At 34.7% G+C, this 72,089-nt stretch overlaps 4 protein-coding genes across 9 annotated transcripts in view; all 4 read right to left on the reverse strand.

Moving 5' to 3' along the window:
* The window catches only part of LOC120278114 (C-factor), a 4,365-nt gene extending 4,345 nt beyond the window's left edge, over positions 1-20 (reverse strand). The window contains exon 1 of one of the 2 annotated variants that reach the window (XM_039285031.1): positions 1-20. This exon is cut by the window's left edge and continues 200 nt beyond it. The gene's annotated coding sequence lies outside the window, so the exon portion shown is untranslated. The other variant, XM_039285030.1, reaches the window with a different exon arrangement.
* Positions 21-13,002: 12,982 nt separating this feature from the next.
* Positions 13,003-13,588, reverse strand: LOC120277869 (auxin-responsive protein SAUR78). The gene has a single exon (XM_039284717.1). It carries the CDS (start codon positions 13,428-13,430, stop codon positions 13,062-13,064), a length of 369 nt encoding a protein of 122 aa, XP_039140651.1. The 5' UTR covers positions 13,431-13,588; the 3' UTR covers positions 13,003-13,061.
* Positions 13,589-15,010: 1,422 nt separating this feature from the next.
* Positions 15,011-30,023, reverse strand: LOC120277437 (ribosome-binding ATPase YchF). Of its 4 annotated transcripts, none has more exons than XR_005541510.1 (12): positions 29,774-30,023; positions 27,330-27,518; positions 24,614-24,667; positions 18,444-18,554; positions 18,181-18,243; positions 17,835-18,089; positions 16,509-16,655; positions 16,404-16,431; positions 16,234-16,304; positions 15,809-15,868; positions 15,535-15,703; positions 15,011-15,310 (listed from the first exon to the last, which is right to left on the reverse strand). XR_005541510.1 is itself a non-coding variant. In XM_039284289.1 (11 exons), the coding sequence occupies exons 1-11, from the start codon at positions 29,978-29,980 to the stop codon at positions 15,635-15,637; spliced, it is 1,254 nt and encodes a 417-aa protein (XP_039140223.1). In that variant the 5' UTR covers positions 29,981-30,023; the 3' UTR covers positions 15,343-15,634. The 4 variants fall into 4 exon arrangements, 1 of the variants encoding a protein (XP_039140223.1); XR_005541511.1 differs by lacking the exon at positions 15,011-15,310 and adding an exon at positions 15,311-15,424; XR_005541512.1 differs by lacking the exon at positions 18,444-18,554.
* A 1,063-nt stretch (positions 30,024-31,086) lies between these two features.
* On the reverse strand, positions 31,087-40,702 carry LOC120277027 (serine/threonine-protein kinase tricornered-like). Of its 2 annotated transcripts, none has more exons than XM_039283773.1 (14): positions 40,551-40,702; positions 39,650-39,883; positions 37,384-37,558; positions 36,015-36,098; positions 35,695-35,936; positions 35,389-35,614; positions 34,340-34,419; positions 34,185-34,269; positions 33,284-33,415; positions 33,099-33,212; positions 32,558-32,605; positions 31,816-31,900; positions 31,649-31,702; positions 31,087-31,547 (listed from the first exon to the last, which is right to left on the reverse strand). In XM_039283773.1, exons 2-14 carry the CDS (start codon positions 39,859-39,861, stop codon positions 31,402-31,404), a joined length of 1,683 nt encoding a protein of 560 aa, XP_039139707.1. In that variant the 5' UTR covers positions 39,862-39,883; positions 40,551-40,702; the 3' UTR covers positions 31,087-31,401. The 2 variants fall into 2 exon arrangements, with proteins under 2 accessions (XP_039139707.1, XP_039139706.1); XM_039283772.1 differs by having other exon boundaries at positions 31,649-31,705.
* Positions 40,703-72,089: the final 31,387 nt, after the last annotated feature.

A 72,089-nucleotide genomic window follows, 5' to 3' on the forward strand; every position in this document is an offset into this window, starting at 1 on the left:
GTTTTCCTCGGAACAAGTCAACAAGCTGGACTTTATCTCAGATCAAAATTAACAATTAGTCCCTCAGTCTTACTCTCTCTAGATGTATATGTATAAGGGACCGGTTATCTACCAACTAAAGTTGATAAATAACCAAATCTACCTATGTTTGCAGATTGCCGTTCATTTGAAATGAAGCGGTTGTAATCGTGGGATTAAGTAATTAAAAGACTTGGAATGTGTAGAGAATAATTGAAGAGAAATCCACACTTATATATATATATATATATATATATATATACTGAATACAAAAGAAGCAACAGAAATTAATCTCCTAAACAATAGGAGATCATAAAGATCATGGAGATCATGCCTAAAGAATAGGTACATGGGGACAACTGCTGATCCAAAGAAATCGGTCTAAGTATTTCAACACACCCCCTCAATCTCATCACGTCAGGTTGAGATTGTGTCAACTTTTCAGAAGTTGTCTTTCCATCTGGGGCTTGGTGAAGATGTCTGCTACTTAGTCTGCTGAGGGGATGAACCAAAAGTCTAATGCTCTTTGAGCTACCCTTTATCTCACGAAGTGGAAATCAACCTCTATGTGTTTTGTTCTAGCATGGAACACAGGATTGCCCGAGAGATAGGTTGCACCGAGGTTGTCACACCACAAACATGGAGCACGGGATTGAAAAATGCCAAGTTCTCCTAATAGGGACTGAGCCCAAACAAGTCCAGCCGTTGCATTGGCTAGACCTTTATACTCCGACTCAATGCTTGATCTTGAAACGGTTGCCTATTTTCTGGAGCTCCAAGATATAAGATTGGCACCAAAGAACACGGCGAAGCCAGACGTTGATCTTCTGTCATCAGGGCACCCGGCCCAATCGGCATCTGAGAAAGCAATGAGTAATGTTGAAGCTGATTTGTTGATTGACAATCCTATAGAAACTGTGCCCTTCAAATAGCACAGTATTCTTTTTACTGCTACCAAATGAAGATTAGTTGGATTCTGCAAGAATTGACATACTCGATTCACTGGAAAAGCTACATCAGGTCGAGTCAATGTTATATACTGCAGGGCTCCCACTATATTGCGATAATGAGTAGCTTCAATGGCTGATAGTGCCGTTCCTTCTGTTCTCATCAACTTTTCAGTTGTGGACATTGGTGTATTCACTGACTTAAAGTTTTCCATCTTGGCTCTTTTCAAAAGATCACCAATATATTTACTTCGTAACAGAACAAATCCCTTAATTGTATGCTTTACTTCAATACCAAGAAAGTAATGCAGATCTCCTAAATCCTTCATGACAAATTCTGCTTGTAGTTGCCATAGGAATTTGTCTATTAATTGAGCTGATGACCCTGTCACTATTATATCATCGACATAAATTAGTATGTAGATGACAATACCTTGATGCTTGTAGATAAACAGTGAGCAATCAGCTTTGGAAGAGACAAAACCAAGCTCTTGTAGCTTGAAGCTTAGCCTTGAATACCAGGTCGTTGGGGCATGTTTTAGTCCATATAAAGCCTTGTTCAATTTGCAGATGTAGCTGGGAAATTGTGTGTCTTCATATCCTGGTGGTTGCTTCATATACACCTCCTCTTCAAGGATGCCATGCAAGAATGCATTTTGAACATCCAATTGTCTTAGTTTCCACGTCCTGGAAATAGCTATTGCTAGTATAAGTCAAATTGTAGTATGTTTGACCATTGGACTATATGTGTCTTCATAATCAATGCCAAATCTTTGCTTGAATCCTTTTGCTACTAAATGAGCCTTGTACCAGTCAATTGAGCCATCAGCTTTTCTTTTCAATTTGAATACACACTTGTTGTCTATCATATTGATCTTTGAGTGAGATGGAGTAGGAATGAGTTGCCATATGTTGTTCTTGATCAAGGCTGTATATTCAATGTCCATTGCATCTTTCCAATCTGCATTCTCCATTGCCTCTAGATGATCAGTGGGTTCCACTGTTGTAATGAAAGCATGTTTGCTTGGTGTATACCTCACAGTTCCATCCTTGTACTCTTTGGTACAAACAATGTTATCTTTGAGCCTTGTTCTCATTGTGTGCTACCTTTGTGGGTGATGATCATTTGCAACTACTTGGCCATGGCCACTGGTTGTAGCACCAATAGTATCCTCAGTAATAGTCTCACTTGCATTTTTAAACTGCATAGACAAGCCAAGGTCATCATGCAAAGGCAAATGGACATACTCATCAGTATTCATATGGTCACCCCCTATGCAAGAGTTGTCAGTAGGGAAAGTGGATAAAGGAGTTACATGAGGAGACAACAATGGTAGAAGTAATGAATGTGATGTTTCTGAAGTAGCATGAGGCACTAACAGGTTTGTAAAGGGAAAGGCATGTTCATCAAAAATGACATCCCTACAGATATAGACACGGTTAGTGGGTATATGTAGACATTTGTAACCTTTGTGAAGCTCACTATAGCCAAGAAAAACACATTTCTGAGATATAAACTGAAATTTGTGTTTGTTGTAGGGTCTGAGGTTTGGCTAGCAAACACAACCGAATTTTCTTAGGAAGGAGTAATCAGGTTTAGTACCTAGGAGTTTTTCAAGAGGAGTGGATGAATTTATAACCCTACTTGGCAATCTATTTATGAGGAAACATGCTGTTTTGAAAGCATCATTCCAAAATTTTAATGGCATGGAGGCATGAGCTAATAGAGACAAGCCAACTTCTACTACATGTCTATATTTCCTTTCACCTGACCCATTTTGTTGATGGGTGTGGGGATAAGATACATGATGCTCAATGCCAACTTTCTTAAAGAATGGATGAATTTTTCTATACTCTCCATCCCAATCTGTCTGCGTACACAAAATTTTTCTATTGAGCAGCCTCTCTACATGAGCTTGGAATTGATAGAATACTTTTTCAACTTCAGATTTGTATTTAAGAGGAAATAGCCAAGTGAATTTACTATAATCATCTATGAAGCTGACATAATATTTAAAACCATTAACTGAAGTAATTGCTGGTCCCCATACATCTGAATGAATAAGGTCAAGAGGAAAAGAGGAAGTTTGATTGGAAGTAGAAAATGTCAATTGATGACTCTTGGTCATTTGACAAGCATTACAAACAAAGGCAATATTTTGTTCTCTAGGAAAAGAAACATTAGAAAGATGCAACACTTGATGAACAATGGATGATGAGGGATGTCCTAAGCGATAATGCCACAATTTTGTAGATGCCTTGATGCTGGACAATGCTTGCTTGAGAGTGGCAGCGTTGCGTGGTGTGAGAGGATACAAACCATCCTCATATAGCCCTTGAAGAAGTGTTTTCCTCGTGGCTCAATCCTTGACAAAGAAGTAATTTGGGTGAAACTCAAAATATACATTATTGTCAGAGGAGAATCGATGCACAGAGAGAAGGCTTTTATGAGATTTTGGCACACGTAGGACATTTTTTAGATGTAATGTTTGAGAATGAGTATATAAACTAGAGTGACCAACATGACTGATAAGCATACCTACACCATTTGCAGCTTGTACTTGTTCTTTGCCATGGTACCTTTCCTTCAAGTCAGCCGATTGAGCTAGCTAGTGATATGGTCAGTCGCACCAGTGTTAGTATACCAGCTATTATCAACGGCATAGGACGGTGTTGTGGCGAGGTTAATTGATGCGTGGTTGTCATCGACCTGGTAGGAGTGGTCGTAGCGGTGATAGCAGCGCAACGCAGTATGTCCAGGCTTATTACAGACTTGGCATACTGGTTTGGGGCTGGAAGTGTTGTTGGACGCCAATCTTTAGCCTTCTTGATGTTCTCGGCCACGGCCACGAGTATGGCTAGCACTACGGGTGGTGTGCGATACTTGGTTCGCCGAAGCACCCGGGATCTAGAGTTGATCATTGTTCTAGGCGCATCTCAAAGGGTAGGAGGTGTGCGTAGAAGTCGCTGAGCCCCATTGATTCGGCTCTGATGGCCACCGCCGTGAAAAATGAATCATACTCAGCATCCAATCCACCCATCATGTAGGCAATGATCTCTTCTTCGCGCAGAGGTTATCTTGTAGCTGCAAGTGAATCTGCAAGACTTTTCACCTTGTTGTAGTAGTCGGTGACGGATTGATCCTTCTTGCACACCATTGCCAGTTGGCAGCGGATTTGCATCGCCCGGGCTCTTGACTGTGACGTGAACATCTGTTCAAGTGTGGCCCAGACTTTTGCTGAGGACGTCAAGAATAGAACCTGACTCAACACTTCAGGCACAAAAGAAGACAAAAGTGTGCTGCGTAGGAGCTGGTCCTGTTGCAACCACTGCTGGTTTGCCGGATTTGGCACTTTAGTAGTGTCGGATTCCGTCATCAAAGTGATCATATTCGGTGGAACTGCAATGGATCCATCCACGTATCCGAGGAGCTGCTGACCCCTCAGGTATAGTATGATCTGGGCCCCCAAAAGGAGGTAGTTGTCGCCTTTTAATTTGATGTTGATCAGATGACCAAGTGATGGTGCCACCGGTGGGGTTGCAAGTAGGCCGATGATGGTAGTGGTGGAGGTGGAACCAGTAGCCATTGTGGTTGAAGAACCTGGCTCGGATACCATAAAAGACTTGGAATGTGTAGAGAATAATTGAAGAGAAATCCACACTTGGATCTTGCTCTTGCTTTACTTATATATATATATATATATATATATACTGAATATAAAAGAAGCAACAGAAATCAGTCTCCTAAACAAAAGGAGATCATAAAGATCATGGTGATCATGGAGATCATGCCTAAAGAATAGGTACATGGGGACAACTGCTAATCCAGAGAAATCGGTCTGAGTATTTCAACAGTAATGAATATTGATTTTAACTTGTATAAGGGGAAAACAGTACAACACTAAGTTTAAATGCGAATGTATAGTGTGTGATGGATTTTGGACCGTCAGATGATTGATCGTAATGGTTTCCATGAAATCCAAACTATCCAAACTATTTGACCCTCCCAAAAAATTTTATAAACACCAAACACTATATATACCTGTTTGACTGGTATAATATTATAGACACTGGTATTGATATTCTCTCTCTAATTTTATTTTTTTATCCCATCTCTATTTTCTCTTTTTTTTTTACTGCAAACCGATGGCATTCTGCAATAAACATTTTGTCATATATGTGATCCTTGTATTTTGGTTACACGAAAAAATTATTTTAATTCTTTTACCCCACTTTATTGATGGTGCATGGTGTGATTTATTACTTATTTTAATTTTTAATTCAGCTAAAATATCATGAAAAACTATGTGAACATATTTACATAATTAAGAGAAAAAATAAACGTCTTTATATTAAAAAAAAATTATGTTGTTGATGGCTAAAAACGGATTTTCATAGAATTAAAAAATCAAAGTATTATTTTATTTGAAACTAAAGTAAATATTTAGGTAAATTTCATGATGGATTGCTAGAAAAAATTCTTACTATAAAATTAAAACCTAAAACATTAAACCTAATGGCCATTGAATAGTTCAGGCATCCCAAACCTTTGCTTGCAGATAATTATTTTTATTTGTTCAAATATAAGAAATTATTTTATCATGTAAGATTTTTATTATTTAATTTATATTGGTAATTGAAAGCCTGTGATTTTTTATATGTATTATTAATTTTTTATTTTTATTCACAAATTATAATAGGTCTAAGATATCGACCATTGATGCAAATTTCACAAAAACCCTATTGAAAGCCAATCATCATCCATCCCTAAAGTTGAAACTCCTTCTTTCCCCAATCTTGAAACCTCAACATCTATTCCAAACTTTAAAACTCCAAGTTCGGAAGTTCATCCTAGAAAGATTCAAAAAACTAACTCTAGAGAGATTGATAATACTTTGGCAGAAAGAGATCCAGGATTACGTCCTCCTATTTGGGAATATCCCGTTAATCAACAAGATGAGATTCGTCGCTCTTATCTTAACCTTGGAGCTTTTTAATATCCCCTTGAAAATTACCCACTCTCTGGTTCAGAGAAGCATGCTCGACGTTTTGTTCTTCCTAGTTTGATAAGTTTGGACCATGGTTAGAATATTCTCCAACCAAAGATGCTATTTTTTGCTTGCATTGTTATCTTTTTTAGCAAAAAAGGTGATCATCCGAACAAGTTTGTTGTGGGAGGTTTTTGAAATTGGAAAAAGGTTATTTGTAGAGAGAATTGTGCTTTCTTATGTCATATGGAGAAAGATCCTAATTCATCACATAAAGTTGTTGTTCTATCGTGTGATGATTTGATGAATCAATTTCATCATATTGAAAGCTTATTGAAAAACATACAGTTGAATAGATTATAGCTAATCAGTTGAGATTAAAAGTCTTAATTGATGTTATAAGATGGCTTACATTTTAGGGATGTGCTTTTAGAGGTCATTATGAAAGTGTGGATTCAATTAACTGTGGTAATTTTATTGAGATGATAAAGTCATTAGCAACTTATAATCAAGAAATTGCAACAATTGTATTAGAAAAAGTTCCTCAAAATGCCTCATATACCTCACCACAAATTCAGAAAGAAATTCTCATGTCTTTTCCCTAAAAGTAAAATGTGCAATATGTGAAGAAATTGGGGATGCAAAATTTTGTCTCATTATAGATGAAGCATGTGATGAATCAAGAATGGAACAAATGGCTATTATTTTTAGATTTGTGGATAAAAATGGTTTCATATGTGAACTTTTTTTTGTGTTGTTCATATACAAGATACTACTGCTCAGACTTTAAAAGATGAAATATTTAGTGTGCTTTCTCATCATGAGTTAAATATTCAAAATATTCGAGGACAAATACATGATGGAGCTAGTAACATGAGGGATGAATGGAATTGTTTGCAAGCTTTGATTTGTAATGAATGCCCATATGTTTATTATGTCCACTACTTTGCACATCGCCTCTAACTTGCTCTTGTTGCATCATCTCGTGAAGTAAAGCTTGTTCATCAATTTTTTTAAAAGTTGGGGTTCATTATTAATGATGTCACTTATTCTAGTAAGCGTAATAATGAACTAAGGGATGCTCAAGCTGCTGAAATTGTAAAAATGCTTGCTATGAATGAGTTAGAGTCTGGAAGAGGCCTTAACCAAACTTGCACATTGTAGCGAGATGGAGAAACTCGCTGGAGTTCACACTTTAAATCCATCTCCAATTCGATTAAAATATTTAATACAAATTGCCATGTACTTGATACCATTCTACTAAGAGTAATGCTATATGCTCCGAACTTAATTCACGAAACCTTTACACGAATGACGTGGATGCCCAATGGCATCCATGTCAACCATCCTCCATCTCTCCTACTCATTAGATTTAAAAAATAAAAAAATGAAAGCAACCCTAATTCCTCTTTTGCTTCGTCTTCATCTTCACGCACGACCGAGCACCTCACATTCCGAGCTGTTGAAGCCTGTAGCCCGCCATGGTAAACGAATCCCTGAACCTTGTAGCCAGCCACCGTAGACAAACCTTCGTAGCCCACCAATTAATAGCTTGAAAGGTCCGCCCCTTTCTCCTTCACCACTCTATCTTCTTCTCTCACTCATTGTTCGTGTGTGTGTGAAGAGTTTATTCGTAGGCAGTTTGTGTGTGCATGTGTGTGTGTGTGTGTGTGTGTGTGTGTGTGTGTGTGTGTGTGTGTGTGTGTGTGTGTGTGTGTGTGTGTGTGAGAGAGAGAGAGAGAGAGAGAGAGAGAAAGGATTAGTGGTCTGAGTTGAGAGAGAAAATTAAATTGTGTGTCTGTGTTTTTGGTGTGTGTGTGTGTTCTGTGCTTGAAAGAGAAAGGTTTAATGTCTCTGAGTTGAATGTGTGTGAGTGTGTGTTCAGCTGTGAGAGGGAGAATTAGTGTTTGTGTGTCTGTTTATTAAGTGTATGTCTTTGTCTGTGTGTGTGTGTGAGTGTGTGTTCAGCTTGTGAGAGAGAATTAGTGTTTGTGTCTGTGTATTGAGTGTCGATCAATACTTATTTAGAAAATTATTTTGCATGTATTCTCAAAATTAAATGTAATTGATATAAGAGTGTCATGCTTGTTAAATTATTTTGTATGTTATTTGATCGTTATCCAATTTAATCATCTCAAAAATAATGTTCGATTATGAAATTATATATGATTGAGTAATTTTTGTTGACTTGGTGTGCTGTTTATTTATGTGTTGTTGACATACATTGATACTTGTGTGTATTGAGGAATATGGAGGAGTTGGTAGTTGGAATTGAAGTTTTTTAAGGGTTTGCAAGCTCTTTGTGTGTATTGAGGAATAGAGAACTTTTTTGTTCCTATGTTCTGGGAGTCTAGAGAATGCCCAGAGTTTTTATCTTTAGATAGATATGTTCTTTCAGCTTTGTGCATTGCTTTTTGGTACTTTTGATTCCAATTGATTTTTTTTTTTTTACATCTCATGTTTTGAAATCTAGCTTTCATGTTCTTTTCCAAAAAGTGGATGTCTCCCAGGTTGCAATTGACATTTGAAACATATCAAGCAAACAAAATCCAATTATGTTGTAATTGACTTATAGAAGTTGGTGTGTTCAGGAGAACAACTATAGATACACATGAAGAACAATTGCAAGAATGTCTCAATTGAATTTCAAGAAAGAAAATATATAAGAGTTGCATTCGTTTTCTCCACTTCTTCTCTAATTCGTACTCTAGCTTCTTCCATTTTTCTTCAGCAAGGCCTTTTCTGGCTCACCATGAAAGCCTACAAGATCTCCAGATTTTGTTGATGGCCTGCAATTGCACAAATACAAGACATAACACCATAGCATTTTAACTGAAACAATTTACCCCATTTATAATTTAAAATTCTCAAAGATACACATCTTACCAGAATAAAAATAGTTCACCATATCAACAAATAAGTCAAATTATCAGAAAAAAAAAAATCATTTGATCATAAGTACCTCTTATAGATAAGAATTTTGAAAAATTAAATAACAGCAGGTAAATAATTATAATTCAGTAAATAAAAATAAAAAAAATTAAAAGATGAATCTTTCTAAACAAAATAAAACAGAAAAGTTTCAAATCAATCACCCAAATCGAAAGCCAAAATTCAAAGGTGAAACAAATAAAGACCTAGTTAATAAAAAGAACCAAATACCTTCTCAAGCTTCCAACAGCAGAAGTAGGTCAAAATTCACAACCAAAAAACTGAAATCCTTCAAAAACAAATAACAAAAGAATACCCTAAGAAAATACAAACGGACATCTAAAACGTAAATTTGGACAAAAGATCCCAATTACCTTGAAATAACCCGATATGTACAACAAAGTTGCAAAAAAAAATTAAAATTTTTTTTAATTTATCATATACATCGAAACAGACAGAATAGATCACAATTCACAACAACAACAACAACAACTAAAAACCTAAGAAACCACAAACCGATAACAAGACACATTGTTCAACCTAACAAAAAAGCCCAAAACCAAATCAAAAGGATCAATAAATCTCAAAAAAATAAAAAAGACAAAAAAACACAAGAAATGGCTCACAAAGTGAGTGGAAATGATGACTCTAGTGCCATGCTCCATAAGATACTTGATGGTAGGCATCGGTGATGTTGAAGTTGTCATCAAACAGCACATTGAGATCCACAATATTGCTTAAAAAAACCTCAAATCATACCGAAACTGAAATCTTATTAGAAGCTAAAGGGTTGAGAATGGAGCATACTAGAGGGGGGGAGTAAGCAAATTGGTATCCTGCAAACCCTAAATTAGAAAGAGTGAAAAAAAAAAGAAGAAAAAACAAATCAAAACAAAAAAAAAATGAAATAAGGGGAGAGAGAGAACAAAAGAATCACACAGACATAGTTCCTTAGCCTTTAGATGATGGAGCATAGAGAAAGAAGATAGAGTGGTGAAGGAGAAAGGGGCGGACCTTTCAAGCTATTAATTGGCGGGCTACCGAGGTTTATCTACGGCGGCTGGCTACAAGGTTCAGGAATTCATTTATAGCAGCTGGCTATAGGCTTCAGCAGCTTGGAATGTGAGGTGCTCAGTCGCACGCGTAGACGAAGACGAAGCAAAAGAGGAATTAGGGTTGCTTTCATTTTCTTTTTTTTAAATCGTGATGAGTAGGAGAGATGGGAGGGTGGTTGACATGGATGCCATTGGGCATATATGTCATTCGTGTAAAGATTTCGTGAATTAAGTTCGGAGCATATAGCATTACTCTTCTACTAAAGGGAGAACTTCTTCTCAACGTGGTGATGCTGATTATGCATATACATCAATGAAGTCTTTTGATTTTGTTTTTGTGTTACATCTTATGAAGAAACTTATGGGAATAACATATATTCTTTGTCAAGCTTTGCAGCGTGAATATCAAGATAGCCTTACACCTTGTCTTAACTACAAAAGAGCTAATTCAAAACCTAAGAGAAACTGGATGGGAAGCTTTTCTATTAGATGTAAAATCTTTATGTGTTGAACATGATATTGACATTCCTGATATGGATGCTACTTTTGTTGCACGGAAAGGTCGAGCACGAAATCAATCATGTGATTTTTCAATAGGACAATATTACCGAGTTGAGTTGTTTTATGCTACAATTGATCATCAATTATAATAGCTGAATAGCTAGCAAGTTTAATGAGCATACTCTAGAGTTGTTTTTTCTTAGTTCAGCTCTTAACCCAAGAGATGGTTATAAGTCATTTAATATTGGCAATATTTATAAGCTTGCAAAGAAGTTCTATCCTCAAGATTTTAGTGAGCAAGATATGATTCTATTAAGACTTGAGTTGCAACATTTGGAAGTTGATGTTTTGAAAAATGCAGAATTAAAAGATTTATCTACTATTTCTGAAGTATGTCAGGGGTTAACAAGAACCAAAAAATCATGCATTTACCCTCTGACTGATAAATTAATTAGATTTGTTTTTACCCTGTCCATTTCTACAGCAACTATAGAGAGAGCATTCTCAGCCATAAAGATTATCAAGACTAGACTTCAGATCAAAATGGAAGACCAATTTTTAAATGATTGCTTGATTGTTTACATTGAAAAAGAAATTGTTACTAAATTTAGTTCTGATTCAATTTTATATGATGAAAGAGTGTAAAGCTTAACTTCAATGAATTAAATTAGTTTGTGTGAAAATTGAATACTAATTTTTTTTTTTTATTTAGCCCCTGAAAAAATTTTCTGGCTCCTCCCCTTTATCATACAAATGATAAAAATAACTTATAAAAAAAATTAGTAAAGAAAACTAGACAAAGATTTGAAATAAATTATAAGAACAATTTATAACGGAGTAGATGAAGATGACAAGAAATATAGCGAAATAATGGAAGATCTGAAGTGGGCCAAGTGGGCCAAGTGGGCCATAAAAGTAGAGTTTTTAAAAAATGATGGAGTTGTGGACCTTAGACATCAGAATATTAGATGCTTTTATTTTTTTTTTTTCTTTCAAGGTATTCTGTTATTTGATTTATTTGTTCTCAATCTTATTTAAGTATTTATACATCTAGCCTAATCTTCTGCTTTCAATGAATTCTTTCCCACTAAAGAGTCGAGCCTTAGTTTCATCCAAAAATTACGAAATATATTATAAGAAATAAAAAGAACACCTTGAGAAAACATATAAAAAAGGAAAAAAAATCAAAATCCTTTGACATCCGCACTTTGGCATTTATTTCTATTTATTATTATTATTATTATTATTATTATTTTAAAATCTACTAACTTCACTGGCGACTTAATGGCCGCACAATTAAGTTTTCCAATTTTTAGTGAAGACTTTAATGACGACCCGATTAAGCTCTTCAAAAAAGTAACAGTTATAAAATTTACCATATTATTGCTTCAGGCTTTCATCTTAATTTAATGGGTCTGTGTATGAAGTTCAAACTTTGTGAAAATAATGCCGCTAACCGAGCATGTTGATGTTGACTTTTCTCTCAATTTTTTACTAATCAAATTATTTTAAATTAAAAAATATTGAATTCGTTACTACTTCTATGTACGGAGTTATTTTAAAATATTTTTTCAAAGAGAGTCTGGAAAATCTAAGAATTATTATTATTATTATTATTATTATTATTATTATTATTTCTTTTTATATTCATGAACTCTACCAATTTTCCATAATTGCACCTTTGTTTTTTTATAACATTTTGTATATAAATGCTTAAAACTCTGAACCTTTACACTGTCAATTAATGATAAAGTATGAAAATTTGTTATTTTTAAATTTATTAATAATGGCAACAACAAAGTTATATATATATATATATATATGAAGTTTTTGTTTTTTGCCTGTTTTCTAAGCTTGCTCAGCTCTTATTTACCAACTAAAGAAAATGTGAATGATTTTTATATTAATAGAGATAGAAACCAACGCAAGCTCTCCACTGAGTAACAAAAGATTTTCTATTATTCCTTACTCTATTAACAAATGAAGCTTCTTTCTAGCAATTCTTCCTTTTATTTATTTATTTATTTTCCCTTTTTGACTTTTTCTAAACTTTAGGATTAACTAAATTTGCATTCACAAAATATCAGGAAATTTTCATATGTAATTCACAAAAAACTGCAAATTTTTTTAGGTACCTCCACAAAAACACATTTGCATCTATACCCTGAAAAACATAAATATTAATACACATACCCTATAGTACAAGTAAAAAAAAAACAATCAAATTTTTTTTATACATGTATATATATATATATATATATATATATATATCTCTTTTAATTGATTTTTGCCACAATGCATGCATACATTAGTATTTTGTGGGACGTTCAATTACAAATACGATTTTATATATACACATATACTCCTTCATAGGGGTATATATGTACCAAAAAAACCTAAGGAAAGTAATAAAAATGTGGGTACACAATTTATTAAGTATATTTTCACAAGGACATTGACACACTGAAGTATAACAAAAGGTTGAACACAAGCAAAGCAACAAGCGGTAGTACCAATAGTAAGTTAGACATATATATATATATATAGAGAGAGAGAGAGAGATTAATAGCTTCAATAATCTCAATCCATATTTAGTTAACATATCTAATGAACAAAGACCATCAAAACACATAGAGCTCAGCAAGCTCCTCCAAAGAACCACAATCAATATCAGCATTGTCAAGCATCCAAAGAAGATGATCAAAGAGCACAACCTCGCATTTTACGGCGAAGGTGTTATCACCGGACATGGATGATTTTTCAATAAGTGCATTAAAAAGAGGATGATTGAGATATTTCGAACTTATCATGTATCGACGACGGGAACTTCCGACAAGAACCACAGCATCATCACCGGTCGATATATGTCGCCATAGCTCATCCCCCTCTTCTCTATTAGACTTGGACCTTAGGCTACTATATGAAGAAGATCTCCCTAGTTGTTTTGAAAGGCTCTTGCACTTCCTTAGTATCAAGTTCAACTTCTTCATGTGGAGAAATGCAAAAGGAATTGTGTCTTAGAATGAAGAGAAAAAGAAGAAGAAGAATTTTGGTTGAGATATTGTAAATGCATGAAGAGAGTGTTTTGCATTTTGGTTATAAAAAGGATGAGACGTGAAGTAAGGTTTGGTGCTACATCATTTTAATCCTTTGTAATTAAAGAGAAGGGGCCCTTGCTACAACCACAACCACAGCTGGACTGATCCCTAATGTCATCAAGGTTTGTCAAGAACCTTTGGACCTACCTATCTACACGTGACAACCACACGTGTTAGAGACCGGAAACTTTTTTCGCCTGTTGTCGAACCGGTTTCATCAAACTGAATTTTGTATGTGCAGAGATTAAAAGGTTCAGAAAATAAGGTCTAATAGCTAAGAGATCAAAATCATCTAAGGACATTTTGAAACCTATTGTTTAAAAATGGTGATAATAATATACAAATAGGAAGGTTGAGTAGAACAATGTCAGAAATAATTAGTATTTTAATAGTTATGAGATGGTTTGTAAATGATTATTAATAAGCAACTAACTGAAGCAAAATAGAGTAGGAAGAAATCATGATAGTTAGGAATACCAATCCTTTAGACCAATTGATAGAGACACTCTACTGAAATAACCTTTAAGAAAACTAAAGGTTTATTTATGGGTTCCATATCCATAATTAATTTTTGTCTTAGGTACAAAGATGTATCATTTATTTGTTTATTTTTTTGTTATCAACTTGCAATCTAATAATTGAGCAAGGCAAGGAGCTGTTTTTTTGTTTTTGGATTCTTTATGGGTGTATTTGCATGTATACCCAACAAGATGTCCTAATTACAGATAGATCCAACAAACCACAGCAAATTTTTTGAATGACTTAACAAAATTTCTTCAAATCTTCAACTTGGATATTTAAATATTCAGATATTCAGCTAACCTGAATAATGTGGTGCATTAGAAAACATTGTCTTGACAATAATTCAAACCAATTCCACCAACTATTCAAGGTGAAAACTTAATTGCTCAAATGGTGAACTTAAACACGTAAGTATCCAATAAGTGCGTGCAATCCCCGAGAATTTAAAATAATAATCCAAAATGAAAGATTTCGAATTGCACCAAATCAAGTACATTTGTTCAGATGTTGGACAACTATGCAAATAGCTGCATAGCTAATAGTTTACTATGTAACAGCTACTTCCAATACATGAATGGTCAAGTATTTCTAAAATCAAGATTCTGATAAAAAATACGCCTAAACATTATATAATTCAACGTTTTGCAGGGGTGTATAAGCAAAATACGGGTCTGGTTGGTCAGTCAGTCTCAGGCACAAGGCCCTTGTCTGTACCTGCAGCTATAACTATTCACATGGTCTCTTCCCCAACTCCAAGTGGGCATTTAAAAGCCAACATACATATTACATATATACCCCTGTAAAAAATAAAAATTCACTAGCAAGGATATATCTGTAGTTTGTCTTATAGAATATCTACTGTATCCTTTACATGCTGATAAGAATAAAAAAATAGCTAATCAATGTTAAGTACAAATTAAAATGACAGGCTTGGTACCAAAGAAAAAGAATTGTATAAATTGGCTTGTTTAGCTTGGAAGCAAGCATATGGGCCAACCACATTCAATAAATGGAAGACAACAAGATAAGAATAGAATTGCATCACTTTCAATGACAAAGAAGTGTCATTCTATCTAACCAATATAACCAGTTTGAAGAAAGGAGTTGCTGGTGTCCATTATACTATAATCTGAAAAGATTCTGAAGAGATGGTAACAGTTGAATTCTTTACCTCTTAATTATCACATTTGTCAGCAGATTCGGATTTTTCTGATGAGTTGGCTCTGAGAAAATGAGAAGCCATCTTGTTCCTAAATCATCATAAAACAAAATTGTCCTTAAATGTATGAACAACAGATGCTGACCCACTACACTGGGTTTATTATTAATATGATCCAATGTACCAAACCAAATTGTTTGTATTGCTGCATTGACAAAATGTTTCCTGGTGAGTAAATGAGATTTAAACCATATAATTTATAAACTGGTATTCCTTCTTTGTGACTTTTGAAGGAAATTGATGTGAAAGAATCACCTATGATGTGGAATATTTGCAAGGAGTAGGATCCACACCGGTTTGCATGTAATGAGACACAAGCTGTAAGATCATTTACTTGGAAGTGTTATCATGTTTATCAAACATTGAACCGGAATAGCATGACATCGCCTTCCTGAACAATGTAGTCCTTTCCCTCAGACCTCAGCTGCATTCAAGGAAAACACATTGAGCATCAAACATTTATTGGACATTATTATTTCTGTGGCAATAGCCAGAGTATGGGAAAATGAAGGTGCATTGTAAAACTCACAAGTCCTTTCTCCCTTGCAGCTGCCAGTGAACCAGCAGCAACAAAATCATCATAAGCTACCTGATGCCACAATAAAATTTATCAATAAAATAGTTTATCAGATACAATTCGAATAATACCGCAATATAAAGGGTGGTTGATCTCAGATAACTCCTTGCAATTTTCATAAAAAAGAAATTTTAAAAAAAAAGTCATCTTCTTCAAGCAAAGACATATAGCAATATATTTTGCCATCACATTCTTTGTAAAAGAAAGCAAAGCACATATCAAACTATTGTAAATGGAAGTCAAAAGTTTCCTGATATCAAGTGCTTGCAACTGTATTTATTTATCATCAATCTCTTAATTTCCTGTAGGTGAATTGCATCCAGCAAAAAAATCTGAATCAGAGAAACACCATCAGCACATGAGTAGACAGTACTTACAGTCTCTGCTCGAATAAAACCTTTCTCAAAGTCAGAGTGAATAACTCCAGCAGCTTGAGGGGCTGTCATGCCTATTTAATGACAAAAGTACAATAATGCCAATCAGATCTTCATACTAGCACAAGTTGGCCTTACAATTTGGAAAAAAACAATAAACATGTTGCACAAACCTGCAAGGATAGTCCATGCTTTTGTTTCCTGCCAATAAAAGAAGCATCATGATGGACTAACTAATTCAAAATGAATTCTACTAAGATGAGCTCCAAAGCTGTCACCTTCTCTCCAGATGTAAAATAAGTCCGCAACCCCAAAAGATTGTATGTGGCTCTAATCAGATTCCCAAGTCCACTTTCATTAACACCAAGCGACTTTAAATACTCGATTCTCTCTTCTAGCGGTAGCTCAGTAAGCTCAGATTCAACCTGATATGGAAACAAATAACAAAAATTGCCTAAAACTTGGTAAAATTTCCTTCATAGTTGAAGATTTGTTTCATATATATGTGAAATCTCCCTTGTCAAAATAAATATTTTACACATGTACATATTCTTGTGTATAGTGTGCAGAACATAATCAGTCAAATGTTCTGTGAACAATGTGCACAGATGCAAATATTAGGTACTCTTGGACCCGTAGGCATATGAAAGCCCCCCCATTGGGATAATGTGCTTATCCACTACATGGTTCAAGAAGCTTTGTGAACCACAAACTGTTTTCTATTTGACATCTTCTAAGAGTTTAAACACTTGACGTTTAATCGCAGCCTAGATACAACAAAACAAAAAGGCACCAATCCAGATGCTCAGACTGATTTTAGAACAACTTTATATCTGGTTTAATTTTCCCTATAAATCTTAAATGATAAGCTCTTGCATTAAAAATAACAGTGATGATGATAGTAAATCTTACAATATGTTAGCATGCAATAAAACATCTTAGCTCAAATTCTTGCATTTTTTTTTAACTTCTGAGGACTTTTTAGTTATTAAAAAAAACTACCTCAGGTTTATTTTGCATGGAACACAATATCTCATCAAAACACAATATCTGAAAACATCCACATGCTTCAGATTTGACGTCCATAAACTTTCTTTTTGAGAATTGGAAAGGGGGAACAAAGGCAATCAAGATTTTCCAATAATTATTGTGAAAGCATGCCAGATGCTTATGTTGAATTTTGGGTCACAGAAGTTGCAACTTATAACTTCAATTATTTAAAGGAGGAAGATAGGATTTCAAATCATAAAGAAGAGGGAGGATGCCAGATAGGTTAGAGTTCAAAACAATACTAGCAATTTATAAGTAAAACGAGGGAGGCATGAACAAAGTACATTGAAAACTATAACATTTGACATAAAACAATAACAGCCAGCAAAAATGGTTTAGCGAAGACAGTAGCTACATTTTGTAGTAGATGTTGCAGGAAAAACAATTTGGTCCAACATTAGAATTCTCCAGTAAAATATTTATAAAAGCTAACCTAGACTAAAGAGGAATCCTAGTTTTCGAATTCCCTGGTAGGAAGAGAAAAAATGCTTTTGAAATGCAATGTTATAAAAATAAATAAAGCTTCATAACTGAGTGAAGAAGGCATGCCATACCTGTGCTGAAATTGTCACTATGCCAGATTGCAATTCTAAGGCAGCAATCATTACTTCTCTGACATAAGGATTGCTCTTTGGTTCAGCAAGGTCAGATTCGGCCACATTAGCTACATATATAACTGGTTTCATGGTGAGAAGACAAAGGTGCTGTATAGATTCTCTCTCAAAATCTGTTAAAGATACAGATCTTGCAGGTTTTCCATCCATGAGTGTCTGTTGAATTTTTTCCAATGCCGATTTCTCTGCTTCCTCCTGAAATTTGTTAAATAGTATATGGGGCCCAGTAATGCAAACATCTCATAACAAAACCTAGAATTTGAATTGATCCATTTGTATGAATTACCTTTACTTTGGATTGTGAATCTTTAGCTTTGCTCTTCTTAAGTTTTTCAAGCCTCTTTTCTATCTGCATCAGTTACAGAAGTCACATTATTGCTGTAACTGTACCTAAACCTCAGCAAATGTTGATAGACATAAGCAGTTTTCATGTTATTGTAGCATGACTCAATAAAGAGATGACAGAGAGGAAAAAGAACTCAAAAGTAACCAATAGAAAAATTCCTCCAAGCATAGGCAATAACAATAGATATTACCTTGCATCCATACCTGATCAAGATCAGAGAACACTAGCTCTAAATTAATGACATCAATATCTGATTTTGGATCAACTTTCCCATTTACATGAACAATATCATTATCATCAAAGCAGCGAACAATCTGTGAAACATTAACTCATGTTGAGTAGGACAGCTCAAGTTTCACACACATATACATGAAAGAATGAGTAATTACTCAGAAAAAAAAATAGCAAATCACAAAAGATACGCAAGTTAAGGTACTTGGTTTATTAATATAAATATTGCTTTCATTTTCTTTCCTTCTAGAAGGGTCCTATCTGACAGTAACTACATAGATAGTAAGGGTCTGTACTTTCACACTCTGGATTGGAATAAAGCAAACAAAAAGCAACAACAACAACACTATAGGTACCTGGATTATCACCAATTAACCAAGCCAAACCCCTTTAACAACTTTGGAATAAAGTGCAATAACATCTTTGCCTCTAGTCCACAATGCAAACTTCAAAATCCTAAATCCAAGTCATTCCAAGTTTTTACAACTAGAACCAAACATAACCTAAGTGATTATATCATCATCCTTGACCTGATAGAAAACAACAGGTAGATGAAATTTGAGTCTTCAAGATTTGTAACCACTAACAAAGCTTGAGTACTTGTTGTAGAATTTGAGAAGAGAAAATATTCGCCCTTTTCATTCCGTTTGAAGATCTTTTTGGATCTCCAAAAATAGAACTAGCTAACTAATGATACACAATCAAGGAGAAAAATCTGCTAACAAATTAACATCCCTAATTTCCTGATGGTTACTATATTTACATTACACAAATATACAGCTAGCATTCCAAAATAGGTTTCTACACTCCCCCTCAAGCTAGGCTATATATGCTACTCATAAATCTTGGAAATTAGGACGATGAAGACCTTTTGTTAGGATATCTGCAATTTGATGATGTGTAGGAACATAGTTGAGTGAGATAGTCTTGTCTTCAATTTTCTCACTTATAAAGTGTCGATCTATCTCAACATGCTTAGTCCTATCATGATGAACTGGATTCTTAGCTATAGCTATAGCTGATTGACTGTCACTCTTTAGATTAATAGGACCTTCCATAGTGATGTGAAGTTCCTGCAATAGTCTTCTTAGCCATATTCCCTCACATATGCCATGTGCCAATGCCCTGAATTCTGCTTCAGCACTACTTCTAGCAACAACGGGTTGTTTCTTACTTCGCCATGTTACCAAGTTCCCCCACACAAATGAACAATACCCTGATGTTGATCTTCTGTCAATAGGAGATCCAACCCAGTCTGCATCTGTGAAGACTTCAACAGTTCTATTTGTGGTTTTTCTGAAAAACAATCCCTTACCTGGATCCTTCTTAAGATATCGCAGGATCCTATAAACTGCCTCCATATGTTCGTTAGATGGGTTGTTCATTAATTGACTAACTAGACTGATTGAGAACCCAATATCTGGACGAGTATGGGCAAGATAGATTAGTTTCCCCACCAAACGTTGATATCTGCTTTTATCAACTGCTATACCATCAGTTTGAACTCCTAGTTTTGTATTAGGATCCATAGGAGTGTCAGCAGGTTTGCTCCCCGTCATTCCAGTTTCTTTGAGAATGTCCAGTACATATTTCCTCTGAGAGATTGAGATGCCTTTGCTTGATCTAGCTACTTCCATCCCAAGGAAATAGTTCAGATTTCCAAGATCCTTAATTTCAAATTCCTTTGCTAGTAACTTCTTTAGACAGCTTATTTCTTCCACATTGTTTCCAGTAAGAACGATGTCATCAACATACACAATGAGAGCAGTGAGTTTTCCATTTGTAATATGTTTAACAAATAGGGTGTGATCGGCTTGACATTGACGATAACCATCTTTCTTGAGGACTTTTGTAAATCGATCAAACCATGCTCGAGGGGATTGTTTGAGGCCATACAAGGATTTTTTGAGCTTGCATACTTTATTAGCTGTAGAGTCATTCTCAAATCCCAGGGGTATGTTCATGTACACTTCTTCCTTAAGATCTCCGTTGAGGAAAGCATTTTTTACATCTAGCTGAAGAAGAGGCCATTCCTGATTAACTGCAATGGAAATGAGAACTCTGATAGTGTTTAGCTTGGCTACAGGAGTAAACGTTTCTTGGTAGTCGATGCCATAAGATTGAGTAAATCCCTTCGCCACGAGGCGGGCCTTGAATCTTTCCACACTACCATCTGCCTTGTCTTTACAGAGAATAACCACTTACATCCCACAACATGCTTGCCATGAGGAAGAGTGGTAATTGTCCATGTTTCATTCTTTTCAAGGGCTCTAATCTCTTCAAGAGTAGCAGCTTTCCATTCAGGTATTTGCAAGGCTTCATGGACTGTGGTAGGGACTAGAGTCTGGTCAATCTTTGTAACAAATGCTCTGAAATTTGGTGAGAGCTTTGCATATGACAAGTGATGTTGGAGTGGATGATGTGTGCAGGATCTGACTCCTTTCCGCAAAGCAATAGGTAGGTCCAAATCTGACATTGAAGCTGGTAACTGATCAGACATAGAAACTGGAAGAGTGTCTGCCTTACCTTGGATATTTTCAATAGACATTGGAGCCGAGGAAAAATCCTGGTTATGCTAAGATTGTGCAGGCTGTAATTGTGACTGCTCTGGATGATGTTTTCTTCTTGAATAGACTTGGAGTTCAGTCTCCTTAGTAGGACAAGAAATTGAGACAGTTTTAGGTAAATTTGACGATGACTCGACTGACTCTGGAGTGATGACCATTTCTGGTAAAGGTGGGGACAGAATCTGTGACTCATCTGTGGAAGTATTTTGGATAAGAGAATCCCAATCCCAATTTTGAGATTCTGTTATGTTCTCCCCTTGAATTGAGGATTTAAGGTAAAAAGGTTGATGCTCGAAGAAAGTGACATTCATGGAGTGAAAGAACTGTTTAGTGAGAGGACAATAGCATTTGTAACCTTTTTTATTGGGAGAGTAACCAAGAAATATACATTTTGTGGCTCGGGGATCCAATTTTCCTCTATGTTGGGCATGGATATGGACAAACACAGAACAACCGAAGATTTTGAGTGGAAGTTGGGTTATAAGATGAAATGTAGGGAAAGCTTCATGAAGAGACTGGCTTGGAGTTTTGAAGTTCAGAATCCTGGAGGGCATTCTGTTGATGAGGTAAGTGGCTGTGAGGACTGCTTCACCCCAGAATCTTTTGGGAGCATGAGAGGTGAACAATAAGGAGCGTGCAACCTCCAGCAAATGATGATTTTTCCTCTCGAATGTTCCATTTTGTTGGGGCATATCAACACATGAACTTTGATGAATAATGCCATGAATTTGCAAATATTCCCCAAGGATGGAGTTGAAAAAATCTATAGCATTGCCAGTCTTAAAAACTAGGATATTTGTGTTGAACTGGTTTTGGATCATGACATGAAAGGATTTGAATATTTGACTTGTTTCGGATTTGTCTTCATGAGAAATACCCAACTTAGCCGAGTATGATCATCAACAAATAGCAAAAACCATCGAGCCCCGTTAACATCGGCAACTCGTGAGGGGCCCCAGATTTCACAATGTATGAGTGAGAAAGGGTGTGAAGTTGTGTATGGTCGAGAAGGATAGGAACTTCGAGTATGTTTTGATAACTGACAGATATCACAATGAAAAAATTTTGAACTTTTATGAGTAAACAATGACGGAAAAAGTCGTTCGAGGTACATGAAATTTGGGTGACCAAGGCGATAATGCCACATCATAACATCACTATCTTTATTTGACAAGCTAGATGATAAGGAAATGCTAGAAGACTGATATTCTGGATTAAGACTAATAGAATGACAAGACTTTCCTTTAAGAGACTCGTCATGCCTGAGAATGTAGAGACCTGCACAAAGCTCAGCATTGCCAATCATCCTCCCCGATCCCAAGTCCTGAAAAACACAAGAGTGTGCAGAAAATTTTGTTATGCAATCCAAGGCACTTGGAAGTTTGCTCACAGACAATAAATTGCAATCTAAATTTGGCACAAAAAGGATAGAATGTAAAGTTAAATTCTGTGATAAAGTGGCAGTTCCAACACCATCCACTTTAGAATAAGTCCCATCGGCTATTTGAACAAACATAGGTTTCTGGCATGGGTGGTATGCTGTGAGCAAGGCACAATTGCCAGTCATGTGATCTAAGGCGCCTGAGTCAATTATCCACATGTTTGAGTAAGGCTTGGCTACACCAAAGGCCAAGGAAGTATTACCTTTGCATGCCATACTACCATTAGCAATAATGGTAGAGGATGATGGAGCATTAGCTTGAGTAATCAACTGCTGAAGAGCCTCGAGCTGGTCTTTGGTAAAAGGTGTTTCAGCGATGGCAGTATTACCACGAGTTTCACGCTCATTTGGCTCTCGATTAGTTTTCCAACCTACAGGTTTGCCGTGAAGTTTCCAGCAAGTCTCCTTGAGATGCCCAGGCTTTCGGCAGTGGTCGCACCAAGGTCTCCCTCGACGTGGCCTGTTATCGTGCATATGTTGTGGAGGACCACGAATAGCATGAGCTTGAGCCGAGACATCATTGTGAGAGGGCTGCACATATCGAGCTGCGAGGGCTGAACCTTTAGAAGGAGGAAGAGTCTCAGGTTGTCACAACATAACCTTCCGTCGGCTTTCTTCTCGTCAGACTTCAGAAAATGCTTCCCTGAGACTAGGAAGAGGTTTGGTAGCAAGAAGACGACCCCTAACTTCATCAAGAGACTTATCAAATCCCATGAGAAATTTAAAGACCCGCTTAGTCTCCACAAACTTTCTGAATGTGGCTCCATCATCAGGGCATTTCCAATCATTGGTTTCAAACAGATCTAGTTGCTGCCAGTATCTTGTAAGATTAGAGAAATAGGTGGTGACACATGAGGTTCCTTGTTTCAGATCTTGAAGAACACTCTCCACATGAAATAGTTCAGAAATATTCTCATGGCTGGAAAAAGTCTCACGTGCGGCCTCCCAGATTTCCCAAGCCGTGGAATAAAGAAGAAAATTCTCACCAATTTCAGTGGTCATGGAGTCGATTAACCAAGACATGACCATGTTATTTTCAACACGCCAAACTTTAAAATTGGGATTGGATTTGTTTGGTGGCTTAGCAACACCGGTGAGATAGTCATCACGACCTTTGCCGCTAATGAACAACATAACGGATTGGGACCATTGCAAATAATTGTGACCACTTAATTTGTGGTTAGTCACAGGAAGAAGACTGTCATCAAGAACGGAAGGATTGACAGTAGATGTGCGACCCGAAGATAAGTTCATAGCTGTGTTTGTTTCAGCCATGATTAATATGGAACAGAAAACAGGAAACAAGGGAGAATAGCGAGGATGACCCTCAGGAATTGATTCAGTGGTGCTGGAGCTAGAGTTCCAATGAGATCTCTGATACCATGCAGAATTTGAGAAGAGAAAATATTCGCCCTTTTCATTCCGTTTAAAGATCTTTTTGGATCTCCAAAAATAGAACTAGCTAACTAATGATACACAATCAAGGAGAAAAATCTGCTAACAAATTAACATCCCTAATTTCCTGCTGGTTACTATATTTACATTACACAAATATACAGGTAGCATTCCAAAATAGGTCTCTACACTTGTTTTTTGACTTTTGAACATAAAATAAAAAGCAATCAATCTTTGAAGACTTCATACTGTTTACAGGCAGTTTACTAATGGTTTTCAACTCCAATTAAGAAATTCCTTGATGCATACTTGTATCCTCACAAGCCCTTCTCAAGTATATGTTGCACTTAATCTGTGCCATTTAACTCTAATACACTGTCCTGATGCCACCACTATCCTAGATGTGAAAGTCCAGTTCTAATCTCCACCATTAACCTCTGCCTACCCATCCATTCCTGCAGCTTTATGAAATGAAATGCTAAGAATCAATATAACTGCTCAAAGAGTTTTAACAAGGGTTAAAAATTTTGTTTGTTATTATTAAATAGCTGAAGCCATCACATAGTGATATTTGCTAACTCTTTCAATGGAAAAACAAACTTTTTCTAAGTATTAAATACTTTTTACCACAAACTATTAATTAAAAAAAAATGGAGAAATTTTGAGTGAATCAATTATCTATAAAGAAAATAAGAAAACAAAGCATGAGAACTGTACAAAGAAAGACAGAAATACGAACCTGCAATATAGAATCCACTTCACGAATGTGTGATAGAAATTTATTACCCAGCCCCTGCAACAGAAACAAAAAGCATATGGTCCATATGGAGATGGTTTCAGTGTCATAATAAGACATCAACTGTAGAGTTTATATTAAGAAATTTTCAAATGCATATTTCTCTCACTTAAGGTTGGTACTTAGAATCTCAGACCAACTATTCATCCATGTGATGCATAAACACAATTGACAGTGGCCCTAATTTGGTTAGAGCACTGCAATGTTGAACAGGCACTAGCTTTCTACAAGAGAAAATAAAGCATAGATAGATTACTGTTCTTGCAACATATTCCTTGAAACATCCTGTACCTTTGTTATTCTCTTTACACCTCCTTTATTTTCTTTGCCTTCCACAATCTCTTTTCTCTTGTTATCCATTTTTACATTAGCTTTTCATCTCTTTGAGGTGCTAAATAGTGCATCTACATTCATGAGTGTCAGATCAATTCCACATTTAATGTTCTATAAAACCTCCTATATCATTGTTTCATCACTCTCACATATTTGGATAATAGGCAATAATACAACTAATTGAAGACAGTAGTCTGAGTGTTCTCTGTATCTCCTTTATGGTGAAATGAACATGACTTCCATATGGTTAGCATGACAGACAACAATTTGTTGAGAGCTTTCAAGGATTAAGACATGATATTATGAGGGATGAGTAAAAGATAACTGTAAAGAATAAGCTTCTCACTCATGCAATTAGCAGGGCCAAGCATATTTTAAACATATTAACTTAACGTTTCTTTTCTTTAAATTATTTAAAAGGCATATGGTTGTACAAGAATAAAGTGACCAATTTAAGTGACACAAGCTTAGTAAGAGTAAAAGATGAAGTTCAAATACATCTTGGATTGGAGATGTATTTTAAAACCTGTTAACTCTCACTTCTGTTAACTCTCAAGTTAACAGGGTAAACCTCCTCCAAAATTCCAAGAAACTGAGGGTCATTTGTTTCCCTTAAATTGGGTTAAAAGAGGAGAAAGTTGTTAGGTGCAAAACAAATACAAATTACTTGGGTCAGATTCAACCAAAAGCTTAAAATGATAGGATAAAACACCCAAACCTAACCTTTATGTGATTACTCTTGAGGATGAGATATCCAAACTTAAATGTTAATATCCAAATTTACTAACTTCACATATACAGGACTATTAATTACACTAATACATCTCTTGTGCGTGCTAGTCTATTTTAGCTAGCCAACTTGTCAAATAAACCAATTAACCAAACTCTGATATCATGTTGGATGTGAACCAAATACAACTCAATTGGGGTTTAATTCAACCCGAAAAATTGAACTACTATAATGAGAGGCCCAAACTTATGCATTCATATCTACAATTACTACTTTAAGCAATGTCGGAGCATTAGTTACTCTAATATAAGATGGAAGTCCAAACTTCGTTGCTAAAAGTGAAACTATCTCATGGAACTTGCATTTTTCGAAAACGGATATAAAAGGAAGGCCCACTTATGCACCAAGAACTTCGACTTGAGCTTGAAATTTAAATGGATCAAACCAAGCTTGGACTAAAATAACTAAAATTGAAACTATCTTTAATTTCTCATTCTTAAACGCACTACTTCATCTTTCTCTATATAACAAACCAACTTCCCTACTATCTTTTCTCTCCCTGTCTATCTTTTTTCTATTTTTTTCCCTCAGTACACCTTTTCTCTCTACTGCAAGCACTCTCTCTATATTATCACCTCTTTATCTCCCACTCTCACGCCTCCAATTTTTTCTTCGTCATTTTGTGTCTTTTCCCCTTCCACCTAATTCCTCACTTGGATTCTATATTCTACAAAACAATTAGGACTCTAAAAATAATTATATTTTCAGTAACACTATTAGAGTTGCTCTAAAGCAAACACTGAAACAAATGGCAGTCATTTTGATTTGTACTTGAAAAAAAAAGGTCATTACCCACAACCTACAGTTTTAGGAAGTTAGAGGTTCATGAAACTTATTAACCTACTTTGCATTATTTTGGCAGTCAACCTGTCTCTAAATGAGATGGATAAGGTTCTTGTTGTTTCTACTGGGGAAGAATACAATCATGAGTAGAAATATGAATAACAATGTAGTCACTTTCAGCAATGTTTGAAAGGTAACAACTATAGGTGGAGAGAAAAAGTACTGATATTGACTCGCCACTCTATAAAAATGACTATTGCCAGCTGCATGTAGTTTGTTATCAAGGATCAAGCCTAGCATAAATAAAATCCAAATTGTTTAATACACTGGCAAGGTATCAATTCACACATAATGCCTTTAGCATGTACAGTATGGAAATAAAAGTGTATCTATCATGTTTTGAAGGAGATGGTGCATAACAAATTAAAATGATTTACCAGAAGTCATTGGCTTTCTATTATTCATTTATTTATTTTTATCCTTCTATCCACCTCGATACAGTAAAAGGAATATCTCCATAGGCTTCTCCACATATATCATGAATTGGTTGCTTGAAGAATAACAATTTGTGATTATTTACTAAAATAAGATTTCCATATTTAGTCCCAAATACAAGAAATGGTTTCATTCTATTACAATATAATGAAGAAGCATGAGGAGTCCAACAATAATATATGTATATATCTATATATATACAGCATATCATCAGATCAATAATTATACTTTATATAATTTACTAAACAAAGTTCTCACCTCTCCTTTACTGGCACCTTTTACTAAACCAGCAATATCTACAAATTCTATAGATGCTGGAACAGCACGCTGAGATTTGCTGAGATTAGAAAGAACATTTAATCGTGAATCTGGAACTGCAACTATACCAACATTTGGTTCTATCGTGCAGAAAGGGTAATTAGCTGCTTGAGCTTTTCCATTTTCAACCTGAAAAGGAGAATTGCAAAGTAATTATTACAATAGTACAAAAGTTTCACATTCAGAAAAGGAGTTAAGAAGAGAACACAAAATGGCCACAATAGCAAAAATAAAAGGTCACACTCATGCAGTTGTCATATGTACATATATCTGCCTATATATACACACACACACACACTCACACCCACAACATGCACAATACTCCCCAAAGAACAATATATAACACAGTTAGAGAAAAACAGGAAGTGGTCATTTCATTCAAATAAGCATCATCTTGCTTGTTGGTTAATAGCAGTACTCTAATTGATTGCATAAAGGCCATGAACAGAATTTACACTATTTAAAACCAAAAACAACAAAAAATTAAAATTCCTGTATAAAAAGGATAAAGACATGCTGCCAAAAAACAGAAGATGCATAAATCTGGAAGTCCTTTTACTATATTATATATAGACACCATAAATTTCAAATGGGTGAATCTGAGACTATGTAATTCAAGTTGTCCCAGCAATGATGGATTAGGTCAAATAGTTAACGAGAACAGATTAGCTGCATAAACTAAATAATCCAAATACCAGTAAGTGTTTTCAGCTAGGATCTCTTATGCCTCTGTTCTTACAAGTAACTTCAGTAGCCATCAAAAGCAGAATGATTAACCATGAGAAGTCCAGCAATGATGGATCATCTAAATACCAGTCTCACTTGATTCTGCTGGACCTAGCTGTTTTCAAATCCTTCAAAATCATCCTCATTTTAATCTTACTAGAGCATATAAACATCTATATCTCAACTGTTTCTCACTAACCATTTTTTTTATGTACAACTATAAAAGGAGAATATCAGGGTGTACATAGTCCAGAGAGGTGTTGATCAGGAAGCATAACTAATTGAAATTTCATCTCAAAAGTCTAAAATCAGGAATTACAGCATACCAAATATAAAGTCATGTAGTGAATCAATTCAATAGAAAAGTACTCCATGAAGAAAAGTGAAAAGGAACAAGGAAAAGATGATAGTGAAAGAGGTAAGTGATGTAGACTAAGTCAAACATCCGTTAAACCACGTAATACCCCACTATCTCATATCACACCCACGATCTCAAACATGTAAAGCATTTACTTGTTACATAACTGTTAACCCTACAGCTATAAATAGCCTTCCTCATTTAAATTGGGGTAGGATATTCGGTGGGACATCGAAGGGAGAGACTAGCATTTATTCTTCACTGACTTAGCCATCAGAGTGTTTGTGGGGAATATTTTCGATGCTATTACAAGCCTCGAGATCTTGAGGAGGAAAAAACTCAAAACCCCTTTCGTTCAATCTCCGAGTTCGAAGGTCTACAAGTTTAAAGTCAATCTCCTATAAATTCACTTTTGTATATAGACAACAACGATAAGAAAGGAAAAGACCAAATTGCAATAAGAGAAAAGAAAAACAAAAAGAAATTGATGAGGGAAAATAGCAATAACATTGCCCAAAGTTGGAAGTGTGCCTACGATTGACACCCAAGTTACATTCTCAGATACCAAATCACCACACAACCACAGCTACAATAAGTGTTGCTATGTTAGAGAACCCTTCTCCTTCTATAATAATCTTGAGAATGTTGAAGCACTTAGTGCTCAACTATAAAGCACAGAATTTGCTCACCTACCGTAAACACGTCATACACTAGCCATTTTTATCGTAACTAATAGTCTCACAGTGGTTAATATGAAAAATCTAGATTTAAATATGTAAGATTGGGTCTCTCATCTTATCAACTTAAGCTTTTTAGGTTAAATTGGACCAAAATAACATGTTTGATTTGCACCTAACAGGCATAAGATGTGTAATATTGACAATGAATATAACTCGGTCCTAATAAAGAGCGAGGATAAAGAAAAACAAATAAAACTCTATAAACATCATATTAGCATAACAAATAAAAAAGTACTCATGTTCAGATACTCGTCCATCTTTTATTCACTTGATGGTTGACGATTTGGCTATTTCCAAATGAAAAACAAAATGCAAATACACACTGATATAATGATGCTGACTCTATATCAAACTATTAATCCAACTCAACTCAGCACGTAACCAAACACTCGTAAAAGCCAAATTCTCACAACACAAACAGTATAATACTAAACAAAAGTCCAAATGTGTTAACATAGGAATAAAAAAAATTTCATTTTCTTCAACAAATTCCAAAACAAAAAAATGGAGAAAACGAAAAGCATAGATAAGGAATGAAGTTGGGAGAAAATGACACTCACAACAGCGTTGAAGAGGGTTGACTTGCCGACGTTGGGGAGGCCAACGATGCCGGCTTTGAGGCTCATGCTGAACCTTGAGCCAGAGGAGTAGAGCCGGCGCCATTGCCAATGGAGGAAGAGAGAAGACGAGCAATGAGAAGAAGAAAAAGAAGAAGAACAAGGGGTGCGCCCAAACCCTAGTAGAGTAGAGCTCAAAACCCTGGCCATGGCGAACGCACTTGACGGCGGGACGGCGGAGGAGAGAAAGAATGTGATAACATGAGTGTCCAATAAAAAATAAGTGTTAAAAAAAAATTTAAAAAAAAAATCAATTTGTAAATTAGAAAAAAAAAAGAAGGGAAAATTAGGGAATTACAAAATTAAGAAATAAAAAAAGTTTAACATAATCAGAATTATGTTAGAAAATAAACTTGTCAATTAATTGTATAAAGTATAAACAATATGGTTGTGTTTGACTGACTGAGTATAATATATTTAAAAATTTTAACTAATAAATAAATTTATGAAAATAATTAAATTTTACAATAATGAGTTGAGGTTATAATTTAAAAGTGATTTTGATTAAAAAATTTAGCTCACAGAAAGTAATTGTTCAGATATGTAAAGATATTAATTTCATATGTGTGCAGTGTCTGACACGTAGTTTGTTCAAAAAAAATTTATATATATATAAAGTTTCTCAAGATAAAGCTTACAAAATTTTACATTCTAAACATGGACCACATGGTATTCAGTTTTGCTTACATATCAAAGTTTACTCCACGGGGTATGGTCAGATGTTAAACTTTCAATTTTTGGTCATTTGTTATATCTCAATAAATATAAAAATTATTGTTGATAATTACAACTCTTGGGATTCTACCATCGTAATCTCTCAATATTTTTAAGATTTTTAAGAGTAATGCTTAACCCCATATTGAGGAGTAATGTTTAACCCCATCCCCAGAGTTGCGTTCGAAACACTATTTTGAGATAAATTACATTACTCTATCTTTTAATTTTTTAAAAATATATATATATATATATATATATATATTAAAAATATTTATTCTCTTAAGATTATAATTAAAATGACCAGTAAAATGTTTCTCCTGAAACCACTGTAGGTTTTAGTGGATACCAGAAATAAATTGACCAAAAACGAGGGACTATATGATAATTGGAAAAGTTTAAAGAATTAAAACATCTAAGGACCAATAAACAATTTACCCTTACGTGAAAATAAGGCATTCCTCAAAATCTGTAAAACCATCTCCATTCAATCAAAATATAGGCATGATAGACACAGCTGCAACCTAAACAGTTTTAAGTCATAAAACCAAATTCATTTTGCATCCAAATGACGAGCTGCAAACTCGTATTGTTCGAAACAAAAAGAATAGCATTATCATTACAGCAGTGATCAGATGACAATTAGAAACAATCGATAAGTCGTTTGATAGTAAGCACAAATTTACAACAAGGGGGGGTGTCAAACTCATCCCTCTTGAGGATAAGCAGGAGCAGATACACAGGTTTTATGTGACAATACCTCAAAATACGAAACAATGAACGGAAAAAAGGAAAAACTCCAGGTTCTCCATGTCAATTTGACTATTAACAATTAATTGTTATGGTACTCAAGAGGGTTATCGATGTCGAGCTTGTGTGTCACATGAAGATGATGACCTGCTAGAGTGTGGTGATGGCTCGGGTGTTTCAGAGACCTCCATGTGTGTCGGTAATAATTTTAGAAAGCTTCCCTGGACCGGCTGATCTGCAGTAGCTTCCGTTTCTAGATTGACATAACACAGCAATTATGAAAACAGACATGAGATTGGTTGGAAAGGTAAAAGAGGGGGATGGAGAAAAATAAGAGGAATTTTGGTGGACTACCGAATAAAGACTTGATGGATGGTCTCTTTGGTTTGTTGTTCTTCTTCTTCAACTCTGCTGCACAAAGAGAATTGATACATGATATCAGTTGTTTGATAAGAAGCAGCTTCGCAAATACACTTAGTAAATTAATCAGGATTTCAGAGTAAGAGGAGCAGGGAGCTGACCAATGCCAGGGATGCTAGGGTCATTAACAATTTCAAAGTTCTTGTAAGTATAGCCCACAAAGTTAACATCCTTCGAGGAAAGCATCTGTAGCAAATATGATAAATTTTGAATATTAGTGACACAAGAGATTAAGAAATGAAGATTCTAGGGTTCAGCGGCATCCTGGATTTGCTTTTTAGTACAATTTCAGAATTAGACAGCATTTGGGAAAAGGTTTTTCAACCAGTCAAATTTTTGCTATTTTCAGCCATTGCTCTATTGATTTAGTAAGAAAAATAAAACTTATGCTTGCTCAAAATCAACTTCAGTTAGGAACAGATTATGAATTTGCTAATCTAAAAAGGAATGGCATATACAGACAAAATCAGTTTTCTAGGTTGACTAGGAACCAAATGACTTGTTATAAGCCAAAACAACTGTAATCAGGTGAGAAGAAAAATGTTTATTGCTCTACATTTTTTGTGTCGAAAGAGATTCTGTAGCAATCATCTGTTTAAGGAAATTTAATATACACAACATTGAAGAACTGAATAAGAAGATGGTGATGTACCTCTTGGTAAAACACATCCTATTTCAAAATATCAACAACTGAACATGGAAATGAAACATATTACATGAGTTTCCAGCAACATTTCATGTTCGAGAAAAATTAACTTGCCGCAAGGTCAGAAACAGAAACTACAACATTAAGAGAAGTGCCTCAGCAGAAGAAATAATTAACATCAAAGATCCACTAAGTACCTTTCTCCACGGTCCAGATTTTGAAGAAGTAGGCATTGGAGCTCCAGACTGCGTTGTAACACAGATCTTTCATATTAGTATAACAGAAACCAATGAACAATAATAGACCTCGAAAGGAATTTCTTTACTTGAGTTTTGTTTACAAACATTCAGTCTTTCTCACAACAGTAAGAAACATGCGCTTCAAAAACTTGGTGTCAGTTGAATTATTTGACAAAATTAGAGGTGAAGGACACAGTTTGAAGAATTTCAATAAGTTTTTGAAATGACAAACCAAAGTCTAATTGCACTCATCGCTAAACTGACCATTGAGAACTGGATGGTGGCTAATTTTTGTCAGCAGACCCAGCACTAATCCCAATTTCAGGCACTCAAATCATCAGAAAAAGTTTCACAGAACACAAGCTCAAAAGCAAACAGACTGAGAATGGATTAGCCTTTCATAGTTACCAAAACATAACAATAAACGGCAAACAGTTTTTCTTCCCCAAATGAACAACAAAAATTGACAAGGGTCTCAAAATAAGTTGCTAAGCCATACCTCCTCAAATTTCTCAAAATTTTGGGTGTCTAACTCATCATTAACCTCAGGTTTAAAGGCAGCTTCCATCTGATATAGCTTGTCCCACTGAATGCCTCTAAACCATGGGTGCGCCTGAAACCAAAAGCTACAGTGAGTTTCAAACTGTAAAGAAAATTAAACAGAGAAATAAATTGCAGGCAAACCTTTATTTCATGGGCTCCCTTGGTGCCAAGCCTCTGCTCTACGTTACAGAGCAATCTACTGATGAGATCTTTAGCTTCAGGTGAAAGCTTTGCTTCCTCAGGGAATTTAAGGTGATTTCTCCAATTAACAATCTACATAGTGCAGGCAACATAAACATTGTTGTGATGTGATGTGGCAATCAGTCTTGAAGAAAGAATATCAATGTGGCTACAAGCAAGCCTGCCTTATTCAACCACACATAAAAGTCGAATGACTTTGAAAGATCATGGGAACAAAATGAAATCACCTAACACTAAAGCATTTCAGGAGATAATAGGTTATGACATCTCAAAAGATGACTTGATCCCACAAGAAAACAAAACTGTAATATATGGTTGACCAACTTCTTTGGATAAAGTCAACTGTGGAGAAAACCAAACAAGGTTCTATAAGATCCATATTTTCATAGACTAGGGATGAAGAATAGTCGAAAGATATGAAATTAAAAATTGCTCTACGATGGTAGTTTAAGCACATTGAAGTATATCCATATAAATGGCTGTGATTCTATGCTGCTACCAAATCTCCCTGGACACCATAGCATAGGAGGCACACAACAAACATTAAAAAATAATTCAACAGGAAAATATAGACAATAGACATCAAACACCCTAAGAATCTTATTCAAGTATTTCTGAAGCCTAGAACAGATTGCCAATCAATAATCCCCTAAACTTCTCTTGCAGACAGATGCAAAGTTCAGAAAAACATCAATCTAAAAATTTGCAGTTCCCTTATATATATATATATATGAAACAAAAGGGGATAACAGAGGGATACAATTTACATTATACAGCTTAAGAACATTAGTGTATATGTGAACTCTGAAAGATACATGAGTCAAACAAAAAGGATGCACACCTTTCTACAAGTTGACATTGGTTCATCTGAATAAAATGGCGGGTATCCAATAAGCATCTCATACATAATTGCACCCAGCGACCACCTGATACAAATGTTTACCATCAGATATTAATAATACCGTACAACAGCTAAATTAAGACAATGTGGCTAACCAATCACACTCCATTCCATATCCTTTCTTCAACAGAACTTCAGGAGCAATGTAATCAGGTGTACCAACCGTTGAATATGCCTGCATTAAAAAATGATTAGCATATCAAAAAGAAAACCATGAGACAACAAATTTGTACAAGATGCAAACCAAAACCTAGATGTAACAGTAAATTGCAGCAAATTCCTGAGCCAGGTAAAATATAAGAGGCAACTGAATCAATGCGTTGGCATATGCAATATAGATATACAGATAATATGAAGCATCTCAAATTGCAAATTGTCTGAGATGGTAAAAGGAAGATCAGAGGCCATCTTTAAAATCACAGGCTTCAGGAGTTCACAAACAGATGTCATATTACAATAAAATAAAAAATGTGTACTAGCAACATAAAACTATCCTTGTAATGGCTATGCCCAATCCCAAGCTAATCAAGTTGAAATTTCAGAACTTTACAAGGTATACATGACTTGACATAAATTCTAGGAATAATCCATGTTAAATAACCAGCAATACAACATAAGTGGATAGTTTATCCAAATATAATGCAATGCCACAACTATCAGAACAAGTTAGCTATATGCTCCACACCGATATACTGATCCCTATAAATTTCATATAATTTATTTGCGATCTTTTGCAGTTTATAAACTATTCAACAATTAAATCTCTAGCTATTGTCTTCCTTCCTGATTAAACAAATATGCAAAACACAGGCACTAAGAAAATAGTACCCGTGAGTTGCTGATAACCCCTACATGACAAATCAACCTGATACACCCAAAACATTGCAAGGATAGAGACGACATGAAGTACACACCATACAACCAGTAGAGTAACATACTCTAAAGCAGACATACTGTCTTCTCTACTGGGTATAGTCCACTTAGTAATCATCATGTCAGGTCAATACAATTATAAGTGTCATATTCCTTATTCCTGGTTTTCTACCTTCTTTAGAAGAGCATTTACCACTATTCAATGTAGGCATTCTGGTTTATTTAAGAAACATAAAGGGATGCTCCAAAGGAAATGGTAGAAAAGACTTACCAACATCCGCCTGTTCTTCTGCCAATGCAACAACTGTTCTTGTTGTGTGCGCTTGGGTACAGGGGAGGCACATGATCTTTTTTCACTGTCCAGTAGATTCTTTGTTGCTGTGTCAGGTTCACTTAGATTGGGTAGATTACTGCTATCCAAAGGTTTGCACAATCCAAAATCTGATAACTTCATATGGCCATTTCGGTCTAGCAACAAATTATCGGGCTTTATATCTCTATTAAAAGGACCCAAAACATCATGTAAGTGCATGGATATTACAGATTAGTCAAACATGGAATCCCCAAGTGTTTATACCTATGAATGTAATTGTGCTTGTGAATAGATTCAATTGCTAAAACAGTCTGGCCAACATAAAATCTGGCCTCATCCTCTGTGAGTGTATCCTTGCGCATGAGCAAAGTCATCATGTCACCACCAGGAAGATACTCCATGATAAGATACAGATATTCTTGGTCTTGAAAAGAGCAGTATAGCTTAACAATAAAAGCACTATCAACTTCAGCAAGGAGATTTCTTTCGGCTTTCACATGTTCCACCTATAGAAGTAAATAAAAAGCTTAGAAGATATAAGAAAATTTGTTGTAATAAAAAAAAGTAATGGGATGCCATGCTACCTGCCCCCTGCGAAGCATTTCAGATTTTTTGAGTTTTTTCATTGCATACACATGACTAGTGGTCTTCTCCCTACAGAGTCTCACCTGAATTATATCAAATATTAGTGATTAAAATCAAAGCATGATTTGTGAGAATATCATTAAAAGAAGGTGCCCTGTATAACTCAAGAGAGGGAAAACAAGCAAAACATTTAGAGCCAAAAATTTTGCAATTTTGTTTTAATGTGTTAGTTAACTATTAACTAGCATAAAAAATTGACAGATGTCAGAAACACACTAACAGAGAAAATAGGAATTGTAATGAGATGGATAAAGAAGGAAACACTGCTTCCCTGATATCAAAATTTCAGCTTAAGCAGTATCAGAATAAGAATGGAAGCCAAAAAGAAAAGGCAGGTCATTTCCAAGTAAATACAGGTATCCTCCAATTTTCATAATGCTAGGTACAAGAATATGAAATATAGTCGCACCATTGAATATGGATTTAGCAAGTGTTTGGCAAATTGAAGCACATAAGTTTTTACATTTAGAAAGTTGATTGACAAGAATAAAATAAGCTTTATGTTCTCTCCTCTACATATCTCCAAATGCAATCATTGGCAAAAGTTGTCTTTTACGAAAAACAAAAACAGGAAAACCACAGTCAACAATTAAGTAGACATTCCTCGAATCTTGTCCATAGAAGTGAAAGAAATTAAATAACCAAACAAGTCAACCAACCGATCACATCAAACAAATATGGATAGAAGTTTATTCATGCACTAGAAACCAAGGATGACAACAATAAAAGCTTGAAAAAGAATGTCATAAATGTGCCTAGTTGTATTATTTTGATGCATTCCTCGTATCAAGCGGCAAATTCATTCGCATTTTCTTTCCCAAGTGAGAACAAAGGAAAGAAAGGGAAATAAAGAGAAATAAAGTACAAAAGTAGAGTGTGGTGTTGTGAAGTAAAAGTGCCTTGCAAAGTCAAATTTCCCTATTTTTTAGATTATTTCCAATCTTTTTATTGTTTTACTAGCTTCGCCATTGATGCTCTAGTCTAACAAATGACAATCATCAATCTCTTGTTTGCTTGACAGACTTAAAAGAGAATAAGATGTTCACGAGACTAAACAGAAGCTTGCCGTTTAGTATTACCACGCCTAGTTTCTTGTACTACTGATATTAATATTATTTGAGGTTTGAAATGAGTTTAATTGATGTTCCAGAATAAGAATAAAAAATCAACAGGATTTAAATTTTTTTAAAAAAAATGAGTATAAAGCTCCATTAGTAAATTCAAGTATAAGAGCAAAATCAACAAATGTTGTCTAAATCCTTTGATGTAATTTACAAAAACCATCATGAGACATAGATAGGTAAAAACCTCCCCAAAAGCTCCCCGGCCAATTATAGTCAGAAGCTCAAAATCATCAACTCCCATCTTATGCCTTTGGAGTCGCATGTATTCGGTTTCCTTCTTTTCTAAGTTCTTTAATAAATTATTCTGCTCCTCTTCAGAAATTTCAGCATCAGCAAGCTTCCTCTCCAGAACCCAGCGTCTAAAATAATACAAAAGATTAATCAAAAATTGAACAGCAAAGTTTTCCTATATCAGTTACCACATCAGTTACTTGAAAATGGAAAAGAAAATGTAATTGAGTAACAATATACAAAGTGAATTGATAAAATCAATTTAATGAATACAAGAAACATAATGCAAAAGAACCAAAAAACATGCTGAAAGAATAGAGTGAAGGAGATGGGTTGAAATTGAACCATGTTCCTTGGAGTACATGAATTAAAAAGTATGCCTTTCTTCAGGAAATATTCTTGCTACACACTTGTTATAGATCAAGTCCTCAATGCTTTCCCTTTGATAGGTAAAGCTAAGGATGTCTTAAGGAAGACACAAAAAAAAAAGAACAGTGGCTTCCATAGATGGATGGCAAGAACAGGTAAACTATATTTTCTACCATGCAAATATTACTTTTCAATTTCTTGATATAAACCTAGTCTGTAAATGAGGACTATGGATGGATTAAGATTAAAGTCCAACTTAACTTATTCTCTTTTAAACTAATACTTTGCGGGGAGTACTAGTTTATAGCGAAATAATGTTTAGTAATCCACTCTATAGAGATTAGGTTAATAGGAAGAAGGGATTAACTTATTTTCCTTCTTTCTTAATACTAAACAACTTGACATTTATGCATGAAAAAATATTAAAATCACCAAATCAGTAAGTTCCAATGAATATGCAGCCATTCCACAAGAATGCTATGCTTAGAGTTCTGCATTTGTTTGTTATAGCGAGTTTTTCTTGATTATAATCAAATCTTTTGTCTTCAATAATTTCTAGAAGGGAGCGATGGAATTAGGAAATATACTGCATTGAAAGAGTTATAAGGAAATACATCTAAAAGGAAAACATCAAATAAATTACAAAACTTTTACTGTAGAATACCGAGAAGTGAAAGTTGATACAATTTCTGAAGAGAAATGAACAAGCCATAGAGAGGGATTACCAATTAATGAACAAGTCTGCAATATCTCTGGAGAAAATTGTCAGATAGCACATTATTGTCACTTGCTCAATAATATAGGCTAAGACAAATGAATCACAATATAGAGAAAGGAGATTACTTATCCATTTACATTGGCTTGGAGAGAAAAACATATGATCTCAACTCTCACAAGGAGCCTAAGCAACATTAACCTGCATCCTCTTATCAACTCATATACGTCGACAGAAATCTTCAAGGATTGATACTAGATTATCAACTAGTTCTGGAAATATAAATTCTAAGTATGAATTGAGACAAGATGTTTTTTCAGTAATAATTAAGGCTTTAATTGGAGATTTTGACATAATAATGTTGCAGTAAATGGACCATAACACTACAGCAAATCCAAGGTATGCCCATGGTTACACTATGCATTTGGAGATCAAAACCAAAACAAGCATACATTCTCTGTAAATCTTATACAATGCTTCTCACACTATAATTTTCCCTAATTAAGTACATGACTACTTAGGCACAAGGATGGCAGTAGATGGTGGGGATAAGGCTTCCTACATATGGCTTTAGTTATGATATGGACAAGGAGATCCAAACCAAAGAAAGCATGAATTCTCTGTGATTTTTATTCCTTGCTGGTCTTTCTTGCAAATAATTTCTTCTTACTTAAGTACATATTAATTAGGTTTAAGGTTTCACCAAAACAATTTACAAATCATAAACATCTTTTTTGAAACATCACATGATTTAGTTTTAGCACCAGAAATTCATAAGCCTTTCTCCAACGTGTTATGCATAAAAGTTAGTCCAACACAAACAGTGTCTGGTAATTTCATACCCAAAGTCTTACATAATTTCTTATAAAACATTTATGTTAACATTAAGTTATAATATATATCTCATCAAGCCCAAAGCCCAAACCAAAAAACCACATTCAAACTGATTTACTAGCAAACATAAAGGCTGTTTCAGACAGCATGCCTCAGAATGCGTATGTGAAAGAAAAAACAAGACACACTAATTGTAAACTCAAAAAGTTTTCTACTGCCACACACTTGACAGAATTTATTTAAAGGCCTCCATGATTGAACTTTTGGGCAATAAAGTGGAAAAACAAAAGGGGTCAGTTACCTCTCCTTTCGATCTTGCAAATTTTTCATCTGGGCCTTGTAATGATTCTCAATATACTGCTTTGCAGCAGCAACCTTCTGCTTTGTAATGTTGGAAGGGGCCTCATCTGTAGGAGGCTTCTGTGCCATGGTCTCCATCCCCTTCTTTTTGGTAGGAGACTTATGCTTATCTTTAAGTTGCAGCTTTTGGAACCAACTCCTAGCAGAATCCATCTCACTCACAACAGCATCCTCCCTGAAAACCAAAAGGTAGATGGATAAAAACTCTATATGATCCCAAACCAAGCTCTATGTGAATCAGAGACCAATGCAGCAAGTGAAATAAAACAAAACTAAAAATAAACAAATAATAATACATATGAAACAGAAAGCCAGTACAAAAAGTGGAGAATAAAAAAGCCTGCATTTTTACATTAAATCACCTCAAAACGCAGCTTTGAAGTAACAAGTATAATACCAAAAAGCACATTTTCCAACAAACAAAAATCCCAGTCTACTCGATTCTCAATTACCCAAATACATGGCAAAGCTAGAACCCTCAGATTCAAAAACAACAATCCATTGACAAAAGAATCAAATTCACAAACCACAAGCAACATGCACTCATCAAATTGCACCAAAATCAACTCTCAAAACCACATCTGCACAGAAAACCCATTAAATTCAAACGAATCTAAAAAAAAAAGTGAATTCAAACTAGCATTCCATCACAACAAATCAACAAACTCAAAACCCTAAACAACTAATCTCAACCCATTCCAACCCCAAGAAAACACTACAAAAATCACAAAAAACACAACGAAAACCCGCATCAAAGACTTCAAAACAAAACCCTGAACCTCCACAGCAGATCCTCACAGGCAACAGCAGATGCGAGGAGTGGATCAAGCGAGAGATCATACCTAGATCTGAGAAGAAAGCGATTTGACCAAATTATTTGAGATTTTTCTTCGAATTTATCTCCAAAATTTCTCCTTTCTTTTTCCGCGGAGTTGAAACCGGAAAGCTTCGAGTGCCCGCAACTGGAACCCTCTTTCCATACCACCTTCCTTTCCTTGATGATCTTTTATTTTAGAAAACCCCTCAATAAAACTCAAATTTACAAACTCATCCTTCGACTAGTAGAAAAAGTTTTATTATGTCTCACAAAAAATAAATTTTAAAGTTTGTTAAATTACTAGATAACCCCTTTCCTGATAAAATTTATGACAAATTTGAATTTATACCCTTGAACGAATGCATAATTACTGACTCCTTGCTCCTGATATTTTCTGAACAAAAGCATCCTATGTTTGGTTGGGGATAAGTGGTATTTTTACACCCAAACAATTTTGGGATAACTAGTTTATTTTTAAAATAAATATATTTAATGATTAATTTAAAAGGATTAATATTACTAAATACTCCTAATTATTGATTAAAAATAATTTTTAATCAACGACGGTTTAGTTTAAGTCTCTTTTATTTTGGGAAAGATCGGAAATCTAACCCTTAAAACTCATTAAAAATGAGACTATAACATGTCACTGATTTTTTTTAAATATCTAGCACTTATGGCTTACTTTTTTTAAACAATAAAATTTAATTTTAATATATTTCATTTTTATTGTACTACTTAAATAAGATTTTTGTAAGTAAAATTAAATTTAAACGTATCATGTTTGATTGGGCATGAGAACTTTTTTTCCTTAACAATATGGGTAAAGCACCTCAAACAACCACACACTTTAGAATATACTATTTCTTATAAAAAAAAACGTTACATAAATATATTTAATAATAATTTTTAAAAAAATAATTACAATAGATATTGATAACTATTTATAAAATTTTAAAATATTTTTTTATAAATATTAATTAAGCCAAATTTTAGTAATTAAAACATACGAGTATGTTGGTTGTGGTATAAGTACCATTTCACCACTAAACAACCTGGGATAAATGGATAATGACTAATTTTATTTTTAATATATTTTTTAAAATTAATTTTTAAAAATTATTTTAAAAATTAACATCAATAAATATTGATAATTATTGATAAAAATAAATTTAAAATTTTAATATATTTAAATATTTTATTAGTAATAATTAAATCAAACTTTTTGTCTCACTCAAATAAAAGATTTCTTTCCGGTTTCCACCCTGAAATTTAGAAACAAATAAGTGGGTTCTTTGGATTTTGGAAAGTAAAAACATTATACCCCCACTAAAACTTGAGAAGTTTACATTTATAACCACAAAAAGAGTGCGCAATTACATTAGGTGCTGATACTTGAAAAAATAGCAATATGTATTTTCTAAGATGTAATAAAAATCAATGAAATCAGTATATTTTGTATTGATAAATGGGGAAATTATTATATCTTTAGACTAATAAATTATTTTTTAAAATTTTGAGAACCAATGACTTTATTCATATGATAAATTGGATTTTTTTTGTAATCTTAATTCCAGCAGCAAGTTTTTGAGTTTTTATGGATAGAAACAATTGTGTTTTCTGAGGAAAAGAATAAATAAGACCTTTCCCTCCAATGCGGCCACTGGATTTTAATTAAAAAAAAAAAGAAGTTAAATGGTTTTTTAAAAAAAATTATTTTAAGTTTAGAAATTTATTAATGTTTACCATTAATTATTTATTATTTATTTTGAGGAATTCATTTTTATTCCATTTAATTACTTATTGATCAATAGAAGCTATTGTTCTAGTTTTAAGTTTTGAAATTTTATACTGTAAAACTTTTCTACTTTGCAGAGGTTTGATTATTTCGATTCGATAAAAATTTTTGTTAATTTTTTGAGTGGATATAGTGATATGGTTATATTTTATTTTGAATATCGAACTTCAATTTATATAATTTTTATCACTCAATTTCAAATTTTGTTCATTGGGAGGGTAACAATAGGGTTCTGGTGAGAATTTGATGACATATACGACGGATTTGCATATCAACACCAGTTCATTGCTTCAGCATACAAAGATATGCCACATCATCAAAGAGAGCCACATACCATGATGATATGTTATATTTGCATCATCAATAAGAGTGGGTATGTGGCTCTTTTTAATGATGTGCTATATTTACATATATTGATGACATGACAAATAGATATTGATATGGCAACTATGGCATACACATTATCAAATTCTTTTTAAAATCTCTTTTGCTACTCTCCTACAATCTAAATTAAAGTTGAATAAGCAATTAGGTAATTATATTTCTTTTTATTATTTATTCTTTTATTTGGAGGAATTTATGTTAGGTATAAATTAAATTGTTAACAAAATTTACAAACTCATACCTTAAATTCTTTATTTAGTTTTAAGCTAATAGATGACTTAACTAATTAATACTAATAAAAATAAATATTTTTATATAAATTTTACTTTTTTAATTAATGAATATAATGACATAATATTCATTTTACGTAATCATATCAACCAGGCCTAACTTGCTTCCTAAAAAAATGTATGACTTATTTATAACTCATATAATTTGCTTAATTAACATGATTCCTCTGAGTTTTTGTTATGGTGGGAATCAAAAACCCTTTTTCGGCAAACCTGTGGCTTGTGTCTCTGAATGTTTAGAATAGTGACTGCAAAACCAGTAGCATCATTTGTGTTTTCTAAGAATAGGATAAACTAAGTTGATTCCAATCACCTGTAGTATATAGCAATCTTTTATGAGATTAATAATTTCTTTTTGTGTTTTTGCACATAGAAAAGGAAGAACTTTCCCTTAGGCCCTACCCTGAAACTCCTTGCTTCCCCTGTAGGTTCAAATCTTCATTTCAACACCCCTTTACCAATCACTGATCATCACTACATCTTCTTAGATAACATTTGGGCCTCCCAAAATAATCTTAAAAATCTTATCCCAATTCTCGATGCCCTGACTACCTATTTTCATATCAAGAATAATCTTCTCACCTCGTCAAGTCCTGAAGCCGCATACAGTGGAATACTTCATCGAACAAGATAAAAAAAAATCAAATTTCTAGAAACAGGATTAAAAAATCTTAAAAGAGAATGAAAAAAATTAGGAAAAGAATTAGCAGAAAAAATAAGAAGAAATGAAGAGTTGAAAGAATTTATCCAAAAAATAGAAAAATAAAAAGAAGAAATATATGAAATATATCTACTGAAAAAATCAATGCAATCAAAGAAAAAGTTTTTAAATTAGTTATGTAGAAAAAGCAGGAACAACAAATAGTTGAACTAAAGACTATAAGATAGTTGCTCCAGTTATAAGCTAGAATTCTTGATGGACTCACATTAGGAGGAATTACATTATGTGAACCCGGGCACAAAGATGTTTGATGTCTCTATGAACAAGGATTCATAATCTTGCAAGGATCATTCGATCTTGCCTCATGGAGGAACCGAACTATTAACGGAGTTCAATTCAATTTAGTTGACTTAATCGAAAATGGTCATGTAGCGCGAACCATCATCATCGACTCCTCCCAGATTAAACTTCGCAACCGATACTGACATCTCGTTCATATTCTTCACAAAATCTTCAAAAATGGTAATTTATAATGTGAGAGTAGGAAATATAATTTGGATATCAATCAGGAAAAAAGTTTAAGGGTATATATAAAAAAATATTAGGATTTTGTGGTATGGGTCCAATATGGCCTATCAACCGATCTAAACTTTAACACTCCCCCTCAAGCTGGAGCATATAAATCAAACATCCCCAGCTTGTTACATAGATTACTAAAAACTTTAACACTTAAACTTTTGGTGAAGATATCCACCAGTTGCTCAGACAATTGGGTGTATGGCATAGAGATGGCTCCTTTTAATACCATATCACAAACATAGTGACAATCAACATCCACATGCTTGTTACGCTCATGGAATGTTAGATTGTTTGCAATAAAAATAGCGGCATGATTATCACACAACATCTGCGTAGGTATCGTGATGGAAAATCCTAACTCAGATAGAAGAGATTGTACTCAAACCATCTCACAAGATGTCTGTATCATTGATCTGTACTCTGCTTCAGCACTTTATCTTGAAACCACATTCTGCTTCTTACTTTCGCCAAGCAACCAAGTTTCCACCAACATACATACAGAAACCCGACGTAGGCTTTCTATCTCCTCTATCGCCAGCATAACCCAAGTCAGAATAGGCTACAATATCCAGGTGACCATGATTCTTATAGAGAAGACCTTTATCAGGAGCTCCTTTAACATATACAAGACCCCTCAGAGCATATGGAAACTCAATACCAAGGAAGCATCTGGGTCGTCCCATCACTACAAGAGTTAAGATTTTTAGTGACAACTTTTTTGTATCACTCGGTTATTTTGCCACAAATATTAGGTTTTTTGTGTCAAAAAAGGTAACTGACACTATTGTTTAACTTAATTGTGATAACTTTGTTTTTGTCACTATTATAGTGATAATTGTAACAATTTAGTATATATCACAATTAAATTGTCACTATTAATATATTAACAGTGGCAAATTGTCTTTTGTGTCCAATGTTCGTTACTAAAAGCATACAAGATTCTATGCCAAAAGTTTCTTGATGAGAATGTTGTGTAATTATGACAAAAAATATTGTTATCACTATAATTTTTTATTTATTGTGACGAAAGTGTTCCCCATCACTCAACATATACTTTTTGTTACAACGATTTTGTCACAAAAAATTCAACCATTTAGTTCCCACTAAATATTACCACAAAAATTAATTTTTTTTAACCATGTTATTGGGTTTTTTATGCTAAAAAAGTTAACTGATACAATAGTTTGGATTAGTTGTAACATCTAATTATTTTTTTTACTATTACAATTTCAATTGTGACAATTTAGTATCCATCACAATTATACATCTTACCTTTTGTGTCGATAATTTGGATACAAAAAAAAATTCAAATACGTAGTATATATGGTTTAAGTAATTATAGATAAAATTTAAAAGGTTTTTAAAATTAAAAATTAACATGAATTTATCAAACAAAATTATTATTTATAAATACTTCAAAATAACCTATTAGATACTATAAAATTATTTATTAATAAAATATTAAAAACTCTATTTTTTCCTACCCAATTTCAAATGATATGTATAGATTTTTTTTAGTAATTATAGATAAAATTTAAAAGGTTTTTAAAATTAAAATTTAACATGATTTTATCAAACAAAATTATTATTTATAAATACTTCAAAATAACCTATTAAATACTAAAAAATTTTGTTCTATTAAGCCAAAATATTAACCTATTAAAACATTTAAAAGTAACTATGCCCAAATACTAAATCATCATCATCGCATTGGTGTAGCCCGAATCTACAATGCAAAGAAAAATATTCCATATATATATATCAATCATTTACCAAATAAACAACTATTTTTCACATAAAAATACCAAAAGAAACAAAAGAATATATATTAAAAAACAGTTTAATATAGGCCTGACTTTCTCCAATCTAGTTTTAATATACCAAGTAAATTATGTTTGTACTACAAAAAATTACGACATCGTGATTTTTTTTTTGTAACTATCAATCATTTTGTCACAAATATGAAGTTTTTTGTGTTAAAAAAATTAATTAACACTATTGTTTAAGTTAATTGTGATGATTTTTTCGTCACTAAAACTATTATATTTGTGACGATTTAGGATCTCTAACAAATACGTTGTCACTATTAATATACCTATAGTGTCGTAAATAATATTTTCATTTGTTGTGACGAAAATATTCTTCGCTAATGGTCATTTTATTTTTATGTGATCACATTTTTTGTCACAAGAAATTCAACTATTAATTTCTACTAAATATTGTCACAAAAAAATCTAAAGTATGTTTAACGTATTTTAGGATCAAATTCGATATGTGTGTGTATATATATATATTTATATAAACATTTTTTAAAAGAAAAACTATTCAAAATTTTAAAAGAAAAACTATTCAAATTTTAAAAATATGAGATAAAAATTGATGTAAAAAAATATTCTCCGAATTCATTGTTTTGCAAGTTGTTATTGTTTACCCAATCCTCAAAATTGATATTTTAAGGAATAGAAAACAAGTTTTAAATTTAGATTATACCTAGGATTTATAGTATTAGAGAAAGATTTTAAAAATTGAAATTAAATAGAGATTTACCAAATCTCACAAAACAAAATCTAGATAATATAATTTTTTTTAAAAAAAATAAAATTTAAAAAGATTTATATCCTCAATGAATTTAACATATAAAAGAGTGATGTCTCTAGTAATTATGTATCTATGGAGATCGATGGCAAGGGTTCGGCTTCATTTGATTCGGAGAATTAAAGTGACTCAACTAACCCTTGATGTAAAGGTACATGTTATTGATGGCCACAAGATTTGCTTATTTTTATTTTCTTAATTTTTTTTTGCATATTTTATGCAATGGATACGTATGTGTCTATGGAGATCGATGGCAAGGGTTCGGCTTCATTTGATTTGGAGAATTAAAGTGACTCAAGTAGCCCTTCATGTAAAGGTAAATGTTATTGATGGTCACAAGATTTGCTTATTTTTATTTTATTTTTTTTTTTGCATATTTTATGCAATGGATACGAAATAATAATTTTTTTGTTTTATCTTTTTTAATCTTCAAAGTTAGGTTTATTGAATTTTTTTCAATGATGATTGTTTGTTAGTGTTTCTTTTTCGATACTTTGAATTTTAGGTTCAGGTTAATATGTTATTTAGATTTTGATTATGTGATTTTTTTTTAATAACTTTTATCTATTAAAAGTCACAAAAGCCAAATGTAACATGGAACTTATCTTAATTAAGAAGAAATAATGATATGAAAGTTGTAATTAAATTAGAATTTTTTAATTTTAAAATTATTTCATTAGATTCTTATATTTTTTTTCTTAAATGTGCAGAATAAGCATCAAGGAAAGGGAACAACATTAAAGTCCTAACAAAAGAGTCAAATTCTAATAGAAGTTGAGGCTCAAAGTAAAAGAGAAGATTCAAATACATAAAGGAGTACTTTATCTTTAAATTTAGGATAATTTTATTTTCTTTTTTCTTTTTTTAAAAGGATAATTTTATAATTGTATTTTGGATATTAAAATTTTCAATTTTATATATTCAAAATTTGAATTTTGAATATTTTGATGATATTTATTTATTTTCATATAATATTAAATACTTTATTTGCTTGTGTGACAATATTTTTGCTGGTAAAAATTTGTCTTGAAAAAAGTATCTAAAATATAACTTTTATGTATCACAAATAATTAATTATATTAGTGGAAAAATTAGCGTAACATTATTTTTATTTTAGTGACAATATTATTTTTAAATTAATAATTTTATTTGTGACAATATAAACACAAAACAATATCTCAAAGTAATATTATGACGAAGTATTGGTCACCAATAAAAGTATTGCTATTGACAAAAACACTTTGTCACTATTGAATTTTTTTAGAGTCAACAATTTTGTCACAATAAAATAGATTATTGTGACAGCTTCTTCGTCACAATTTAACATTTTTCTTGTGTCAACAAAATTGACATAACTGAACAAATTATTGTGAACACTTTATTAGTCACAATTACAATTTTTTGTGTCAATAAAATTGACATAAATTAATAAGGTTATTGTAGTCACATTGTTTTGTCACAAATATTAAATTTTTTAGTGTCATGAAATTGGTCACAAAAATATGGAGTAATTGCGACCATTTGTCTAAAATTGTCACTCTTGTATTAGCATCGGAGGTAATTGTGACGGGAGGTGACGACTTCTAAAATTTGCTACTATTATTAATTGTGACTAAAATTATTGCTTTTAGTGATAACTTTTGTTATCACTAAAAATAAAATTTGTTGTAGTGCATGTTTCGTGTAACAAAATGCTTCATTAAATGCTCCTTAGTTCTCTAAATGCCCTGACGATGCTACCTGTCAACAAAATGTTATCGACATATACCACAAGTACAACACATCCAGATGAAGTTTACTTATAGAACACAGAGTGATCCACATTGCACCTGCGAAAACCATCTGCAACTTCAATTACACTAAGGGCCTGCTTGAATGCATAATAAATTTTTTCGTCGGAATTTTATTCCATAGAATTCAAAAATGATTTTTGTGTAATTTACTACAGGAAAATTTCCTATAGAATGGTGTTTGGATATGCACAAGAATTTTTTCATAGAAATTTAAGTTTGAAAATGAAAACTTCTCAAATCCTTCTCTTCTTGTCATTGTCCTTCTTCACCTAAGGCAAACAAGGATTAAATCATTCTTAAAATGCAAACATGCTTAGCTGTAGCTTTCCCGTCACCCAATTGTTGAACCAATTTGTTTGTTTCATCATAAACATGCTATAACACTTTTATAATCATAAACTAGGTTCCACAATTAACAATAATTTCAAGTCTTGTACGATTGTATAAACATATACACTTATGTTCCTTTCATCATAAAATTCCAAATGGAAATCTGGACACATTTGTGAAGATAATAGTTAGTTTTTATGAGCTTATAGCATAAACAAACCAGCAAGCACACATCAACAAAGATGGTTCAAAATCAAGTTTCAGCTTAAGATCAAAATAAACAACACATCTCAACATTTCAGGAACTAAAAACATCATTCAAACTATAAATACCAGCTCAATACAATACCCTTAAAAACTCAGACAAGGGCCCAAAACAATGAAAAGAATAGCTTCCAAAAAATAAAATAAAAGGCAAGAAACAACAGAAGCCATTAAAGAGCCATTTACTCATCCTCCTAGCTATGAAGCCTAGCAAGCTTGTTGGTGATGACTATGTCAATTTGAGCAGCTCGCTCTATGATCTCCTTAACTTTCTTATGGAGACGTTGTGTGCAATTTCAGCACAATAAGTCCTAGATGTTGTTCTAAATTAGAAGAGTATAATGCAAAAATCAATGGTGTTGTTCTTAATTAGAAGAGTATGATGCAAAAACCAAAGATGTAGTAGATTGGGGGGAAGAAGCAGGTGACGATCATGACGATGATTCCAGTGTAATCAAAGCAAATAAGGAGAAGGTTGAGATTCTCTAATGGCTGGGCCACCTAGGGTGAGGTCTACGAACACCGGGGACATCAAGGCGAGGCCGGTGCTTGTGCCTGTAAGCAACAAGGCCCAATTGGTGAACAGGGAGCCAGTTTCCAAGCCTCCTTCAAAGATGGAAGCGAAGAAACTTCAGATTCTGGTTGCGGTAGTGGATTAGCTGCCTTCATCGCAATCTCTTGGCTCGTTGGCACTATTGAAATGGCAAAGTTGTTACTTCACTCAAACCTTTCGATGAAAGCTTTTACTCGTCGGATGCACTGAGTCTTTCTACAGCCGTGCGTCCACGGGGAGAATTAGAAGAATGGGGTTCACCGGCCGACGGAGGCAGAGTTGAGCTGGAGAGGAGGCAAAACAACATCCCTACCTTTTTCCCTTCTCCTATAGCCATAAACACCCGATCACAGTACCCAGCTTGAAAAATAAAAGGAAAAATATTTTGGTTCCCACCTCATTATAAAATTACTATGGAATCATATGATTCTATAGTAATTTTAACTTGTAAAAAAAATGTCCAAACACCTATTCCTATAATTTCCTACATAATACTAAATTCCATAGGATTGACCACATTCCGATGGAATTTAGTGGTACCCAAATAGGCCCTAAACTTTTCAAACCATACACGAGGACTCTGTTTCAGACCATAGATCACCTTCTTGAGCTGGCAAACTAGAATCTCCCCCTGAGCAACATACCCCAGACGTTGCTCTGAGTAAAACCATGAGCCACCAATCAGGCTTTATAGTGATCAACTGTACCAATCAGGCTTTATAGCGATTAGCAGGGCAAGCTACGAGCTCCCATGTATCACAAGATATCAAGGCTTGCATTTTCTCATCCATTGCCATCTGCCATTGTGGAAGTAAGCGTGCATTCTGGCAGTTTCTGGGATTGACTGAGCAGACAAGGAAAAAGCAAAAGTGCGGAAGGACGGGTGAAGATTATCATCAAAAAATAAAAAGTGAGATGGGATGTTTTGTACAAGAGTGAATACCTTTACGAAAGGCAATGTGAAGATAAAGAGACGGGTCTACATCGTCCAGGGAGACAACCGGAGAGAGTGGATTTGGTGGTGGTACATGTTGGCAGCAATGATAAACCTGTCCAAAATAACCATCATCTGGATCTACTAGAGGAGGCGTCACATTAGGCATAGCCACAGGCGCAGTGACTGAAACAGGAATGGGGAGAACAATATCAGACGATGAAGTCAACAAATCATGAGAACCCGAGTTAGAAAAAAAAAGATTGAGACTCAAAAAAATGTGACATCTATAGACACATAGTACTTCTGACTAGTCGAATGGTACAAACGATATCCACATTGGGTGTGGGAATATCCAACAAAGACATATTTAAGCGCACGCAGGCACAACTTATCTAAACCAGGAGTTAAATCCTTAACAAAACCAACACAACTGAAAACACGAGGGGATAAGTGAAACAACTCAGTATCAGGTAGAAGACGACGTAAAGGGACCTCTCCCCCTAGGGTTGCAGAAGGCATATGATTAATAAGATATACTATTAAGATAGCATCAAGCCACAAATACCTGGAGACACTACGCTCTACTAAGAGAGTGAGCGCAACATCTAAGATGTGACGATGCTTTTTTATAGCAACCCCATTCTGTTGAGAGGTGTGTGGACAAGTGGTTTGATGAATAAATTCAAAGGACGTACACCAAGAATTTACAACAGAAGATACAAATTCTAAGGCATTGACAGTACGAAGATATTTGAGAACAATGAAAAACTGATTTTGTACTTCCAAAATAAATATTTTAAGGACATCAATAATTGACCGACGGTCTTTTAACAAATATACCCATGACACTCAGGAAAATCATCAGCAAACACAACATAGTAACGATGACCAAAAATAGACGTGACTCTAGAAGGTCCCCAAACATCACAATGAACTAGATCAAATGACTACCGACTAGACACTAGAGTAGAACATTTATAGGTAGCATGATGATGCTTACCCAACTGACACGACTCATATTGAAATGACTCAACCCGAATCCAAGGCAAAGCCTGTTGAAGATGACTAAGAGAATGATGACCCAATCTACAGTGAAATATGAGTGATGACTCGATGTTCGAAATGGAAGCTGTCAAATCATGAGGAATATCATCATGCACCAATGTATATATGCCATAACTACGATTACGCCCTAAACCAATTATCTTCCCAATCTATAGATCTTGAAAAAAATAGTGAAATGGGAAAAAAGTAACACTACAATTTAACTATTTAGTGATCACAGAAATAGATAGCAAGTTGACATGAAATTAAGGTATGAAAAGAACATCAATTAGTTTAAGCTGAGAGAAAGCCTACACAACTCCTTCTCCGGACACTAAGTAAGATCGTCCATCGTAAATTGCCACTGAACAAAATACAGAAGGAGAAAGATTTTGAAAAAAAAAGGTTTTGTACTTGTCATATGAGAGGAGGCCCGAAGTCAATAATCCAGAAAATTCACCTGGAAGCAAGAAAAGCATTGCCTGAGGAAATAGGAGAAGAGACTATGACATGAGAAACTATGCCCTGTATCTGCTGTAACTGCGCAAAGTCAGCCTGAGAGAGATAGTGACTAACTGTTTAGCACCAGAAGTAGGTGACGGATCGTCCAACTCTGTATTAGGATTGGTTACTACCGGACGACCATGCTTATCCCAACAATGATTCTTAGTGTAGCCTGTCCATCGACAAAAGATGCACACAAACCTACCCCGAGAATCACCACGGCTGGCATCTCGACCACCACGAGAAGGGCCTTTACCATGTCCACGAGACGAAAACATGATGATGAAAAGACAAATCCTTCAGCAACAAGACAAAGGGCATTACTAGTGAGGATTGAGGAACATCACCAAGTGCCTGTAAAACAACGGGAGCGGCGGCTTGCGGTAGAGGTGGTGGCGGAGGATTGAAGGCTAGGGTTTGGAGTGGCGATGGTTGTGACTAGGGTTTTGGGTGGCCACTAGGGTTTAACCCAGTGCTCTAGTAACATGTGAGAATAGGAAAACTAATTTAGATATCAATTAGGAAAAGTATACAAGGGTATATATAGAGAAATATTAGGGTTTTGTGGTATGGGCCCAATATGACCCACTAACCAATCTAAACTCTAACATACAAGATTGCTTCCTCAACTTGGAATTCCACATTATCCCACCAGCTTTTAGCTCTTATCTTAACAATGCACGTTACCATATTAAGATTGCTTTATTTCGTCACCATGAGCCTTATCAACTCCATATGAGGTATGATGATGTTGAAGCCGTATTGACTCCTAGTGAAATATAATAGCAAATCCATTTATGGCGAGCACATATGGTTGGCACTGACTAGAAGCGTGCTCATTTTTACCAAAATTGCCAGCTCATACTTGAGACAACTATCATGAAGGTCTACACTCATCCCGATCTCCCATTTCCTTTTTACTCATCTTTCCCTAATTTACATATGACCATGACACCTACTACTCTCCATATGAATAAGATTAACTCATAGGCCAGAGATTAATGTTTCAGAGATTGCAACATCGCCAGCATTTCTAATGATGACTTACTGCTAGATACTAACCACGACTCCCTATTTGAGTACCACATTGTCAATCTGATAAAAGCTTAGCATTCTCAGCAATTATTAGGCCTTTTTTGTGTGTGAGTGAGGGTTTTTGTGTGGGGTTTTATGTGTGGGTGATAGGTATGTACATAAATATATTTGTGAGTGTATGTATGAGTGTTATAATCCACATTATATACATTTGTAAGTGTATGTACGAGTGTTATGATCCACACATACTCTATGTAGGTAGGGATATTAGGTTCATTATGGAGTCCTTGTAAACCCTTTATTAGCTTTCTTATTGAATACGTCAAACTCTACTCTAGGTAGGATGGTGTAGTGACATGTTTTGTCACATCTAGTATAGTAATCCCTCCTTCTATAAAAAGAAAGGCTTTGTATACATTTAGGGACATGAATGAAAGGAATAAAAAACATTAGCTTTTGATAAATAGTTTTGCGACATCATCTTTTCTCTAATCATCTCCATTTATAACCTATTTCCTAGCTTCCCTTGCTCCACTCCGATAGCTCTCAAAGCCCCGTCGTTGTAAGAGAATCCTACCCCTTTCTCCTGTGGTATCAGAGCCAGTAGAGTTAGTATATAGAGGGGTAAAAGCCTTTTAGGGCTTCTCTTTTCGGAAAACATGTAGTTTTTATATAAAGTTGTTATTTCGCCTTACAAGTTTTAAAGATATGTGCGTTTTATTTTCATTTAGAAAGAGCTTCATAAATTTTAAACTAAAACAAAGTAAAATGTGCCTTTTAAAGATAAGATGTAGTGTTGGTTATTTGTTTTTGAGGATAGGTAATGAGTGCCTGTTAATTAATGACCCATCTAATAAACATATATTGAGAATTACTCACTCTCCCTATTTATATATTCAGTTTAACTAATTTATATTGATGAATAAAATTAATTGATAGTTTTAAATTTATAAAAAAATATTAATTTGTAAAATTACCTTTTATTTAAAATTCCATCAAAATTCTGTTAATTTCTCTTGCATTCTTCCTCAATTACTATTGAAAAATGGAAACATTTATTTGAATGTATAAGAGTAGTTAAACATGATTTACATGAAAGATAAAAAAATAAAATTAAAAAAATTATTTAATTCCTCAGAAAATTTTTAAAATAGATATGTAGACAAGTTCTTATAGAAGGACATGTAATTTAGCAATTACCTTAAAAGCAATCTATTATAAAAATGATACTACATTAATATTTATATTTTTTACAATAAATTAAATAAAGTGGAAATTGCCCAAAAAACCTCCTAAGTTTGCCATATTGCCAAAAAACCCCTAATTTTGCAATCCCAAAACCCCCTTCCTTTTACACTCCATAATTTTGAAACCCCCAAAGTATATAATGGTGGTTAACGGAGTGATTTTTAAATTTTATGGATGAAAATGCCCTTGCACGGGAAGTCATGGCTGCAGCCATTTCGGCGGTGTGAGAGGAAGTGGGGGGTTTTTCTTAGGACTACAGCCATTTGAGCCGTTTGCTTGTCTTCTCTCAACTCGCGTCTCTAGCCATTTTTGCACATCCTCTGTAAAATTTAGCTTTTCCCTTTCCACCGGTGTTTCGAAGGAGAAGTCCCGCGCAAGTATTCGACATTTCATCAATTTGCAATCTAAGGTATTGATTATGGTTTTATGTTAACTATTCTGTCACAAAGAAAATTTTTCGGTTTTGTTTTGTGATTTTGCTTTTATTGGAAGACATTGAAGACTGCAGGGGGATTTATCGGCTGGGTTTTGTTAGTCTGCAGGGAGATTTCTCGGCTAGGGTTTTGTTTTGTTTTACATTTTCGTCTGTGTACACGATCTAAATAGTTTTTTGATTGTTGTGATTTGTGTAATGTTTATAATGTACGTTTCCCCTTTCAATTGATATGGTTGCCGTTGTACAAATGAGGTCTCCGTTTAAAGAATGAGCTTTTACCGTTTAAGTTTTGTCATCTCTGTTCAAATATTGGCATCCTTATTTAATAATATAGGTCTCTGTTTAACAAGTGATATCATTGTTTAAGAATTGAGAGTTTACCATTTAACAACTTATATTTCCGCTTAACAATTTGTGAATACGGCTGGCTAAATGTGTTATTATTGTCGCAGGCTTGTGATTATGGCGGTCAATCTAGTTAATGGGCGATGCTACTTGACACCGGTAGTGGAGACCGTGGCTGAATTGAAAGTTCACGTGATCCCTCGACACTAGGAGATTATCCGAAGGACACCGTTTGCAGCATTTACTGAGTTGGAAGCTGTATTCTAAGAGCGGGCCCTTCTTGATTCTCTGTTGCAAAGGTACGATAGCCGTGCTAATAAATTCAGGATCGGGGAAAGCATGCTAACTTTCAGGCCTGAAGATGTGGCTCTCGTTCTTGGTCTGCGTTGCAATGGAAACGCAATCGTGTTTCAGAAGAAAAAAACACGCTCAGCTTTCGAAAAGAGGTATTTATCCAAAATCTACGAGAGACACAGAGACTCCATCAGGAGCACTCTTCAGCAACTCGTTGGACAGAGTGGAGAAGAAGAAAATTTTGCGAAACTACTGATGGTGTACCCCATGGGTACAATCCTCTTCCCAAATACCTCCTGCTCGGTTCCTAACTGGATCGTTGATTATGTCGATGATCTACCTGGCATGGGGCGATACGTATGGGTGCAGGTGACGCACAAGTGGCTTATGGCGGACATTCCACAAACAACCGCTCGAGTGCAAGCTAGATGCGCGGGGAAGAAGACCAACACAGGGTATATCAAGGGTTGCACGGTTGTGCTTAACATATGGTTTTACGAGCTGACCGGAATCGGAAAGAAAGTCCGTTTCTACAAGATCCCAAGGATGTTGTTCTACGGTGAAAATACTTACAGGAAGCAAGCGACGATAGAAACCAGTTTGTCATCTCTCGAAGGAAAAAAGGTAATAAATCATGAACAATGTGTTTAACAGTAGACGTTAATGTTTAAACATATTATTTACCGTTTAAAAAGTATTCTTCAATGTTTAAAACTTTTGTTCTCTGTTTACGTTTATGCTATAATGTTTAAATATATAAGTTCAATGTTTAACTATAGTTTTTATTGTTTAAACTGGATGATTTCGCTAAATTGTTTGGTTTACACATGTTAGTTTCCTGAGCTAGTTCCGGCGAATGCTGATGAAGATATATTTGTTCAGGCCAACCGTCGGTTCGATGCTATTGCTCCGGAACTACTTGCTCGAAGGCAAGATGAGAAGTCAACCTCTTCCGTGCGCGCTCGACGCCGTTCTCCTACTTCCAGCCCAAAATGCGCACGCATTTCTCGACGCCAGAGAAGCCCTCCCTTACCCTGCAAGATTACAACACCCCCACCGACGACAACATCGACAACCCCCCCGATCGTGGCAGCCCCTCCACCGTGGCAGCTCCCCAGATGGTACTAGGCGAGGATGTCACTGCAACTCTTCTGCAAACTTGCCAGATATTGATGACCGAGTTCCCTTTGCTTGTCGCTCGGGTTGAGGCATTGGAAGGCCGGTCACAATCGACGGTGCCGTCCCTCCGAACAAATAAAGCACATAGGACCGACGTGGTTTCGGAATTCGACGACGACGACATCATAGGGGAGGCCATTCGAAAACGGCCTCATTCGAAGAGGCTTGCGAAAAAGAGGAAAACAATAATGCCTCCATCTCCACCGCCGGCTGATGTTGAAACAATAGCAGCACCATCTGCGGCCGATGGAGTTACCGTTGATAACATGGCCATCATGGTGGAGGAGATCGCAGATGATGTTGCCATTGTCACGGTTGATAAGATCAATGACTCTGTCATGAACCCGGTGGAACGGGCGGCTGATAGTGCGGCATCAAAGATGGATACAATCTCTGAAGAACAAGAACCAGCTAACATTGTGTCTCCCATTGATGCTGTTGTCGTGGCCACAATTGAGAAGGTAATTGACTCTATTGTCAACGAAATCATAGTCACAGTGGAACCAACGGCCGACAGTGCCGCATCGAAGGCATACACAATCCCACAACAACAAAAAACATGTAAGAATATATCTCCGCTTGATGCTACCGTCGTGCCCGCATCGAAGGAAGATGATGCTGGTGCTAAATACCGACAACCGTCAACAACAGTGTCGCATGATGATCCCAAAACAGCTGTTGACGAGGGTCAAGGGAATGCCGCCTAAATGACGGCGTGAGAGAAGATCAATACCAATAAAAAATTAGAAGAAGTTCGGAAAGGCTTTATTCTGAAGAAGAAAAAATACGTTGGCCAATTGTACCTCAACAAGTACGAACAGGAGTTGATAAGGATCTTCCTCAACTGCCCTATGGACAAGTAAGTTTGAAATTTTTATGGTATTGTTTAAACTATTACATGTTACCCTTTAAGTTATATATTTAACGTTTAACTATTCTAGATAGAATTTAAACTATTATATTTTACCATTTAATTTATATAGTTAACGTTTAAATATTCGACATAGAGTTTAAACGGTTGATATATTAGTTAAATATTTACAATATTATTTACGTATCTTTGTTACCGTTTAACCGCAGCACTATCGTGTGGAAGAATGACTTTGTCAGCCTCACACGGTCCAGGTTATTCGATCTGCTTGAGGGGAAGGAGATGGTCACAGACGATGTGATGGACGCTTTCGGATGTATAATCCAAAATTCGCTGATGATAGTGCCATATCGTTATAAGAAGTGCGCCTCCATCACACGACCACTGTCGCTGTTTATGTCAATGCAGGAAGACGCACATGATACCACTATGGCTATGATCAGAGATGCCGTGCGCAACTTGCATGATGTTGAAATTGTCATCCTCCCGATAATTATGAATGGCCACTTCCATGTCGTCGTCCTTGACAATGACAAATAAGAATACAGGTATTATTCTTCATGCCAAAGCAAGGAATACGATAAAGACGCGCTAGACATGGTAAGTGCTTTAATAATTTGTGTTTGAGTAATAGTGTTTGGTAAATAACCGGTATTCTAATATCAACTTGTATACCTCCACATCGGAACCTATTCGACCTTTGTATCGACATGGAGTTCGGCGAGTCGGTGACCGTAAAGTACCCACTTATTCATGACACTGAAACCCCACGACAAAAATAAGGAATTATCGACTGCGTCGTCTATGTTATGCGGTTTATCGAGCAGTTACTCGCAGATGAGAAGTTGCGGCTACCGCAGACGGACGTCCCTTATCTACGATTAAAGTATGTTTCTCACATGCTTAAGGAGGGAAGGGCAGCCGGCATCACTGCCAAAGGGGAGTGTTCGAAAGCGGGTTCATAGAATACGTTGTCTTAGTTTCAAATGTAAACCAGTTTAAATTCAATTCATTGTTTTTGAAGAACATGACAAATTTTGTCAATGTAAATTTACATGTATCTATATTTATATACTTGACTCTTTTTAACCTTCCAGTATCATTGTTTAACTTGCATTTTCATTGTTTAATTTTAAGTTTAATTGTTTAACTATCAATGTCATTGTTTAAATATCAATGTTACAGTTTAAGAAAAACTAGTCACTTGTAAAAACAACTATTTAACGTTTAAAATAATAATGTCTCTATTTAAATACATGTGTTAACTGTAAGAATAAGGTTTTCTCTGTTTAAAAATGAAAAGTTGGAACACAATTAAGTTTGTTTCTTTTTAAAAATCAGCTGTTTTACAATGGCTAGTCGGCGACAGTTTCATTGCAAGATCTGCGATTGTGACCGAAGTCGTGGCAGCGGCTGCAACGTAACTCGCGGACTTCAAAGGCTTGTGACTCGATCCTCTTTCGCCTAGGACGCTCAGGTTGCCTTCTCGTCACAGGTGGTCGCAGATGCAGTTCACGATTTCCGTCCTTAGGCTTGTTATCGTTGGGTATGGGGAATATAGCTTCCTTATATGTCAGTTTGTAATTGTCGACGGTGAAGTAGCTGCTAATAAATCGATGAACGTTGGTGTCTATCTGCATTATTGCAGCACAACCGTGTTTACACGGGATTCCATAAACTTGCCACTTGCGACATGAGCATGTTCTGATGGCAAGATCGACAGAGTAGCTGCACTGGTCAATCACTTTATAACGATTATTGACTCAACGACCAACACGAAGATTTCGGCTATCCTCCACAAGTATCTCCACCTTCAAATGTATGTCCGGACACAAGTAGGTATCCCATTTGTTCGCTTACTCACGGCGGTTGCATAACATGTACATCAACTTGAACCTGTACAGTGTACAACACAAATCAGACAAGGTTAAGGGAAGACATTGATAGTTAAACATAAACACACTTTATTAAACAGTATTATCATAAATTAAACAATGATGTAGATGGTTAAACGCAGAGAAATATATTTGAATATTTATAAACTATTTTAAAGGATAATACGAATTTTTAAGTGAAAATGAACATTCGAATACCTTATGGAGTCAACCATCTTCGTTACCGGCAAATGCCGAGCTTCTTTGATCCAAGCATTGAAAGACTCCGCACCATATCAGATTTATTAATCAACCAGTGATGGGTTTCGGGTGATGTGGCCTGCAGTTCATTCACGGTATCATCAAAATCTTTAGCCGTGGATGCCCACGCAATACGAAAGTATATAGACCAACACTCATCTCTCAATGCCTTCCCTAGTCTGACGTTGGCTTTCATGAAATTGGCCTCCAAGTGTGAAAGACAGTATGCATGTGGGGAAGAAGGGAAGACTCTCGCAATAGTGTTCACAAGGCCCTTGGACCTGTCCGAGACAAATGTAATTATCTTATGATAATCTTCTTCCTCGTATAAAGCATCACCTAACTTGGATATAAACCAAGTCCAATTGGCATTGGTCTCGTTGTCGACAATACCAAAGGCGACGTGGAAGAAACCATTGTTTCCATCTTTGCCTGTTGCACCCAGTAGAGTACCCCGATACTTTCCAAGGAGGGTACCATCGACAAACAGCAGTGGCCTGCAAGCCTACTTAAATTCGACAATACACGCTCTGAAAGAAAAGAATGCACGTTTATATCGCTTACCATCTCTTTCCACAATCGCAAAACTGCCGGGGTTTGTCCCAGCCATCTTGTCCACGTACCAAGGCAACAAATTATAGCTGGAGATGTCGCTGCCATCGAGCACCACCCGGGCATGCTCTTTTCCCAACCAAGCCTGCTTGTATGGAATGTGGACACCATGTTCCCGCAACATGTCCTTCTGAATGTCGATGGCTTTATACAAGGGCCGGTCTTTGAGTTTTTGAATCACCCGTGCGCTTACCCATTTTTTCGACACTTTCGGGTGTGAGGCCGATCCCACTCCACCACCGCAAGTGTGTGACGGATTTATTGTCTTTATTCTGAAAGTATTTTTATTATATTCTTTTGATGTATGAAGGCGCCATTGACAACCAACGGCAGCGCATTCCACAGTCACCCGGTGTTTCTCGTTCTTTATGAATTTAAAGTCGAAATTCCGTTTGATTACAAAATTTCGAAGTGCATCCCTGAAATGTTCAACGCCTTCAAAACGTTATCTGATATCCAATGACAACACTTCAGAATGATCTGACGAGGAAGGAAGGCATCCCACACCGTCAAGTTCGCCATGGGGTTGACCGGGAATGCTCGCAGAATCCGAATTCCTGCCAACACTTCAGTTTAAACGAAACCATCCATAAGTTAAACAGAGACATAACGTGCTTAAATGATAAAATCGTAATTTAAACGTTAAGTCAAAGAGTTACATGATGAAGATAAAATTTAATTGCAAACAGAATATATTTAAACAGAGCCTGTCAAACTTAAACCGTAATGAACTTATGCAACTAGATAAACATAAAAGAGAATAATCTTACAACGAGAAAAACTCATTTTTAGTAGGATTCGACAATGCCACATCGTCGTTCTCCACAACAAGATCGACTATAGAACATTTGAAGATCGAGTGAACGTGACACATCTGTTGGAAGTCGACATCGTTTTCTATTGGACAAACCGTTTTATACCCGTCGGGTGTGATAAACTTCACCCTCACACGGGAAACATCCAGACCCCATCGCTCACATATCTCAGCTAACACCAACTCCCAAGAAGTCAGTGCCGTGAACATTAACACTCTTCCCTCCCCGTTGTATCTAGCAATACCACAAAAACTATCCATAATATAACTACTGAACTCAAATCAAACAAACCAAATGAGAAGAAGAAGAAGAAGAAGAAAAAGAAGATGATGATATAAAGAGCCTTCTAAAATGTGTTTCACAAAAAAGTACGCAACTGTATGAATAAAGTCAGACATAATGTGATTGGGCAGTATTTTTTTCACCATTTTAAAGGGCAAAAAAGGTATTTCATTACATGGACCCACTTGAAATGACCGACAAGGGTTAATCCCTAGAGACAATCATTACTGGCTCCTTGGCTCGTAGTTCTTCTTCGTTTTTCACCATTGCCGCTTTCCACCATTGTCTCAAAGTTTTTCTTTGCTTGTAAGGATGATGCTACAGTATGAAGTCCTTGCAAGCGACCGGTCGAATACAAACGAGAAGCGTCGGGAAGTAAGCAAGTGACGATAGAAGCCAACCTGTCATCGCTCAAAGGAAAGTACTCCACTTATCATGATTCTCTCTGTTTAAATATCAATCTTTAATGTTTAACAAATATGATTCAGTGTTTAACATATTGGTTCACTATTTAAAATCATTTTATATAGTTTAAACAAATATGTAAACCATTTAAATATTATCATTTGACTGTTTAACAATATATGTTATTGTTTAAATTGAATGCTTTTACTGACATTGTGTTCATTGACAGAGCCTCCATGAAGAGAACACTTGAGCAGCTTGCTTGTTCACTGTTTAAATTGAATGTTGATACTGACATTATGTCGTTTAAACCAATATGTAAACCATTTAAATATTTTGATTTAACTGTTTTAAAATATATGTGATTGTTTAAATTGAATGCTTTCTGCGACATCATGTTGAAGATGGATAATTTTCCAAAACATTGTGTTACAGCCATTCCATCAATCCTCTTGGGTACCTCATGGGTCTCTATTTAAACGTTAACCTTTTTACGTTTAAACAATTATATATATTCTTTAAACTATCGGTTCACTGTTTAAATAATTTGTATATCGTTTAAACATATATTTTTTTTATTTAAACACTGTTATCACTGTTTAAGTAGTAAGGCGATTTTGTTTAACATTTTGTTTGTTTGCAATGCCGTTTTTTGTTTCTAAAAATGTTTAGATATCAAAAATTGACACTCAAATAAGATTGTTTCATTTATAATATTTAAACATTTACAATGGCCTCTGATTAAATATCAAAAGTTCACACTCAGATATGTTTGCTTCATTTCAAATAAAATATTTACAACATTTACAACATCCACAACATTTACAATGTCTTCACGGACATCAGACACTTGTGAGTCTATCCTAGTTCGTCTATTAAGATTTCGGCTTTTCTCAACAAGTATCTGTACCTTTGAATGCTCACGGCGGTTGCATAACATGCGCATCAACTTGAACCTGTACAACGTAGAACACGAACAGTTAAAAAAGGCAGTTAAACAGTTAAACGAAGACAATAATATTTGCACACTAAGGAAAATTTTTTAAACGATAAGAACAATTCTCAAGTGATAAATATCAATTTTGTTATAAGTATGTGTCGTGGTCACCCTCTCCGGAGAATCCTCCGCAATCAAGCAATGCGTGAAAACTTTCTTGTCCTGATCAAGTCAAAATGCCGACTTAATTGCTTGTCTATCATCCTCCGCATTCAGGCAATTAGGCGGGGGGGTATTCAGGGGAAGTGGTCTTCCTTCTCATTTATGGTGTGAAGTCCGTAAGCCGGTTGACGCTTCAGATTCGAGAAAAAAAATGAAAACGCATGGGGGACCGAGCTTTTCTCATTAACGAGATAGAATTTAATGCCGTCATTAATTCTTGTGCACGGGATATCATAAATTTGCCATTGGCCACCTGGCAACACTTCAGTTTAAACGGAACAGAAAATATTTTAAGCAGAGGCATAAAATGTTTATATGATACATTACAATGTTAAACGGTAATGCAAATAGTTAAATATTGACAAATAAATTAAACGAAGAAGACAATTGTTAAATATAAAAATAATGTATTTAAATATAGACAGGCGACGTTAAACGGTAATTAACTTATACAACTAGATAAACATAAAAGAGAAGAATCTTACAACGAGAAAAACTCATTTTCAGTAGGATTCAACAATGGCACAGCGTATGTCTCGACAAGATCGACAATGGTACATCCGCTGGAAGTCAACCTCGTTTTCTATTGGACAAACCGTTTTATATCCATCGGGTGTGATAAACTTCACCCTGACACGGGGACCATCAAGACCCAATCGCTCACGTATCTCAGCTAAGCTAACACCAATTCCCAAGGAGTTAGTGCCGTGAACAATAGCCCTCGAATCGAAGAAATTCTAACCTTATCAAGAAATCGGCAGAAGTCAAATATAACAAACCAAATGATGAGAATAAGAAAAAGAAGAAGAATAAGATGTGATGAGCCTTCTAAACTTTGTTTGACAAAAGGCAACAAAAAAAATGCAAAATTGTATGTATAAAGATTGAACATGATGTGAGTGGCCGTTTTTCCCCCGCCATTTTCAAGGGCAAAAATGGAATTTCATAACATGGTCGCATTTCAAGTGAACGGTAGGGGGTAAAAGGGAAATTAAACAATAACGGAAGTGTTGTTCGGGGTTTGCCAAAATTAGAGGGGCTGTTTGGGAATTTTTGAAATTCACTAGGGGTAAATAGTAATTTTCCCTTAAATAAATATGTATTTATGATTTTTATCATTTAATAAAATTCTAATTTTTTTTTAAAATCATTTAATTCATGATAATTTTTTTTCATGTATATAATCATGTTTAATCTATATAACCAGTTTAAAATTATATTGGATATAAATTTTCATTAGAGTTAAGCCAATATTTATCAAATAAACATATTTTTAAATATTAGAATTAGGTCATCCGACGTCTGCAAACATGCTTAGAGCGTTCCTAGATAATCAATTTGAATATAAGGGGGCGTAAATAAAGATTGATGAAGATCGGATGGTTAAGATGAAAACATTATTAATCTCACTTTTTATTTATAAAAATAATGTTTACCCAACTTAATACTATTTTATAGCACTGTTTAGAAAATACTTTATACAAAATAAATGATATTAACAGTTAGATTCAAATCCAACGGTTGAATATGGACGGATGAATGTCCCTATAATACCAACCCTCTTAGGAGCCGTTTGGTTCGTGGTAATGTGAAAACATAACCGTCTGTTACGTGGTAATCTTTTCAGATGACCACGTTTGGATTGGTGGCGGTGGTAATATTGATGGTAATATTAATGGTAATATATGATTACCAACTTTTGAAGATTACCAAAAAACTTGGTAGTTCCATTACCACCAAAATAGGTGGTTATGTTGGATTACAAAGTGAGTGATAATTTGAAATATTTTTTGGACAAATATGCCCCTTGTTCAAAAATAATATTTTTCATACTTTATTCGTCGGATAAAAAAAATTAAATTTGAATAACATTATTTTGGGAATATGTTCAACTTTGAAAAAAAAAATTTTATCTAAAATTTTATTTTACTTTAAATTTAAACTTGCACAAAATAGTAGACACAAGGATTTTTTTGGGAAATTTAGAACATTACCAAGTTGATTACTAAATAATATGAGTTTTTAATTAAACATGGTTATCATAAATTACCACATCATTCCTGAACATATAATATTCCCGATCTCATTACCACGGTAATATCATTACATAGTAATATATCATTACCGTGAACCAAATGACCCCTTAGTGTATGTTTGGATTACCGTAATGGAATGAAGGAGAATGAGGTAATGAATGAGGGGGAAAATGAATGGATGAGGGATGACAATGAAAAAAGTGTTTAGTTGGAGAAGTAATTCATTGGGAATGAAAAAAGTAGAAGAGTAATTTATTGGGGATTGAAAAAATAATGAAAAGATATGATGTAAAATTACTTTTATGCCCTTAATGTAAAGAAATAAATTTTGTTGTTTATAGAATATTTTAAATAAATTTTAATTACTATTATTAAATATTTAAATTACTTATTAATTGTTAATCAATTTATGGCTTATATCTGAAATAATATTTATTTATATTATATGATTATTATAATTAAATATTAATTATTTTAACATTAATACATTTATATAAAGAGAAATTGTTCAAAAGGTGCCTCTACCTTTCACATGGCCAAAAACTGCCTTGACTTTTTTAAATGACCAAAAACTCACTCCTTTTGAAATGATTTATTTTTCAATCCAATGCCATCTAGGCAGTGTTAACTTGACATGGAAATGATGGTGATGCCTTTGGTGAAGTTAGAGTTCCAATGCATATGGAACAAAGGGGGTGGTTACTTTTCAGTCCCATTACCTTATTTTCTAAGCCTAGGAAGAAGAGAACTGCCATTTTTGGAGTAGTTTCTTCTCCAGATTCTGGCAAAGACCGACATTGCCACCGAGCCATTTTTGGAGGGTGCTATTACGGGGAAGGAGGAGAAGAGACGAGGAAGGAACCATGCCACCCTTGGTTTTGAGACGCTACATCAGCTTTCCATTTTGAAACAATGCATATGACACCGCCAATGAGTCCCTGGCAAAACTGAAGAGTGGGAACACAGTTTCAGGGGACGATGGGGATGACGACGATGTCATGGATAAGGCTATGGTGGTCGTGCTAACAACCACGGACTCCTTTATCGAAGCAGAGTGCAAGGAAGAAGCCGATTATGTGGAAGGACACAAAACCCCTCTTCCAAAATCCAATTTTATTCTCAGGAACAAACGACCAGCAGGGTTTGGTCGCATCTCACAATTGCATCAAATGATATTGAGTGTTTATTACGCCCAAGGGTTATTTATTTGCTTAAGTATGCATTATTTGCTATAAAGTGTTCATTATTGGCCTTAAGTATGCATTATTTGCAATAAACTGTTCAGTATTACATGGAAGTGTTTATTATATTGTATAAATACTCCTTAATGTCTACAAGTCATTAAACCCTTGTGTTTCTTGTACATCAAAAAAGGCCTAACCATGGCCACACTCATTCCGCGATTACTTCATTATATGTTAAGCCGAACTCGTAACACCGACTACAACATAATTCTCAAACCCCAAAGGCTTGCGACTCAAACCGTCGACGTCTCGGCCCGCCGGGTCTCTTCTTTAAGATTGGTGGTCCAATTCACATGGGGCAAGTTTCTTTGCGTGGTTTGTCATAATCTGGTACTGGGAAGATTGGCTTCCCGTACGTGACCCTATATGATGCGACCGTATGATAATCATCCACATAACGATGAATGCTTGTATTGGCTTGCATGATTAGTCACCTACTTTCATCAATTACACCTTCTAGCTTCTTATCTATAATGGGGCAAAGATGTGTTTCCCAATACTGAAGCTTCACGCCGGTTGTACATTATGTTCATTAGTTTGTACTCATAATGTTGGATATGATAATAAACAAGAACCATCATTAATGGGTAAGATAATGAACTATGTACATATAAATGGTTAAGCATGATAATAAACATTTAAGGATGATAATAAATGCTTAAGCACAATAATAAACACCTAAGCCGATAATAAGGACTTAAGCATGATAATAAACATTTAAACATGATAAGAAACACTTTGGAATGGATAATAAGCACTTAGTATGAATATTAAATAGTTAAGGGCTGATAATAAACATGAACGCATGATTAATAAACACTTTAAGGCGGATACTAAACACATAACCGACATACTAATTACCTCGATATGAACCATGCCCAGTTATCATCGGTTTCATTATTGACAATAGCAAATGCTAAATGGAATAATCCTTTATTGCCGTCCTTGGCGGTTGCACCCAACAAGATACCACCTTATTTGCCTAGCAAATGCATCCCATTTAGAAACAACATGGGTCTGCAAACTCTGCTTGAAGCCATCCAATGAAGCACAAAAATAGAAAAAACCATGTCGAAATTGATCAACTTCACTGTTAATGATAATAATTGATGAAGACACACTCTCATGCCAACTACACCACCTACGAATGATAATACTTTAGCTGTTATAGAAGAGGAAGCATATCAAGAACCATTTACACCAAACCGTGTTAAACAAATCCAAAATAAGGTGAACGCTAACATAAGCTTATTCTTAAATTATATTGAAATAGTGGTGTTTTCAATTTCTTCCACTTTAATTGTGCTTAGGTATACCGGAAGTGAGGACATAATTTCAAACTTAGTGAAATAAGAGGATAGCAAGAGAGAAGCATTTAGAGCTACGTCACATGTGGGTCTTACACTCACATGCACATCCAAGAAGAAAACTATGACTATCTTCGCTGGCCCCACGCAAACAAAGGGAGATGTTTCCTTTTATAACAAATCAGCTTAAAATATCTCTTTCCTAAATCAACCCAATTTCTGAAAAGAAATAAAATCAAATTCCAATCAATCAGGAAATCAAATATTCTAAGATTAAGAGTGGAGAGATTCGCCTGCCATCTTCTTGTGCTACAGTACCCCCCGCGGGATACTATTCCCATATTTAGATTGATTTTCTAACCAATTTTATTTTCCTATTTTTAGATTGTTTTCCTAGCAAATTTTCATTTTCTGTCTTTAGATTGATTTTCTAGCCGATTTTAATAAGATAGTTTTCTTGTATCCCAAGTTTAAGTTGACTATAAATAGCCTTGTACCTTCTCTTTTGAAGCATAGAAATTTGATTATTATTCACGAAATAAGAGTTGTCTTACTACTATTGTTCTTGTGAGTTCTCTCGAATTCGTGCTCTACGCTTCCGGGCGTTTTGTGTGGATTAGTTTCTGGTTTGTGGTTCTGCGATTGGTTAGACAGCTGGTTGGAGTTCTTGAAGCTTCAGATCATCTCTTCCTAACGTACGGGTCGCATCTATCCCCGGTTGTTCGCAACTAGTTATCCCTCAACCTAGATCCTACGCCGTGAAGATCGGGCCATCATTTAAATCTCTTTCTTCTTCATCAAGTTGGAGCCTATCAATAATACTACCTGGATTTATTTCAGCAACCTTACCTGCGTACGATATCAACAAATCGTAGCTTGCTACATCGCTTCCTTATATAACTCCTCTTGGGGCCTCTTTACCCAGTCAGGCCTATTTGTATAACAGACGAACACTATGATCCCACAATATATCTCGTTGTATATCCACTGCTAGGTACAAAGGTCGATCCCTTAATTTCTTCATCACTTGCCCTCTAACCCATTTCTTTGAAGCTCTAGGGTGTGATCCTGTGGTGATACCCCCACCACACGTGTGATCTTCTTTTGTTGTTTTTATTCTAAACATGGGGAGGGTACTATCTTTTGAGGCATGAATATGCCATTGACATTCATCAGCGGCACATGCAACTGTAACCCTATTGCTATTATTTTTAATGAACCGGAAGTTGAAATTGCGTTTGATGGCAATTTTAGACAATGTATTCTTGAAATCATTTGTGTCTTGGAAATATTACCGGACGGTAAGAATGCCACCTTCTGTATCTCGACAACATGTGGATATTGTCAATCCTTCATTTAGCCCAGTCCAGGATTCAGACAATCGGTTGAATGAAAGATGCTGTGATAATAATGGTTCCCTCGCCAAACTGATAATAAATAAACATTTAGTGTAATAAGTAAACAGTTAAGGTGGATAAATAAATACTTTCATAAAGAAACTAAACACTTTCATGTAATAAATAAACACTTACGACAAACGAATAACAGAAACAAATCAAATCACTATCAATGAAAACTAATGCCAGGATACGGTCATTGACTAAAGTAATGATCATTATGTGCAGAACATTAACATACAATTGTGGGGCATCAGGCATTGTGGGTGCGAGAGAGTAACCAAGTGGAATGCTACAAATGATATGATATGATATTTACGGCGAGTTTGATTTGCCAGAGGTGCCCTCTGATGTTTCATGCCTCACCTTTACGAACATATCAACCAAAGACTTGCTGAATATTTGGTGAATACTGCTCATTCTCTGGAATTTATCTTTTGTTGTGAACTCAGTGTCTTCTATTTGTCTGGAATACCGTACTTTACCTACGGTTCTAGACCCCAATATGTATAAATGTTCTTCAATATAGCTCCCAGCTGGTCAACACAGTAAAGTCCAACACATATACCTCCCCGTTGTACTTTACAACACTGTAAAATATTTCCATTTCGAGCCTACAACATCAAAATAAGGGTTAGGTTGGGAACCCATGCAAGTCAAGCGTAAACTCCACCACAGTAACCTACACCTTGGTGTTGGGTTTCTTCCAAATGCTATCATGGCTGCTAGGTAAAAGCTCCACCAAATCAGAAGCTCTCCGCGGACGAGGAAAATTAAGGAAGGTGATGAAGAGAGGACCAGTTAAGCTTCGTTAGAAGCTCCACAAAAAAAAATAAAAAATAAAAAATAAGAAAAACAAGGAAATTGCCCACATGAAGAAGAACTCCTCTCATATGAAAAACAATGGGAAAAGAGAATTCTAGTGCCCAGTGGCTTTTCCAAGATTACAAATGATGAAGAAAGGTCCTTTCTGCGCATTGAAAGGAAAAGACTGCCATGCCTTATGATTGCAAAGGGGAAATCTTGGCATTTCTCAAAAATCCTCACGTCCATAACTAATAGAGGGAGACAGGAGAGACTAAAAGATGATACTTTGAAAAAGGAAGAACTGTAGAGGAATGTGTTTTGTGTCTGTCCGACCATTTTGAAAATGTACAAGGACCAATAAATAATTTACCCTTATATTAAATATAAATATTTATTTAACATAATTATTATATGATTATTATAAATAAATATGAATTATTTTAATATTAATACATTTATATTAAATATAAATATTTATTTAATATGATTAGTATATAATTGTTATAAAAATACTAATTATTTTAATATTAATATATTTATATTTATTTAATATATTAATATATTGTGAGTAGTAAAATGGATAATTTATACCCATTCCCGCTCTATTTTCTTTTAGTGAATGGTTCATTATTCTGTGAGGATTAATGATGACCCAATAGAATAATGTTAATTTTTATAAAAAAAATATTCCCAAATAAAGGTACAAAAATGTCACAGAAATGTGTAAGTATACCAAACATTCATTTCTAGAATTATATTCTTTTGTGATTCGTGATGGACCAAATAAAGCTTGGGCATTTACGTCATTTAAGTTCACCGTTAAGTTTGCCGGCTGTCAATCAACAAAACAGTGGGCCCAATGGGTCAAAAATGGAGCGCCGTTAGCCGACCGTGACCTGTGCCGGATTATGCGGCAACCGACATTTGCCGGTTGACAACGTGACCGCCGAGTAGTTATCCAACGTGCGTGCACACCCACCAACAACGTGAGGCCACGTGAGACCAAAAAAATACAGCATAACAATCTAATCGGCTAAGGCTAGGTTGTAGACACTTCAAAAAAGGTGGGCTCATCTTTCTCGCCACTAATTTTAGACTTGTTGGCAAGCTTGTCACTCTGAGGTTATCATTTGTGTGGATGTCATTGAGCAAAGCTAGAAGTAGTTTATTAAGTTTATATAAATTGAGATTTAAAAATAAATTATTAAAAAATTTATACTTTAAAGGATATAAACAATTTGGAAGATATATATATATATATATATATTTTATCAAGTTGACAAAATTTAAGGGATTGATTGTGACTTTTCTTTCAATATAAAGCACTTGAAAATAACATTTAGTTGAAACATTTTTGAAACTATAAATTAAACACTGATTTTTCCCCTTAAATAGTAAGAATTACTTGGAACCTTTTCTTTTATTTGTTGGAAAAAGTAATTTTGAGTTATTATTATTTTTTGAATAATAGGTGACAAGTATCCTTTTTTTATGAATATTACCAAATAATATTGGTCCGGATTTACAGTACAAAAATAATATAAAAATCTCAAATAAACAGTACAAAAAATAGTACTGCCGGATGAGGGATTTGAACCCATGACCTCCCTTTTTACACTTTGGTGTCATCATTGAGCTATCCAATGGTTGACAAGTTGATTTTTTTTTTCAATGTTTATTTTTATCACATGCTACGTGATTATTATATCTATTATTGTTAAATAATAAAGTAGTTAATTGGACACATAATAATTGACATGCTATTTGTTCTTATGTAAAGTACATGTATAATTTTTAGTTTTGAGAGTCGTCTAAATAGCATCTTATTTTATCCATCTATGTTGTAGTTGTTTCGATTTGTATTATTGTATATTATATTGGTTACTATTTTCTAATCATTCCATGTTTCATATATGCGCTTATTTATTTATTTTTTATTTATGCATTTAAATGAGTTAAGTAAAATTAAGCAGTGTTTAGATGCCTCATTAATTAGTTAAATTAGTTTTGTTTTTATGTTTCATATTGGGGCTTGTGTACTTGAAATCATCTTGAATACACTAAATTACCACAAGACCAAATTCTAGCTGTACTGAAAAATAAACCAATTTATTCAACTCACCCTACTTTGAATAAGATTTTTTTTTAATTTAATAAATGTTACAAACCATCAACTTTCAACTTTGGAGTTATGGAACAGCTTTCAGCCCTCAATTTTTGACTCA

Source organism: Dioscorea cayenensis, chromosome 15 (genome assembly GCF_009730915.1).
Source record: "Dioscorea cayenensis subsp. rotundata cultivar TDr96_F1 chromosome 15, TDr96_F1_v2_PseudoChromosome.rev07_lg8_w22 25.fasta, whole genome shotgun sequence".
Taxonomy (NCBI): domain Eukaryota; kingdom Viridiplantae; phylum Streptophyta; class Magnoliopsida; order Dioscoreales; family Dioscoreaceae; genus Dioscorea; species Dioscorea cayenensis.

What these genes read in the sequence shown, in the direction of transcription:
- LOC120277869 (XM_039284717.1), bottom strand. Translation starts at nt 13,430, where the DNA reads ATGAAGAAGTTGAACTTGATACTAAGGAAGTGCAAGAGCCTTTCAAAA.
- LOC120277437 (XM_039284289.1), bottom strand. Translation starts at nt 29,980, where the DNA reads ATGGCCAGGGTTTTGAGCTCTACTCTACTAGGGTTTGGGCGCACCCCT. An exon ending in AAGTGGATTCTATATTGCAG is followed by an intron (nt 18,555 to 24,613) that starts GTTCGTATTTCT and finishes AATGTTTCACAG; the next exon opens with ATTGTTCGCTGCTTTGATGA. An exon ending in TGTTCTCTGATCTTGATCAG is followed by an intron (nt 18,244 to 18,443) that starts GTATGGATGCAA and finishes TAACTGATGCAG; the next exon opens with ATAGAAAAGAGGCTTGAAAA.
- LOC120277027 (XM_039283772.1), bottom strand. Translation starts at nt 39,861, where the DNA reads ATGGATTCTGCTAGGAGTTGGTTCCAAAAGCTGCAACTTAAAGATAAG. An exon ending in GCCGGGGAGCTTTTGGGGAG is followed by an intron (nt 36,099 to 37,383) that starts GTTTTTACCTAT and finishes GATATAATTCAG; the next exon opens with GTGAGACTCTGTAGGGAGAA. An exon ending in AGAAGAACAGGCGGATGTTG is followed by an intron (nt 34,420 to 35,388) that starts GTAAGTCTTTTC and finishes TTTTTAATGCAG; the next exon opens with GCATATTCAACGGTTGGTAC.